A 72,089-nucleotide genomic window follows, 5' to 3' on the forward strand; every position below is an offset into this window, starting at 1 on the left:
AATTCACCGACGTTGCGGTCTACACTGCAGCAGTCGCCATCATCAGGGAGCAGTTACCTACTACTACTAGGTAACTGCTCCCTGATGATGGCGACTGCAATGTCGACCGAAACGTCGGTGAATTATTCGCCAGGGACGCGGCTACAACCCAGAAGACAAGCTACTTCATTATGAAAGTCTAACTGTAGATTTCTACGTTTTATAATGGACCCGCATATCCAGAGATGTATTTGAGTTAGTGAGGCGAGATGATAAGTGCGACGTTCGCTGGTGCTCTTAGAGCGTTATCGCCTTTAAGCTCAAGTCTCCATGCTGGTGCGCAGTCTAAGATGTTTGAGCGGTTAAATAAATATAATCCGAGGTGCAATTTTCTTGAGTGTTTTCAAGAATTTTAAACGGATATTCATGTCCAATAATTATTTTGAAAACACGCGCTTTAGCCATTTTCACTCTTCAATGAATACAGTTCAAAAAAGAAATACGTAAACAGAACTACTCAACTACCCTAAGCGTAGTCTTAAATGATTTTCGTTAATAGGCACTGATCAGACATCTTGAGTAGTTTTAAAAATACCTGGGTATTTCAAAAGATCTGCACACCGTGTGTACGCGCAGGCAGCCGCAGTAAGCTATGGACGCTGCTGCAATCTCTATGAAAATTAGTAGAGACCCGTGAATTTCGCAGATTCAATGACCTCCAGGATGGACTCCAAGATCCTCTACACACTCGGGCAAATGCCAACTATTCATTGGCTGTTGACTTGTGAGTCGTCTCGACTGGGTGGCCTGTGATTGTACACTTATATGAGTGAGGGTCTCTAATTGGCCCTCAGTCCTCCAGATTAACAGAGAACCAATGACAGAAGCAGCACTAAGGTATAATTATTTGAATTTTAGCATAACACGAAATGAAACCGCGAAATTCACGGGTCTCTAGTTTTTATACATAAATATTTGAACGGAGATTATTTCAGCGATATCTATTTTGTTATAACTCTTCATAATATGGCGCTGCAGTGCATAACATTCTAAACCATTCAACCAAACGCCACGGGTAAACAGAAAAAATAGGTCATAGACATAAATAAATATCTACATATATGTGTTATTTCATAGGTCATAGACATACAAACAGCAATTGTGTGTCGTTTCTGTATATCCATAATGCTATCCATTTTTCTTTAACTCACGGACAATATATCACCCTGTGTTCAGCCCGGGCAACGCCAGGTACTGCAGCTAGTGTGTGTGTGTGTGTGTATGTGTGTAGAGAGAGAGAGCCAAGATGGATTGCAGTGTCATCCTTATAATATAGACATCAATATAGATATCAAATATTTTTTCTTTAGACCTTTTGAAGACCTACAACCCTGTAATAAATTCATTATTTGATATATCGCTCACGCATAAGTGAGAGTAAGCTAAGTAAGCACCCTAAAAGCGTCTTTTTACGATTTAGTTAAAAATCAATTGAGATTTATCTACTTCCCTAAAATTTAATATAAAAGAATAAAACTCATAAAGCTTGCAGAATAAATTCTCTAAATGAAGGTGAAAAGCACAACAAAATCCATTGTGTAGTTAAGAAGAAGTAGGCGAACAAACAGACTGCTGTGGATAGCGACTTTTTCCTGTACTATTTAAAGACTAGCTGTGGTACCCTGCTGTACACGAGTAGATAGAGATTTTTAACAGAGCAGGTTTTATTTTAATAATGAAAATAAAGAATTGAAATATAATTTAATTTCTAGTTATAAATTTTTTATTCATATCTACCGCTCAAATTTAAATTTATCTAACCAATACTGTGTCTATATAATGGCAAAGATAACTAAATAAATACTGGATTGAGATCTGAAAACTATTTATCTTTATATATATATATATATATATATATATATATATATATATATATGAAAAGAAAGTTACACGGGTAAACAATGAATGTCGAAATTGATTTACCGCTGCCATCTATTGAAGAATGAGTGATCAAAGTTGATCCTCAGATGGTAAACAGAGTGATATCAGTGATAGTCTGCCCGGTAATGATGTTTTAAATATAATTTAACAAGGAAAAAACAATGTTCGCCATTACGACTCTATGAAATAACAAATAATTTCGATTTGTTCTCTATAATAATATCGCTCTATGCTGTTAAATCGTCTTCGTAAGGTGGTAGTCCTGAGTTGTTCTCTTAATTATTTTATAGATATGACTGACTATCGGTTTTCAATACTACGTAAACGTTTTGACATGAATCAATTAAATTGCTATCCGTGGAACTGAAGTGTGTGATTTAATATTATATTTAGAAAGAATGTTCCAGAAAGTAAAAATCCAAACATGAGTGTTTCGGAAGATAACGGAGAAGTGAGTTTTACATTTTTAAAAAAGAGTGAGCTTGCTATGGCCTGGTTGCTAATGCAAAAAAAATTACGACATCTAAAACATGAGTCTGGAGAAAAATGCAGATGCAAAAACTGAAATGTTTCGAAAATTTGTGTAGAACCGAAAGGAGAAGGATAGTTATATAATTTAATGGTTTACAATCGTATGAAAATAAGATTGGTATTTGGCGTGATTGATTACAATCTATGAAGTAGCTACTCGACGGCACAGAAAAGAAGATGATGAAACCTATTTCTCTCTGCATCATACAATACGTCATTCGAGTGAAGCGAGATGGCACTGCAGTTGATATTCCAATCCGCTACAAAGCAATGCGGGCTTTGCATGGAATTACACCACAGTGAATACAAAAAATACAGAAAAGCGGTCGTGTGTCGACTCAGAAATAGACCACAGATGCTTGGAACTGATACAACAGATATAATTCACAAGCATATAATCTCTTTCCAAGGTAGGCATTCTCATTATAGTTTGAATGATTCAAAAATGGCTATATATTCCTAAAACCTCAAATATAAAGAAAATTCTTCAGTTATACACCGAGAAGAATAAAAAAAATAAAGTTTCGTACGAAACTTACAGGTCTATATCTAAAACTAAACACTATCTCGTTCGGCTATCTAAGGAAAGATACCTGTAGTTCATGTGATTCCTTCAAAGTCAATTAGAGAGATTGGAAGTTCGAATAGCGAAACCAGGGGGTTGAATGACAGTGCATTAGCAGTGAACCTCTTTAGAACACAAATAACGAGAGAATTTAAAGCAACGGAAACACAACATTATTTACTTTTACGTAAACCAAAAGCATTTTATAGTATGAAACGGAAATCTTGACTTGGATCTCGAAAAAAAATGTTCCGAACAGCCATTCTCATGAGATTTCCAGGAGAATCCACAGATACATAAAACTGTTGCAAACAAAGATTATTATCTTTGACAGTTATCTTTTACAATTTTAATATTCAGTCTGTTTGTGCATGAGGACGGGAACAGATCTCGGTTTTTAGGAAGCGAACTGTGTTCGACTATTCTGTCGTCGTTGTGATGTCCAGAATATCTGCTTGGTCACATCGTTGAGTTTCGCCTGTGCGCCTCTGTGTTGTGTGTTGTACACATTATCTGTTTAATATCATCGTTGGATTGATCTGTTTGTCGCTGTGTGGCCCCAGGTCGTTTATTTCTTTATTTTCTGTCCTTATTTCTACTGCATTGTCCTCGTTAGCCCACTGTGTCCGTCATTGCTGTCAACGTTTTTAAATGTTTCACATAGTTTTCTGTATGTTTGCATGTTCATTTTGTTTTATATTCATCTTTTACAAACGAGTGGTTAACCAAACTGTATATCACGTGATATTTTGCTATCAGTACATGTTATAACTGACAAATATCTACTTTCTAGTTAATATTAAAACATTAAATATATACTTGTTTAGACTTAAACTTTTATTAACAATTTAAATCATTAGCAACAACTATAAATTTTGGGAGTAAATTAATTTAGAACACTACTCCAACGCACAGTTCATTTGGAAGCAGCTATGTAATCAGCAATCATATAAAAAAACACTTATCTTTGTCTAAAGCCATTTTTACGAAGCCTTGCGGAATATAGTTTCCCAATTTTATTTTTTTACATAGTAATTTACAAGTATTAATAGTTATGTTTGTACCAATATCCCTAATTAATACATTATTAGTTGGTTCTTCATAATTGTATAATTGCATCCATTTTATCAAACATATTTTAGCTAATAAAATTAACTACGTAATTATTGAAATTAAAAATTAGTTGATATTGGATATAATGTGGCCTGTGAAAATCTGGATTGGGTTAAAATCCATGCTAAAGGTAATTAATTATATGTAGTATGTTGGTACTGTTCGAACACACAAGCAACATTTTTGCTCCCGGAAAGACATATGAGCCTTTTAAATTGCCATATATTACTGTCCACAAATATGGCTGATATTGTTGATATTTTATCCAGCCAGAAATTATTTTCTAGCAAACGCTCAATGAAATAAGTTGTTACTGAGAACAAGACGCTGGGGAAAATGATGCTGTGCTGTTATGCCACCAGTTTCTCTGTCTTTGTCTCCGCGCGACGTTCCAGGGCCGTTCGCACCCCCGCGCGCCAACCTCCTGTCCGCTCCACGCAGGGTTGTTTGCACTTGTGTCGCCCGCAACCACCCCCTTCCCCTCCTTCGTCATCTCGCCAGCCAATCTCCCGGCAGCACGGAGGGGTGGCAGCTGACCTGGCTCAGCCTGGCTGGAGCAACAACCCGCCGAGCTGTCGAGTGCTGCGGGGTAGCAGACCCTCTCGCAGGCGCTTGGTCCTTTGTGGCTGCAGACACGTCTAACCGCCAGTTTCACTCCATCTCGCTTGCAGTCAGGTGAAGTCGTACAAATAAACTTTTATTACATAAATGACACTCTTAAAAACTAAATAAATATATAACTTAATATTTATACATAATATGTTTTAAGAAAGTTAAAATTCAGTATATTTAAAAAAAAATTATTTTTACAAACAAAGTGTCTGTCACCCCCACCTTCACTGCATAAAATGATAAAAAGTACAAGGACAAATGGTCAGTGCGAGCCAAATCCATGAAAAGGGCAATTATTTGTAATAAAACCATATGTTATAAAGACGTTTGCCATCTTTTCCAGTATTCCGTGAGGCATATCCAGGAATCAGTACACTATATTGACAAGTGCCTGTGCTTCTACGTCTATATACACTCACAGATATATATATATATATATATATATATATATATATATAATTCAAACACTAACTGGTTAGTTCGTAACAATGCATCTTTTATAATTATGTATTTGTATTTATTTTAATACTGCAAAGATTTTTCTATATAATATGCCAATAAATCCTGAGTGATCTATGAAGTCACCTCATCTTTCCCTCCTCCAACATTCTAATGACTAATCAAAATTATATTTCACCTGTAAAATTCCTTTACAAATTAAATATTACGATTATGTATTATTTATTACTTTAATCAATAATAAAGGATTTTTTTAAACGGATATAAAACATTTATGGGTAAAAATGGAAGAATAAATAAGAGATTAGTCAAATTGTAAATTATCAAACTCCTTAAGCATTATACGTGATTTTATATAAAAAATTTGTTCTCAAAGAGTCTCTACTCAAGACAAACAATTTTGTAGCAAAAGTGTAACTTTAAATATTTACCCATAAAACAGTTATGTCAAACACTCGCGTTAATTTTGTAATATTTAAATATTTTCTCCACGATAAAGTAGAGACAATAATTATATAATTTCACAATAATGCATCTGTAATACTAAGAAATAGTAAGAAATTCGGAAAAAAGTTAATTTTTTATGCATTATTACAAAATCACACGACGTTTCTCAGGAAATTAAAAACTTTTTGTAAGTGTTGCATGTCTCTTTATACTACGTTTAACATTCTAACTTTACAAACTTTATTACGAATAGAAGATTTTAAAAAAGTACAAAAATTGTCAAAAACAGAAAAACTAACTAATAAACTAAAACAAAAATCCTTAACAGTTTTAAATGCTATGACTTTAGGTTAGTAGCTTTTTTTTTGTAACAAAAGGTTACATTGATTTTACATTACATTAGATTACATTTACAATTGAAATAAAAATACATGTACATAAGCTACAAAGAAAAACCTACTTAAATATAAAAGATATCTCATTATCAATTAAATTACCAGCCAAAATTTATACTTTTTTGTTTGAAGATTACTTTTAATTTTTAATTTTTATTTTACAATATTTGGAAATAAAAATTTTAAAGATTTTTGTGGCATTCTTTTATTAACCAGGTAAATTTATATTCTCATTTTGTCGTGTAAGATGATTATTATGAACTACATAGTTTAACTGATTTTATATTTCTATAAGTACTTGCCATTGCAGCTATAATGTAAACGATTTTATTACTTGGATGATAATCATTTTTGATTGAAACAAAAAACTTAAATCCTGTAATTGTTATAAATGATAGTGCCAGGGTTTAAGTGGAGTCCACAGTCATTTGTGTCTTAAGCAACTTGCGCTTCATCATTGGCTGATTTTAGGGTGAGTCAAGCTGACTGTACATGGCTTGGTCGCTTCACTGCTAACTGCTCATCATTCACTCATGGTCTAAAAAATACACGTAAAATGAAGATTTGGAACTGTCTTCAAGACAACGCAAAAGTATTTTTTTTTAAGTATAGTCCCTCATAAAATGATTACAAGCATCATTACAGACCTAAAAAATTGGTTGTCTTTAAAGTTGGTTTACGGACGATAGTTTAACGTGACAACGTCATAACAAAACATTGATGAAATGATTGCATACTTTTATGAAAAAATTGAATCATTTTTATTGAATTATCACTATTTTGTATGGATACAAAGAAGGAGTGAAATGAAATCTACAATTTAATTGATAAATTTACTTTTATTTGCACTCATTAATTCAAATATGTTTAATACTTTAACGAAGAGATTATTTTAACTATAACTTTTATACATGTTTGCTATTTAACTTCTTCCAATCTGTGTTTTTCTGTTAAGGATAGGATGATGATCGGAAAAGTAGGAAACGAATGGGAGTGTTTCAAGTTTAATGTGCCTCGAAAAAGTCAAATCGATGGTTGTTCCAATCGAGTGGAAGAGAGATAGATGCGGCGCAAGCGTACAATGAGCATAACGGGACACCGCGTAACGGGACAATTTGCGTAACGGGACAATGTGCTTAACGGGACACTTTTTCGTGCGTGCAGCCGTGTTCATCGATTTATTAGACGTTGTCACGTCAAAAATTGATAAGTGTAGTTTTATCATTCATAATATGAGCTCCAGATATCCCGGTGATGGATGATGGTGTTAATTTAAGCTCAAGGCCAGAAATGTTTCAAGTTTATTGATGAGAATCGGGCTGCCATAGGCCCTTCTGTGCACCCGGCGATCGGCGCGTCTGAGGACCTTCTGGGCGTTTCTGCGGGCAGGAGTGAGCCTCTGGGAGGCGCGATAACCTCCGAGAGCTCCCCTCTCCCCGCGCCCGTCTTCCCGGCAAGAAAGTAGTTCTTGTGTCCCACTGAACAAACATTTACGACCGCCGGAGCTGATGATTTATTCGGACCGAGCTCGCAGTTCTGGATTAGCGACGGAGGGAGCTGGGCTCCACCGGAGGGTGAGACGGGGGGGGGGAAGGGAGGACGTATCCCAGCATCCCCGGGTCCACGGTCGCCATGGAAACGGCCGGGGGTCCCCTTCCGAGCCGGCATGACGTCACGCGCGGCGCCCTATTGATTTCTGGGGCGTGTTTGAGAGGAGAGATTTCGGACTAGCTGCCACCCCTCCTGCCCTCATCCTATCCCCCTCCCCACAGCCCCTGTGTCACCCTTTTAAAAAACCCAAGCCCTCTCTCGCTCCACGCGGAGAGGCATGTTCTAGAACACCGCGGTGCTCGTGCGGAGCGCCGGAGAGTTAGCACGGCTGCCTCAATGCGCCCGAAACTACCTGTTCCCTCTACTTGGTGGAAGTGCCGCGGCAGCCCAGTGGCACGCCAGAATGTTCCCCCGCCTGCGTGACTCAACTCCTGCCCCGAGACAGAATCGTTTACCAAACCTCACTAACGTTTTTACGTTATAATCAGGGAATATACACGAAGATTTATTACAAACATATTTTCGTGTTAAGAATCTTTACATAACTCTTAATATTCTATTATCTGTGATATTGTTTTACACATCTCGGCAAATAAAGATGTTTCATCCTTATGATAAACTAGATCCACACATATGCAAGGAAAAATATTGAGTTATAATTTATTATCCAATTCCCCCAAAAAAAGCGAAGTAAAAACACGAGAGGTGTTATATTACGAGATAATGATACAGAAACTAGTTTTTTGATGATTTCATCATTTGATAAATTTATAACAATACATAGTTTGTTCGTTAGTTATTTGCTGCGACTGCTTACAAGCAAATAACAACTTTGACATCATTCTAAAACGTCGTGCTCAGCCAAAAGCAAATGCAAGATAAATTACTTACGTTGTTTACTTAAGAGACATTTATTATTAACAGTTGAGGCCATCGTATGTAGCCTTTGCGTACTATAACAGTAATACTAAATAAAATAGTTTAAATGGCACTCTAAATCTTACATATATTTATTGTATGAGAGCAGATATCACAGATAAAACTAGTTTAATCCTTGATGATACTTAATTGCATTAAAAAAATATTATGATTGAGTTAAAATTAGAAGGAAATGCGAATCAGTTGGATATCCGTGTCATCACTGCGTAAGGTTGAACATGATGCGACAAGAAAATGTAACCTCGTCGACAACACTCACACAGGTGTACCTCCAGTTAGTCAAGACCTCATAATATTAATCTGTGCAATAACAGTGCATTAGTGATAGTTTGGAATAACTCACTAGTAAAGTGCACTAGTAAATTTATTGTAATCATGTGCACTATGTACCAATAACGATGCTTGTAACTGTTCTCCATTTCATTCCTGAAATTAATCTAAGCTATAAATATTTCCCTGTAGTTTTTTTTTAAATTATCAACTTTAATAAATTTACTTTAGCTCTTTGAAACAAAAAAAAACTTGGAAAAATAATCGTTAATGATCTGAGCGAGCGATAACTACGCCTAGTAAAGTTAACATAGGCAAAACACAGTACTCGTCTGTTCCAATTACTGCCAATGCACGCAAGAACACGTCGGGTGACAAGAATGCATTCGCATTTACCTGAACATTTATCGATATGATGAAACTTCGACATTTCCTGGGATACAACCAGATCATTTAGAGTTTATTAAATTTGTGAGTGTAGTTAGTGAAAAAAATGGGCACATTTAAAGTAAAAACTGAAATCTTAGTTCTGATTCAAACAGAAAGGTCGCCATCCATAGTAAATTTTGCTGCACCAATTAAGCAGAACAACTATATTGGCCAAACCAAATCATCGCCAACCACAGGAATCATTTACAGTGTACTATAAACCATAAAAAAACTTTCTTTGTCAAATACCATTTGTTAAACACCATTGAAGATGACTGCAAAAAGGCATGCCGAAACGTTGGACACATCAACATTTTCAAAGAAGTGGTGTAAGAAGCCAATAAGTAGGTATGTATTTTCTATGCCTAAATATCTTCCATTAGTTATGTGTTTTATCCAAGGGGGGTATAAAGCTTGATTATTGAAGAGGGTGGGAAGCCAAGCAGGAGGGGGAAAACGCTTACTGCGCCGTAACAAAAGCACGCATTTTTATACGAAAACATTTAGTATATATTTGACCACCATTTTGTAAAAATTAATGTCCGATCATTTCATAGAAACGGTCATATTATTTTTTTGTTCAATTTCGCTGGCACATACTCCGTCTGGGTTCTTCCAATAAATTTAGTTTAATCATTTGTGTTGTTGTTTTTCCATGCTCAATGAGAGGAGCTCATCTCCCTGAAACGGAACGACATTGTTTCGCCTGCAAATAGCTATGCTAACATGCTGGCCAATCGCACCCGCCAAATGAAGCTCTATTGGTTGAGAAATAATCTTACTAAAGCACCACCCACAAGATGACCGTTTCTCAAATATTTTCGAAACGGTTTGGCCATGTGGTACGATGTGATACGTTGTTAACTTAATGAAGAGAGACAGGTACCGGAAAACGCCAAATTAGTTTCCATTTTTTTTATCCCAAAAATTTATTCAAACTATAACACTGAAACTTGCCTTCGTTAAGGCAGAGATTAAACGTTAAGAGCTTTACAATACCCATAACGTAGTGTATATTGACAGTATTATTATAGTTGTAATTATTTCCAAAATATTAATTAAATAATAAACGCCATTGACTTCTCTGTGAAAACTATTTGTAGTAATCAGTCATTATTAACTACATGCATTTCACTGAATACTACACTGTGCAAAATGTTTACAATCAAAATAAGGAAAATTGTTATGGCCTGAAAACTGTTCAAGCTAAGATGGTTTCTTCCTCTTTCCGTTACTGAAACACCAAAATACGGTTAAGCGTCAATGAATGATTCATTCTGGAAAATAAATCTACGCCCTTTTAAAAATACTTATTCCAAGTAAAATAGTAAGAAAATTAACAATTTGTTTAAACTATCGAGTCCCAAAACATTTTTGCGACGAATATCTATATACTGTCTAAATTCTTAAATGATTCAAATGTGATTCAATTAATTGTTCTCTCGAAGTTGTTTAAGCGTTGTTTTAAACTCGTCCCTTGGAACGCGTCAGAACAACACTGGTCCAATTGAGTAAATTGAAAAGAAAGTAATAAATTTTCTAAGGTTTTAATTGGTCGATCATTGAATTAGAAAAATTCTCGGGTCCATAATCATAACGCAAATATTCCATTGTGTTGGGTTTCGTCACTTCTTTAGTTATTAGCTATTAGTCTTACGTTGATAGCTAAGATAGATAAGCTAATTCACATTGGTAACGTAATTGAAAGACTGAACGGTAGAATCTTAAATTTTATTGGTTATTTAAAATAATAATTGTCAGTTTTTGAAACTTAGTATAAATTATTTTGAAGTAGATCAATTAGTCGAGTGTTTCACCAGAGGTCTTTAGATTTTGGAAGGAATAGTTTTTATTCAATTAAGATACATTATAAGGAGTAAATACCTCTTGCATGATTACGCTAAGAAAGTTTTTAAAGAGCTAATGTTATCCCTGGGAAAGCTTATCGATCCAACATTATATATTTAAGAAATTATTTAATGTAAAGTTTTAATTAATTTTAAACCACCCGCACCACATTTGTTTACGCAAGGCCGTTTACAGGATATTTGGAAGAAATGTCAGGATTTATTTTTTTCTTTTTTGACGTGACAACGTCTAATAAATCGATGAACGCCGGCTGTACGCACGAAAAATTGTCCTGTTATGCACATCCTCCCGTTACGCTGTGTCCCGTTATGCTCATTGTACGCTTGCGCCGCATCTATCTCTCTTCCACTCGATTTGACTTTTTCGAGGCACATTAAACTTGAAACACTCCCATTCGTTTCCTACTTTTCCTATCATTGTCCTATCCTTTACAGAATAACACATATTGGAAGAAGTTAAATAGAAAACATGTATAAAAGTTATAGTGAAAATAATCTGTTCATTAAAGTAATAAACATATTTGAATTAATGAGTGCAAATAAAAGTAAATTTATCAATTAAATTGTAGTTTTCATTTCACTCCTCCTTTGTATCCATACAAAATAGTGATAATTCAATAAAAATGATTCAATTTTATTCATGAAAGTATGCAATCATTTCATCAATGTTTCGTTATGACGTTGTCACGTTAAACTATCGTCCGTAAACGGTTTTTACAGAAAACAAATTTTTTTTTTTACGCGTTCCTCGTGTCGATGCGGACCGTAAAGAACTGCGGCCGTCAGTGTGGCCTCGGTCCAGCGAGCGGCGCCGGGGCTGGTAGCGGGATGCTGCGCGGGATCAATACTCCCTCCCTCTCCGCCGCTCGCCGCAAGGACGAGGCCCCCGGTCCAGCCTGAAGAGACCCCGACACAGGCCCGACCGCGCGCTCCGTCGCCAGCACCAGGCGGGCAGTATCTGCAGGCACCCTGCTGAGAGACACGCATAGCCAGCTCATGGCACATGCCTGCGTCAGGAACTTGCCTGCAGCGACTGTGCCGGGTTCGGAACCCCGAGTCCTCCGGTATGCACGTGCAGTGTGTTACCACTGCAACACCGTAGCTTGGGACGTCCCGGTCGCGAAACGCTCTCAACTCCGTCCGTGGGAAATCAAAACTGCCATAAACGTCAACATTCGTTGGTAATCGCCGTTCGAACGAAATGTAAATGATTTAACGTATATTTACCTGCACCTACTACAGCAGAATACCTCCAGAGTGAATTCACATAGTTTTTAATACAAGTGCATATAGCCACCACTGTAGATTTACTAACGGGCTCTGTGCAGGCCATTGGAGGAGAAACTCTAATTTCCGAGACAAGTATCTTTCATAGCATGCTACTAACACAGCTACATTGATTGTTAGAATTAACGAATAAGCTATTATCAGGCAAACAAACCAGTGAAAATTAATTCGCTTTATTTTCACACTTTCTGATCATTAGGGGCATGCATATTTCGCGAAAAGATTCCGAGACTAGCTGAAAGTTAAGACACTGTTGCACCATCTGTGTTTTGTGATTGGTTGAAATTCTCCCAGGTACATATCGATTGTAACAACGCACCAATCACAGTGATTCACTTGCGGAAGTAAACGCGTCCTGAGCGGCTCGGTAAAAAAAAAAGGCGACGACTTCTCTCGCAGACGGCAGCCAATCACAAGGAAGAAACCGCTGGTGTGGGTATACCTTGTTGCAGTCTAGTAGACGTTCAGGTTTTTTTCGCAAAAAATGTTTGCCCCTACTGATCATTTTTTAAGTTGTACTTCTTCAGGCGCGTTCATGAAAAAGAATTTTAAAGATGCGTGCGCGCCGTGCAACGAAATTTTCACAGGAAGATGGCGGATCCCATAGTCACTTTCATATAATTAAGGGGGCATACATAACATATTGTGGTGCCAAATAAAACTTTACAATAATAGTGCGACTACCCTGGAATGTATTTGGTAAACTAAAATAGTCATAGTAAAAAGTAATTTCAAGTTTTAAAAAACTTAAGGATTCTGGTATTGCAATAATTATAATATATTTTGTCTTCACAATCTTCTGCCAGGTTTTGTAGCTCAGTGCGCTCAAACAGCTGGAGAATCGTGGTTCTAAACTCGGTAGTGGTAAATTTTATTTACACTTTTAAATTAAAGGTTACTGGATTATACCAATTTTGCTTTAAGATGATATATGAATACATTATGTTTTTTTATTTTATTGCTATAATATTATTTGATACACAGTTTACAATATTATTGTATACTGAGCACTTATTTAATTGATTTTTGTTAAAATAAATTTCAAAATAGTTTTGTGTCTTAAATAAAAAAGGTAGTTTAACTTCTAATGCGCAAGTATATCTACACACACCTATTTTTAGATACTTTATTTGAAACAGAACAATCTTTTGATCTATAATATGAATTTTTATAAGCCAAATTGTACTATTCTGCAAGAAAATACATGTCTCTAGAAAATTTAATTTCTTAGTTTGCAAACAAACAAAAAATACGAATGTCAAAATGTGTTTCAGGGGAATGATTAGATACGTTGCAGACATTAGTGACATAACACTCCACTAAACTACACAGAGCAAGTACTGTGAAGAGGGGATCGGTCATTGCCTATTTGAAGACGCCATTCCAGCATTTTTCTGGAGTAATGGCAAGAAAACACTCTATACCTCACCCCATCGGTTTGGACAGATATTAAAGTCAAGCAAATGTTTTATCTTCCTAGGTGCAATCCCGATTAAGGCATATTAGGAGCTATGTAACCATTCATTCGTCCCCTGAAGCCTTCTCATTTCTCATGAGCCATTCTTGTCTTCTAGCTGGGCTTTCTTGGGGGGGACAGGTTTCATGTTGTAATTAATATTTATTGGGGCCTTTCTGGCTTAGCTTGGCCTATCGGACAGATATATCCGTTTATTTGTCGGCATTCTTCGTGTTTCTCCTAGGTATTATCCCTGGTATGGGTATGCTGGGAGTTATTATCTTATTATTATTTTATAGTTTCATGTCCCTTCAATTATCTTAATGTTACGAAATTATTGGGGCTTATGGAACACGAGGTATAGAATTTATATATATCATTGATTTTTATATTATATCTTATACATTGTACATTTATTATTATAATATGTATGTATTATTGAGCTATGAGCTATTAGCACACCAAATGTTTACAAGCGCTCTTATATGCGAAAATTATAAATATATACACATCGAAATTTAAATCGTAGAATATGAGTGGGCTTATCCTAGACGGTTCAGTTACCCCCATTGCGGCAAGAACCGACGAGAAGGTCGCACGGGCAGATTATTCGTGAGATTCGTTACGATCACGTTCAGAGAATGGCGGCGGGGTGCTTCATGGCGAAGTCAGTTAGGACAGACCTGCCACAGCTAGCTGTAGCTGTACGCGCGTGGCGGGTCGCCCGCCAGCCGGCGCAGTTCTCGGAGGGCCTGGGTGCTCGCCCCTACCCGCGGAAGGTAACGGCCAACCACTGCAGAGTCATCTCGCCTGGTCCGCCGCAATCACGTCACGGAAAAAATATTTTCAATAAGTCATTTTTAATTTGTGACACTGCTGCTGGGCGGGCTTGCAGTGGCTCAATCGACGCCTGGCGAGATAGGCTGCCACCAAGCCATCGCGACATGGCTAGCGGTATCGCCAGGGGCAACCAGCAGGTAGGCAGCCCCTGGGCAGTGCTGCTGGGCGGGCTTGCAGTGGCTCAATCGACGCCTGGCAGGATAGGCTGCCACCAAACCGCTGCGACATGGCTAGCGGTATCACCAGGGGCAACCAGCAGGTAGGCAGCCCCTGGGCACTGCTGCTGGGCGGGCTTGCAGTGGCTCAATCGACGCCTGGCAAGGTAGGCCGCCACCAAGCCACCGCGACATGGCTAGCGGTATCACCAGGGGCAACCAGCAGGTAGGCAGCCCCTGGGCAGTGCTGCTGGGCGGGCTTGCAGTGGCTCAATCGACGCCTGGCAGGATAGGCTGCCACCAAACCGCTGCGACATGGCTAGCGGTATCGCCAGGGGCAACCAGCAGGTAGGCAGCCCCTGGGCAGTGCTGCTGGGCGGGCTTGCAGTGGCTCAATCGACGCCTGGCAGGATAGGCTGCCACCAAACCGCTGCGACATGGCTAGCGGTATCACCAGGGGCAACCAGCAGGTAGGCAGCCCCTGGGCACTGCTGCTGGGCGGGCTTGCAGTGGCTCAATCGACGCCTGGCAAGGTAGGCCGCCACCAAGCCACCGCGACATGGCTAGCGGTATCACCAGGGGCAACCAGCAGGTAGGCAGCCCCTGGGCAGTGCTGCTGGGCGGGCTTGCAGTGGCTCAATCGACGCCTGGCAGGATAGGCTGCCACCAAACCGCTGCGACATGGCTAGCGGTATCACCAGGGGCAACCAGCAGGTAGGCAGCCCCTGGGCACTGCTGCTGGGTGGGCTTGCAGTGGCTCAATCGACGCCTGGCAAGGTAGGCCGCCACCAAGCCACCGCGACATGGCTAGCGGTATCACCAGGGGCACCCAGCAGGTAGGCAGCCCCCTGGATACCTCTGCGAGCCGGGTGGCTGCTCCTCCCAGGGTGGGCCACTTGTGCGCGTGCGCGGGCCGTCTGCTCCACCCCTGCAGAGCGGAGCAGGAGGTGCAGCCGGCACCGACCCTGGCATCTCGAGCTGTATTCCACCACTAGGCTAGAGCGCTAGACCAAGCGGTCTTGCTACGGTAATTCGATTCCCGACTGGTTCAAACAAGGATTTTTTGCGTTTAGGAGATGTGGAGGTCGTGACCACTTCCCTGAGGGTTTTCTTGTAATACACATGTTTCCTTCACGAGTAAATTCCATCGCTGCTCCATTCTACCCCCGTCAAATGGCTCCCATGACCTTAGTGTAACTTATACGTTTAACACTAACCTTGAAATATATTAAAAAGGTTTTTCTCAAAACATTTTTGATACAACCAACCATTGCTGCAAATGGGTTGAATAAACAAGGGTTTAAGGACAAAATATTCATAACTCCATTAGTAAGTACACCATCAGATACATTAAAATTGTTTGTAAATATTATATTTTTAAATCCTTCTTTGGGAAAGTTATATTCGGTATTTTGCGCTGCATCTAATGTGTAATACAATTCAAGTTTATCTCGGTTTCCTGAAAATGCAGGCTCACGTTTGAAATGTACACTTGCTCAGTTTCTGCTTTCCATACGCTCTCTACTATTATTCTGCATGGGTAAATTAATATTTTTTAATGGGATAAGATACTTTGATGAGTGATGTCCTGTTTCCTTAAACGTTTATCGTGTTTACGTTGGTCTTTCCTTTGACCTGATTCTGTTAATCACTGATTTAACCATTAATATTAATACTCGCATTGCAAAATAAAAACCATAATAATATAAATCAGGCAATTTTTCATTTGGCTTGCCTTTTATTATTAACGTATCAGTTTATTTTCTGCTACTTCTCATAAATATAAGTTTGCAAATATTTATCTCTGCTTCTAGGGAATTATAATATTGCCTACATTCGAAAGTGCGATAATGTTGTGTACTTTCATATTTGGCCAGAATTCACCGTCAAAGAGTAAACTGAAAATTAACATTAGCTATAACATTACCTCATATTAACTGGTAAAGAAAAAAAAAATGTCATAGGTAATTTAACAGTATCTATACCCGGTTTGTGTAGTTTATTTGTGTTAGAATCTTCACTACGTAGGAGAATTTTTTTTTTCCTTTGTCTCGGGTGTTTCTGTGGTTGCCTCGCTCGCTGTAACAAGAGCACCGCATGTTCCTTGGCTGGGCGAACCAGACCGTGTAAACTACATATTCTCGAGACCGGTTTACATCGACTGCTTAAATTTTTTTTAGCAAAAAAAAACAGAGAATAGATGCCTTCTCGTTTGTGGTTTTTGACCATAAAGTCTCGCCGGTGACAAACCACTACCCCAACCCCTCAGATAAAAAAAAAATAGGGGGTGGATGTAAGGCGGGGAGGGGCTAACCCATCCGCCTCTAAAATCCGCATTACAGCTCTCGCCCGGTGAAGTGGCCGGGGGTTCCAATTTGGTTTTGTAATGTCCGGGGGTTGGGCCCCTAGGGGTGGGGGAGGGAGGGGTAGCTGCCCGGCGCGTGTGAGGGTGGGGAGAGGGGTAGGGATGTAGGGGAGGGGAGAGCTCCTGGCGTCTCCGCCCGGGATGCTGCAGCCGCGCGAATCAATCTGCGCGGGAGCCCCGCTGTCTCCGTCTGCGCACGCGGGCCGCAGGCGTTCTGCGCATGCGCCGAGTGGCTCGGCGCGGCCCGGCGACCCGGGAGCTCCCCTCCGCTGCCCGCCACCCCTCCTAGCGCCGAACATGGACCGGCCCGCGCTCTGCTTCGGGGATGCCGCGAGGGCGACGCGGTCTTTCGGGGCGGAGGGGGGGACGGTTACAAAGCAAAACGCCTTCGCTTATTTTCCTTGTGATCATCCGTGGGCGTGTTGCTGTGCAATTTGTCTTTTTTGAAACATTTAAATTACTCTCGTTGAGATCCCGACTGGGTTGCAAGCAGGCTGCTAACAAGTAGCATTCTAGCGGTTCTGGCTTTTATTTCACTCGACGATAACGCCAAACGTATGTCGTCTCTACAAAAAATATTACCACATTGTTTTCTGAGAAATACCGTTAACACTTTTTACATAGATTATTTTTTTGTCAGTGCAATTCAAAGGCATTGCTTTGTATTAAGGTAAAGTAAGTTAGATGGAAATAATACATTTAAAATAATGAACATTATTACAATCCATTGAAACATAATTTTCATTAAATCAGCGTAATCACTTTGTAAATTTCATTCTCTAAAATTTTAACAGTTATTAATCCAAAATATACATAATCTGGAAGTATCATTTCTTAAGAACATCTGAAAACAAATCATTTTTAAATGTAGCGTTTAGATTATACTATTATTTGCCATTAACTATCATACTTTCATGACAGTCATATTACGTTGTAGATTAAACACTATATCCATATTAAACTGCATTTAAATTGTTATTTTGAACCTTTGGTGTTTTGCCATTAAAATAAAATTCCTTATTTTGCGAATCCAGTGAGCCTATTTAATTTATTTTTACAGTTAGCAGATAACATCCAGAAACATACAATAAATAACCGTTTAAAAATTGTGTACCCGATTAAAGTAATAAAAAATATTGGCAGTCATATCATTTTTATTTGTGGCAGGTCTTTAGTAGAATCAAATATGGTTTTGGATTAGAGGAAATAGCTGTGAATTGTTCATTAAAAATATTTGAGGTGCTTGACAACATGCGAACTGCTTTGTTTCATGTATTTTAGTACTGGAAAAACTGTTAAAATAACTGGAATATGTAATTTATATCGTAGTGGCGTAAAAGGTCACGCTATTTAGCTTGTAATATGATGCAAAATACCGCTATATATCGTCTTTGCAGCAACAACTGCATAACTCCAAAGCTTAACGGGTTGCGTTTGATGGAAATTTAATTCTTCCCTAATATCTTACATCCTATGATTTTTTTAAAACTAAATTGATCCATTTTGAACTACTTTGAGGGTGGGTTTTTATAATTATATGTAGTCAATGTGTTAATCAAGTACATTGGGGTTGTCTTTGTTTCAAATTGTATCAAATTCTATTCAGTATTAAACGGTGTTTATAAAAACAAACATACAAAAATACAAAGTTCACATGTAAACATTTACAAAATAATAAATAGTCGGTTGATTCATGGGATTTTCTGATATATAGTCATACTTACAAAATACTAAGCATTTTAACGTCAAACTGTGTCCCATTTTATTAATCCAAAAGCTTTAAAAGCTTGTTGAAGCAAATAAATTAAATAAAAACACTGTGCAACAAATTTAAAAACAATTATTGTCGTGTAGTACTGAAAATTTGTTATGTTGCCACCACAGTGCGTTTTACAGTGTGAGTTCTCGCAAAATATTTTGTGGCATCTGAACATTTTTTTGGTAGTAAAAAATGTGTTGGCCAAGGTAACGGAACAATAACGTGCCGCACAGTGCGCACGGAGTGGACAGCGGATCCTCCTCAGGCCAAGCTACCCCCTGCTGATGATGCAACCCTCCCTACTTCGTGAAGGTTTGATTAGCCGCTGAAGGGCTGTCCAGGGTTGCGTTGGGGGGGGGGGCCCTTCAGGCTTTCAGCGCCCTCCAGGAGTGTGGCTGCGATAACAGCCCCTTTCCCTCCCTAACCCCCTGCCCATTGCTACAGTTAGCATAACACCCCGCTCGCTCCTTTTACGTAATCGCAGATCCTTCCATTCCGCGGTGCGTTTCGTCACAAGGCTGCGCTTAGAAAGTTTTATTGTTTTTGACGTGAAACTTATTTACAACCGGTAGGGTGGCACGAGATCAGAGCGTAACGAAAAACTAAAAAAATGCAATGCACATGAGTGGGGCGCTCAATTGGCGAGAGCAGAGAAGGAAAATAACGAACAATGTAGAGAGTCAGACAACCGTGTTTCATCACCATGTTTGTTACAATTGCTAACGTGCGCACTTGCGCATTTGCGTACTCACTCGCGCGCATACTTACTGATTCACATACTTGCTACTTCGCATTCTTGCACTTAGATACTTGCACACATCCTTATATACTTGCCTGAACGCTTGTATGCTTGCACATTTGTACACCCGTTTCAAATATTTGTGTACCCTAAATGTGAAGTGTCACTTCTAGCGCGCCCGGCCACGTGACGAGAGACCGTTAGCCTTTCTGTTCGAATGGCGTGTCGACGTCGGAAACCACACTGGACTCCAGTCAAGGCTGCCAACCACAATTCCGCCAACACGGAGCGAGGCAGCGCAGTGGTAACACGCTGGACTCAACTGCGGAGGGCGCTGGTTTGAATCCTGCCCTTGGAATCCTGATGTTCCCCACGTTTGTTTCTCTGAAACCCCGCGGCTGGTCACTTGATGTCAGCCACTGACCTGTGTGGCGTCTGTCCGCCTGTAATCACCGCGCCGCCAACAGCGAGTCAGACCCGGCGGTGTGCAGAGGTGCAGCAGAAACCACGCCGTTTAGAAACTGCCAAATATACCACCATCGTGTCTGCTTACGAAAAGCATTTAAGGGGCCCGCCTCGTCAGGGGTGTGAGGAGGGGTGATAAGCGCGACGCTCGCTGGTGCTTCCAGCGCGGTATAGCCTCTAAACGCAAGGCTGTGAACTGGCGCGCAGTCTTCTCGTCGTCACAGGATAACTGTGAAATGTTACCGGTGACCGTAGCATTATATGGCCGAGAAAATGAAGATAAAGGTGTAATGCAAGTCCCTTATGGGCTTTGAAGAATCTGTACCGGTTGTTTTACGCCTAAAAATTACTCTGAAAACATGCCTATTAGCCATTTTAACTCTTCTAAAAATGCAGTTTCAAAACTTAATCCGGAATCAAAAGTAATTTTCGGCCCTCAGAGAACTCTTAAATGCTTTTTTCGTAAGCAGACCCCACTCGGATATCTTGAGAAGTTTTGATATCGCGTTGTTTTTCCTGAAGCTCTGCGGACCGTGTGTGTTACCGGGTAGACGGGGATCTTAAAAATTCGCTAAGAACGGGCAGGTAGCATTGTTTCCGGATTTCGTTTTTAAACTGGGTATGCACGAGAGTAAACAAGGCTAAAACGCGTGTTCCAGGATAATGTTTAGGCATGAAACATCCTGTGTAGATTCTTGAAAGTACTCGAGGGACTTTAATTACACATTTATCTTCATTTCTCCGCCATATCATGTTACGGTTACCGGTCAGATGTCACAGTTGCCCTGTGCGCCAGTTCTCGGCCTTGCGCTTAGAGGTGATACTGCACTACATAGAAAAGCAAGCGAGCGTCGCTTTTATCATCCCGCCTCACTTTGTTCAGCTCTGACGTGTTTTCATCTCTGATGCTGATCCACAATTAGAAAATTGTTTCATGTAACCTGAACAGTCTAAACAAATGTTAATTTAATTATTCTTGCAGTGGGGAAAAATCATTAAAAACATTTTTTATTGACATACGCCATATTTCATAGTTAAACCTGAAGGAAAAAATTATTAATACACCAACATACAGGAAAAAAAGAGAATAATATGTTATGTTAAATGACAAATGCATAGATAGTACAAAGAATTCCGTGTAAGGAGTCAGACGAACACAATGGGCTGATAACGAAGAAAGAGATGCAAAAATAAAAATAAATACAAACAATATAACACAGCGACAAACAGACGAACACGAACATTTTACTAAACAGCTTGTCTTCAGTTTGTTCAAGTATTAAAATTGTTGTTTGTTACTTGAGGGTTTTCTATGATATACAGTGTAAACCATAGCTATTTCTTGTGTCCACAAGTATCACATCAAACAAATGAGTATTCAATTAATTTTGTTTTTGTTTTTTCTCTAAACTTCGTAGTTCAAGTATAAAAATATACTGAATTCAAGGTAGTTGTAATGTAGAGCATTCTTTCGATTACACAAGAGTAAATTTTGTGCTATCTCCCAATCTACTTCTTAAAGAACTACGTATGTAGCCAGTGGTAGAAAACGCTCTTTCCGCCTCCACACTTATCGGTTTGAGTGTCAATAAATTGTCGTGCCTCAAAGTCAAGTATTTTCCTTTCATTCCATCAGTTCCGTATGTCGCCATTTATTTTAATACTTTTTAACAAACTTGTGCATTTTTTGTTCCTACTTGTTTAGCGTAGTCTTCATTGCCTTTTATCTGCATTTATTTTTATCTGCATTTCTTGTTCGTATTTTAGCGTTAATTATTTTGTATAGAGTTTTAGCTGTCATCTTCAGCGTAATTGACCTATTTCTATGCAATGCTTTGTTTTCAAATGCGTTTTAAAGCCGATAATTTAAATAAATGGAGAAACTTTAGGCATTTTGTTTTCCCGCCGCCTTCAGACTTTTTGAAACAATGCCACAAACTTTTTCGTTATACTCGACAATGTTCTCCTAATGTCGTTTTTAAATAGACATTCTTCAGCTGTACCTACAATTTAAAAAAATGTTCAGGTTTTCTACTCGAATCAATGTAATACGCCTTGCGAGAATAGATAAGAAAATTGTTTTAAAAACGTACCACAGTACAGTGGAAAATGTCTTGAATCAAGGTAAAGGCAGTAATTCAACAAATATATTCGGGAGCCCATTTTGCTGGATTGCAATCCCTACTTGGTACTTGAAGATGGATGCAGGTAGCTAACATTTTTAACTATCACAGAGAGATATTTGTCATATTTGAAATGTTCTTGTCTTCACTAATCTTTGTTTATTCAATAATCATTTTTAGTCTATTTTACCCAACATAATATTGTTTAGTTTATTATAATTTAAAATTCTGCCCCAGAAACTAACCAGTGATTTAGTAAACATGGAGTTCTGAAAGTAAAAACATACCAACTGCAATAACACTATTCTGGATTTGAATTGTAAAATCATTTGACGAAAAATGACTCCCATACGAAGCGGTATACGTTATTTTCCATTGACATTTCCTTGTTTCAGTATTTTTACTAAACGCCTTACAACAGTACAGAATTTCATCAAACTGAAGGAAAATTTGTTAAACTTCTCGAACTCTCTAACGAACCAGTCCAGATAATGGTGTAGATGTGTGAGGCGAAATGATAAGTGCGACTCTCCCGTGTGTGAGAAACGCAGTATAGCCTCTAAGCTCAGGCTTGAGTTTGAATTCAGCTTTTTGCGTCGGGCAGTGAGCGACGTTGGGACCATTTAAGTGGTGACACTGGCATTTTACAAGATTGTATATCTTAATGGTAAGTCAAATACAAGTACTAGTAATTTTTAATCTATCGGGTGACATGTTTCAGATACAGAAGTCTTCAAAATGCTTTATTTTTACCGTGTAAAGGGTTAGTTTTTTGACGTGACAACGTCTAAAATCGATGAACGCCGGCTGAACGCACGAAAAAGTGTCCCGTTACGCACATTGTTCCGTTACGCTTAGTCCCGTTACGCTGCGTCCCGTTACGCTCATTGTACGCTTGCGCCGCATCTATCTCTCTTACACTCGATTGGAACAACCATCGATTTTACTTTTTCGAGGCACATTAAACTTGAAACACTCCCATTAATTTCCTACTTTGCTTATCATCGTCCTATCCTTAACAGAATAACACAGATTGGAAGAAGTTAAATAGCAAACATGTATAAAAGTTATTGTTAAAATAATCTGTTCGTTAAAGTAATAAACATATTTGAATTAATGAGTGCAAATAAAAGTAAATTTATCAATTAAATTGTAGATTTCATTTCACTCCTTCTTTGTATCCATACAAAATAGTGATAATTCAATAAAAATGATTCAATTATATTCATAAAAGTATGCAATCATTTCATCAATGTTTTGTTATGACGTTGTCAAGTTAAACTATCGTCCGTAAACCGACTTTACAGACAACCAATATTTTGTTCAAACACTTATTACTCCGTTGACTGAAGTGTAGGCTATTTTCGAAGATTGCAGTTTGCAAATACGTGTATTACTTAAGAATGAACACCGCGGAGTTGAAGTTCCAGCTCTCGGCAGGTCGCAAAGATAGACGGTTAGCGCAGTGGCCAGTAGAGACGCGTGCAGCATACGCAACTGCACATCTCAGTTGTATAAATAACGCTCTTATTTCCTGCACTAAGCGTGCCCGGTAGGCTGACAAGGGGAGAATTTTTGATGTATGTTTGGCGCAGCGAGTTGTGTTTGTTCTCCTCTCTCCCTTCTGGCGTTCATCTTTTTGCACAGCGGCGTCCCTCGTTGTCTCTTCTTTCCGGGCGCTGCGCCACTGTTCCGCCCCCTCCTTCCCCTCATTCACCAATTTCCCCTCCCCCGGCGGAGCGCGACCAGAGTCCTGACGCAACTCCTCCCCTCCCTCGCCGGGCATCTCCCACCCCCACCCCCACCACTCCTCCCTCCCACGCTCACCCCGCGTGACTAGCGGCGGCCATCTTGTGAACTGCCTCCACCCCTCCTGCCCCGCCGCAGCATCCGGGAGAGCGTCGCGACGCCATGTTGGGGCCAGCCCCTGGAGCCGCGCGTGGACGCCAGACGCCGCGTCTGCAGCATCCCCCCCCCTCCCTTCCTCCCTCCATCCCTCGCTCCACTCGCAGCATCGCCAATCACGTTGGAGTGGCTGATTGGCTGGCAACCCGGCAGCCACCGCGGCGTCAAGCTCTCTAATTAGGCATAGGGACTTGAATATTGCGCGATATTCATCTGTTAAAAAGGTACACTCGTGCTTTCGCTCAGCTTTGATCATAATGCGACAGTCGTTACGTATCGTCTCGCTGCAGTAATGAGCAGCTCAGGGGCCGAGTCGCCTGCAATATAGTCCAGAGAACAGGATATTTCTCACAAAGAACAAGATGTAAACTTTAGGAACCGTCAATCACTAAATATTCTCACGAATTTTTAGAATATGCAAGAAGGTAGTTATTTTGCACTAACAGACTAACATACACTCTGTTCAAGATAATGTGTTTTTTTCCTACAGATTCTTCATCGAACGGTCTGAATTTTAATGCTTAATTATACTACTTAATAAACAAAAAACAATCACAAATCAATGTAGCACCATAATAGATCAGGAACTTACGCACAATTTCATTTCATGAAAAAAAAAAAAAAAAAGGGGGGGGGTAGGATAGAACCTATTCGTTTGCTGTTTGCTTTCAAATTCTCTCCTTTTGTTGGTGTGAATGATAGTTTTATTTCCAGAATTTATTAGGATCTGGGAGTGAGATATATCTTCCCCTCCCCTTTCCACTGCCTTCGCCCTTGGACTAGATAATCTTACATCATGTTCACTTTGTGAGAGTCTGAATGTTGGCTGAAACACCTGTCAAAAAAAATAATACTGAATTTGAACAGTGTGTTTGGAAACCTGTGTTGGAAAACTGCAGGCTTATATTTCAGCCTCAAAACGCTCATATGTTATTGTTATCTTGCTTCCTTGAAGTACCGCCAAATATAAAGAATCATGTAATTTTATGAAGACACACAGATGGCTTTGTGATTCGATGGTTGTATGTGAGTGAGAATGGCGAGAGTCATTAAAGGTTTCCAAGTGTTCTAAAATAATCACATAAAGCATGTTAAGTATCGTCTCTGTATATCGTGTGAATCAGAAATTGGGTTCAACTAGGCATTTAAACGGCTTTGTGGTGTTTTGATGGAAACAGCAGACCATAAACCAATAATATTATAAATTAACAAGCACGAAATGTTTTAAGTTTGATTGAATATCACCACAATTTTTTTTTATGTTTCCCGCAGAAGAGCTAATAATTTTATAGCAACAATAAACTTATTCCCAGCCCTCTTGACTGCTGTCGTATTAGCCTCGCAGCTGTCAGAATTGGGCATACAGTGTCTCTGCTAACACTTGTAATGCGTAATACGTAATACGGCATATGCGCGAATACAAAAAACAACATATGGCAGACTTATCCCCCCTCCTTCCCTAGCACGAGCATGTGGTACACTTCCCCCAACATCCCCCTCAAGAGACGTCACACACCCCTCCCGTACAGCCATTGTTGCGACGGGCGCAGTATGACAGCTGTAATGCAGCATTGCAATCATTGTTGCAACCTCGAGGCGCCGCTGATTCGTCACACTGAAAGAAAACGAGGGGTGGGAGAAAAAAAAATCATTTCCAGAAGTACACTCTGTTTCGCTACTGCCAAATGGGCGCGCTTCGAGGAAGATTTCTAAAGTACAGTTCTTTTCCTTGAAAATTGAACCTCGCGTCGACATTCCATTTGTTTGCCCGGCGACAGGTCATTTTTGAAACCAGTCCGTGAAAATAAGTGTTCCAGCGTGTGAAAGACCGTTAATATTGAATGGCAAACAACGAATTAAGTTGGTATTAATATGCGGAAAGAAGGTACATCTTTTAGAGCCTTGTCGAAAATCTCACTGTTAGAAATCGTCATTCCTAATTTATTTTATCTTTTTTTTTAAATAACGTTTAGAATAATATTTGATTACTTTTTTTTTTGTTTCCAAAAATTTCACATTTTCTCGTGCACACGAGCCACTAAACTCACTTCAATGGAATTACCTACAGTGACATGAAAATAGATCCAAAGCAAGAACTCCAATCATAGACTTAATAAGGGTGTAGGCAGCAATCTCATGCTTCACAGTAAGACATTTTTAAGCCCAAAACTGAATGACATATTAAAAAATATATCTATCACACATTGTGACACTTTAAGGTTATAATACCTCGTATTCCTTTATATGTTCTAGTTTTTTACTTGTCACTTCTAGTGCAACTTATGTTATGCGTCAAATTATTGCTTAAAAATAATAATGCCTGTTTTTCTTAGAGATTCGTTTGTAAACTTGCGAACGTGACTTTATTTACCTCTCTTGGATTTGGAAATTCTGCTGGGAGTAATGGTCTCTTGCGCGGAAGACAAAAATGTCTAAAAACACTCGTATTTTCCCAGCTGACAACTTCCATGTATCCTCGGGTGTCGTCATCACTAAAGCCTAGCGCTAACTTTATAATTTTTTTTAGTTGAACAGAAATATTTATGTACATTTACAGATATTTGTACATTTGTACACTTACATGAACAAATGCATCACTATATAATAGTGTTCGCAGCAATACTTGGATCTGATTCTTACCCGGGCATTTATGCTTTGTGTTGTCCCAGTGCCTACAATAGAAGTTAAAGTTGTCCGTGAACCGTTCCCTGAATAGTTTTCCAGTAATAATTGCGTACATAAAAAGCATGATACAAACAAATAAAGTCAAATTGTAGAATATTGGATTTTTTGCGTGGTTTTAAAAATTATGCTTGAATGAAACATCAAATCAAATATAAAATTATTTGCCAATTTTTAAGAAACACTCACTATTACCTCGAAAAACGTATTTCATGTAGGCCTATGCAAAAATAACCATAGCCATGTGATGTAAACGCCAAAATCTGCTTTCTTATAGTATTGCAAACTATTTCTTGGCAACAGGTTCTCAAAGGAATGGTTTGTGAAAAGTACATAATTTTTTTTTTCGCGTGGCAAGGTCGCGAGTTCGACTGTTTGTGTTCACAGTGCGTTTTCCTTCACTGTGAAGCCCCGTGGCACACTGACGTAATGCCTTCATGAGTCCAGAAGCCGAGGTCTTCAGCTGTTGTGACGACATTGCACACCCATCGCAGGGCTTGACCCAACGAAATAATTTCAGTACTCTGAACTGTTTCATGGCGCGTGTTTCGTGAAGTTTTGTGGTGAATCTAGTCTTACAAAATGTTAATTTAAGTACAGTACGGTTTCTGACAGGAATTAAGATAACTCGTTCAGTGATTCAAGAGCGTGTACTGCTGAAGGCATGCCAACTCGCTGGCGGAAATATGTTAGTAAGTAATAATCAAATTAAGTGGCGGGGTAGTAACCGGAAGACATCTTATTGGATTCAACTGTTCTTATGCTATAAAAATAATTGTATAGTTTTTTATGGAAATTTTGACTTCTTGAAGCCATAGATAACATGTTAAGAGAGTTCCTTAGTTCATAACACAGTGTAAATTTACAATTATAGGTGTTACAATTATAGTTATTCAAAAAAGTTAATTCAGCATTAAGTGTAAATGACGTCACGGGGAGACAATATGTAGCAGCCAGTATATATTTACTTCAGGCATTACTTAAAATTATATAATACTACTAGTTGCAGTACCCGGCGTTGCCCGGGCTGAGCACAGGGTGAAAGGAACTTTTTTTTTTTTCGAAATCAGATGTAGACAGTAATTATCTTCTTAATTTTAACGTCAATCAATCTTCCATGGCGATCGACTGAACGGTATAGAAGTTGTTGCGCAGCAGCGCCGTCTATATGAGAGTTATAGCAAAATGTATATGGCATAAAAACCTTCTCGGTGGAAAAAAAAACACTTCGTTCGATGTGCCAACTTTCATGGTGATCGGCCAAACGATGTCGCCGTTTATCAAAGTCATATATATATAAGTAGGGTGTGTATATGTATATGTATACACACACAAATACATACACACCATACTCCCCCAACCTCCTCCTAAAAATATAAATTTCCCGCCAACAAAAGGATAGAATTTGAAAGCAAACAGCGGGCAAAGTGGTTCTTACCCCCCTCCCTACTCAGCATGTAATCATGCTTACGCTCTTGGTTCAGTAGCTGTCTCGCAGTTAGCCTACCAGCACGATGGAAAAAGTACAGAAGCTAAAAGAAAATGTTTCTGATAGAGTTGTACGCAGGATGATTAAGTGACTTTTGTTACAAACTTTCCGGAATGATAGGGGCAATTATTATGAACAACTTTTGAATGGAGATTCATGTCCGGAACCACTTTGTACGGGAGTCACAGGGGTTGATGAGTATCCTAATCGGTTTAAGTAATTACTACACAATAACAACCAGAAACTTTCTTTATCTCATTATGAAGTTTTAATCGAGCATGTTCACTTCAAGTGAATTACAATTACACATCAAAAACCTGTATCCATTACCTACTAGATTTGTTTAAAAAATGACCTTCATTGGTCACAAGACATGCGTTAATAATGTTGTGTTATCGAATGTTGAAAAACACTGTTGTAACTTTTGCTTATAACGCACGTATTCTAAACTTCTTAAAGCCTAATCACACTCAAATTTTCATCACTGACTATATTTGCTAAAAAAATTTGAGACGTAATACTGACTTCTAATATTCTGTGTGGGATACATTTGGACAGATAGCAAAAAAAAAAAAACTCAATCCTGACACAGTATCAACTTTTATTATTAGACAGATCAAGCTCAAAATTCTAAATTTTAATTTCATTTTAAAAATCAAAATAATGTTTAAAGGGCTTGCTGTGAAGTGTGAAATATGAAATAATGATTTTAGTGTTGTTTTTTTTTAATTTTGTTAATTTAAATGTTATCAATTGTCTGCATTATTAAAAGTAATAAACACATAATATGTTTTTACAGATAAATTACTTTACATACTACATTACTAATAACGTAAATTTACTTTTACAACCTTTTTTAATCACCCATATGTCTTTTGTCATTTTAAAGATTCGTTGGAAGGGAAACTTCCGCCATTTTGTTTTCACTGAGCACGATTCTGATTGGTCCATCAAACATGCAACCTATTTATGAACCCGTCATAAATATAAAATATTTTATGGCAACTCCAGTCATCCAACGTTTCAGGAAAAACATGACTAAGCCAGCGACGTTTTCGATATCGTCCATAAGTGCCCATCATAATTTGAGCAACTGTATTGGGGGAGTTTGACAGTGTGACGGACCTTGTAATAGTAGAAGCGGCAGCGAACGATCACTTCACTGGTCATCGGATATGCAGTAAACGGTCAAATTCAGGCCTGCGGGAGGGACTATACTACAAACGAAGGATGCGGTCGCAAAAAAAAAAAAAAAAGTCATTAAATAAATCAGATTGGCCTTGTAATATTTACTGCATCGTTGTATCAAACTCTGAACATTAATAGTGTTATACAACTGTTGATGGAAAAAAATGTTTGCACATTAATTTAAGATTTAAGTAAACATTAAACATAAAGTAGGGGGGTCGCTCTGAGGTTCAGCGAGCCCTACTGTATCAGACCTTCGTGTAGCCTTAGTTGTTTATTAATAATTTTAAAAAATATTTAATAATATAAATTATAAATTTCCATAGGTTATATCTAATGAGTAAATGTATTTTTAATGTGAAATTTATAGTGAATTCCTTTGTGTTAAGTGATTTTAGTGATAGTAGTTTTATATTTGTTATTTTATTTTTACTGCATTCATGTTTCAATGTGGTGTATATGTTTTCATGGCTATCCAAGACTACACTTCACATTTTATTTTAATTTTTCCTTATTTAATTTCTAAATAATTAAATGTTGTTTGTATTTGTTTTATACGTCTATGGTGCCAGCCTATTTTGGACTATGTCTGTTGGCCGGCTCTTAATAAATGCATAAATAAAACTAATAACTAATATACCCTACAAAATAAAATTTAAAAATTATTTGGGCTCGGAAAGACTTCCCCCTCCCCTTACTGTTCAAGAGCAGCGTTTGCCGCTAAATGGTAGTTTTTATTTCTGCACAAACCAGACAACGCCGTTGTTAAATACGTCGAAAGAATTGCAAACTCTCTCGTGGTGTCTGAAACAAAGGCAGAAGGAGTGGTTTTACACCGCAGTTGGTCGCAGGGTCTGTGTCGACTGCAAGGTCATGGGTTCCGAACCACGTGGATGCCAACTCGGTGCTCCTGAATTCCAGTTGTGCCGGAGATTGGGGTCGAACTCACGACACCAGAGGTCCCGGAAAACTAGTTTTCCATTAATACATTTTTTTAAATATTGTGTTAGCTGTAAGACTATATTTTATAACGTTATTATATTTACTGTTGTTTATTTTTAACAAATATTCCGACTTTGTTTCTGTATGAGGCATGTAGATACAAATAACGTCGTGAAAATTCGCTCGTACAAGTTGAGACCTAACGCGTGTCTCTCGAAGGAGCCCGTGCACGAGTCAAGTGTCGGGTCGGTCGACAACATGGCGGCCGGAAGAGCGCGGGAGGCGCTGTTGTCTCCGCGAGCCGCCGCGATCAGCGCCGAACGGCGGAGGCGGCAAGCGGCCTGCTTTACGACCTAGATGGCAGCACCAGACAGCATTCTCCCCCGCTCCGGAGTTGTAATTGCACAATCGGTCGCCATGGCAACGCCTCCCTCTCCCTCCCCCTCTTCCCGGAAAGCCTCTTTGTGAGCGAGCCTGCACCGGCGCGATAACAATGCATCTGGTGGTTGGCTGATTGTGGCGAATGCCTGCTTCCCCCCCCCCCCCAGCCCCGCCACTTTACACCCCCCTTTGATTCCCGGGGCCCTGAAATCTGCCCTCTCCCTTTTTTTTTATCCCCCCTTTCCGCCACAGAAGGGGTGGCCGTCCAAAGCCGCAGCGCCCCCGCGACACATCTGCCCCTGCCGCTTCATCTCCGGGGCGACCGCGCTGCCACCTAGGCCGGCGCGCGCGGAACTAGGCGAGAAGCGAGCCACGTCCGCCGCGAAGAGGCGAGCGACCATGGGGCGGCGCGCCTGAGCCACGGCGAAGGGCCCGCGACGGTCTCCCCATGGCGGCCGCGTACAGGAGCGCCGTGGCCAGGGCCGGCTCCAAGTGGCTCTGCGACGACGATGACGCCGCCTCGCGGCCGGCGCCCGAACTAGCCGGCTTCTGGGGCTGCGACGCTCACCGCGGCCAGGACTGCAAGCCGTGGAGCTACCCGTCGGCGCACGCGGTGAGTCACCGGCCCCGGGGTGGTGGGGGAGGGAAGGGGGGGGGACGGCCAATCGCTGCGCGGGTTCGCGGTCACGTGACCACGAGGACCCGGGTTCTGATCGCGGCCCGGTCATCCTGGCGTCCGTGGCTGCACCCACGCGGCAAAGACCGCTCTTATTTACTTTTGGAAATCAGTCAACTGTGCGGTATTTAAAAGCGACCTTACAACCTAAAAAGTCGTTAAAATTTTTTAAAGTTAATGTTGGCAACCTCGATTTTGTTTTGTGTCCTTTTCGTTGCCGGGAACTTGCACCATTTGATATGTTTGGGATTATTTGTTTTGCTGTGCGGAACAACCAAAACACCATATTGAAATGCTTTATATTTTGTTTAAAAATTTTAAAAAACAGAATAGCCGCAAAGTATGTTTGTTGGAAAGCATAACCTCAGTTTCAATTGCAAAACATACACACACGTGCACACGCCTGCATATGTACACATGGCAGCCATGATTATTACATTGCTACCAAGATAATTCAACACTAACAAAAATTATTACAGTGTATAATATTTTACAATGATACACAAAACATCACTCCGTTAAAACAACATTCTATAAATTTTGAACTAACAATGTTTGTAAAATTACTTCTTTATTTAAGTTTTTATGTTTAAGGAAATGTTATGTTTTCTTTATATTTAAAACTGAATTTATGATGTTAGCATTTCACCTTCAACTCCCCCTTAACACTAAGGTCTTAAGTTATCAAAATATTGTATTGTCAGAGGTTCTTTATAAGTATGCATATTTTCGACAAATACCGGATTTCGAAAAGTGGAAAAATCTTATAACATAGTCCATTTATTCATACATACAGGCCAAGCTAATAAAAGCGTGGTAAATGGTAGACTGCTTTGAAAATTCGGGTCTGTCAAATAACAAGATATGTCAAGTTTTAACTTTTACCCTTTTTTCCGTATACAGATTGAAAAGTTGTGAATTATTTGTAAAAAAACTTCTTTGTTATGTCGTAAAATACTGTTTACCTTTGACTTTTACTAATGATACCTCAGGAGCAGGCTCTTCATTTTAGCAGACTGTTGCCTTCATGTTAGCATACTGTTGCATTCATTCAATTTTTACCATTTTGTGACAAACTATTTTCCCTAGCATACTAGAAATATACTGCTCACACCTTTTCATTATTACTAAAAAAATTATTTTTATTTACATCAAAAACATACAGAAACATATTGTTACGAATTAAATATTTTATCAGAGTATACATATTTATAAAAAAACAATTATAACATCGCTCCTGAATTTATTTATTTTTCAAGTGGTTTGTTTTGAACAGTTTTTCACAAACCTGTGTCAAATATAACGTATTAAAACGTAAAATTTTGATCATCTTTGCTTAAAATGTTATATAATTTGGCAGAGGATCTCCATCGATGTATGTTTTGTCATATTACATAAAGTATTTATTGTTTTAAATATATTTGCAATTAAAAATGATATTAAGTATTAAACCTACTAACATATTGCGAAAATATACTTATGAGCACGCACTAGACATAAATATTTACTTCAAAATATGTTAGTCAAACACTGATGTGTATTAATGGAAGATAAAAACAATATGTCGGCAATTGGGGAGGTTTGAATCGTTAAATTATTTCTGTTATTTCTTAATTGGATAAAATAATTCAAATCATTTCACCAATTTTTTAAATGCAAAATGGTTAAAACAGAGTGTCACTATGAACCAGACCACCAACTCGTGGACAAACATGTGGTTTCCTCCCAGATTGCTGATAGCCCCCTTTCCCTTGCTGCCATCGAGCATCCCACTCCTGAGCCCCCTCTCCCTCAATGCCATCGAGCATCCTACTCTTGTGCCCCTCTCCCCCACATCCATCGAGCATCCCACTCCAAAGCCCCCTCTCCCTCGCTGCCATCGAGTATCCCATTCCTGAGCCCCCTCTCCCTCACTGTCATCGAGCACCCCACTTCTAAGCCCCCTCTCCCTCACTGCCATCGAGCACCCCACTCTTGTGCCCCCACTCCCTCACTGCCATCGAGCACCCCACTCCTGACCCCCTCTCCCTCACTGCCATCGATCATCCCACTCCTAAGCCCCCTCTCCCTCAATGTCATCGAGCATCCTACTCCTGACCCCTCTCCCTCACTGCCATCGAGCACCCCACTCCTGAACCCCTCTCCCTCACTACCATCGAGCATCCCATTCCTGAGCCCCCTCTCCCTCACTGCCATCGAGCATCCCACTCCTGAACCCTCTCTCCCTCACTGCCATCAAGCATCCTACTCTTGTGCCCCCTCTCCCCCACTGCCATCGAGCATCCCACTCCTGAGCCCCTTCTCCCTCATGCCATCGAGCATCCCACTCCTGAACCCTCTCTCCCTCACTGCCATCAAGCATCCTACTCCTGACCCCTCTCTCTCACTGCCATCACGCATCCCACTCCTGACCCCCTCTCCCTCACTGCCATCGAGCATCCCACTCTTGAGCCCCCTCTCCCTCACTGCCATCGAGCATCCCACTCCTGAACCCTCTCTCCCTCACTGCCATCAAGCATCCTACTCTTGTGCCCCCTCTCCCCCACTGCCATCGAGCATCCCACTCTTGTGCCCCCTCTCCCTCACTGCCATCGAGCATCCCACTCCTGACCCCCTCTCCCCCACTGCCATCAAGCATCCTACTCCTGACCCCTCTCTCTCACTGCCATCACGCATCCCACTCCTGACCCCCTCTCCCTCATGCCATCGAGCATCCCACTCCTGAACCCTCTCTCCCTCACTGCCATCAAGCATCCTACTCTTGTGCCCCCTCTCCCCCACTGCCATCGAGCATCCCACTCCTGACCCCCTCTCCCCCACTGCCATCGAGCATCCCACTCCTGAGCCCCTTCTCCCTCATGCCATCGAGCATCCCACTCCTGAACCCTCTCTCCCTCACTGCCATCAAGCATCCTACTCCTGACCCCTCTCTCTCACTGCCATCACGCATCCCACTCCTGACCCCCTCTCCCTCACTGCCATCGAGCATCCCACTCCTTACCCCCTCTCCCTCACTGCCATCAAGCATCCTACTCTTGTGCCCCCTCTCCCCCACTGCCATCGAGCATCCCACTCTTGTGCCCCCTCTCCCTCACTGCCATCGAGCATCCCACTCCTGACCCCCTCTCCCTCACTGCCATAGAGCATCCCACTCTTGAGCCCCCTCTCCCTCACTGCCATCGAGCATCCCACTCCTGAACCCTCTCTCCCTCACTGCCATCAAGCATCCTACTCTTGTGCCCCCTCTCCCCCACTGCCATCGAGCATCCCACTCCTGAGCCCCTTCTCCCTCACTGCCATCGAGCATCCCACTGTTGTGCCCCCTCTCCCTCACTGCCATCGAGCATCCCACTCCAAAGCACCCTCTCCCTCACTGCCATCGAGCACCCCACTCATGTGCCCCTTCTCCCTCACAGCCATCGAGCACCCCACTCCTGAACCCTCTCTCCCTCACTGCCATCGAGCAACCCACTCTTGTGCCCCCTCTCCCTCACTGCCATCGAGCATCCCACTCCTGAACCCTCTCTCCCTCGCTGTAATCGAGTATCCCATTCCTGAGCCCCCTCTCCCCCACTGCCATCAAGCACCCCACTCCTGAGCCCCCTCTCCCCCACTGCCATCGAGCATCCTACTCCTGAGCCCCCTATCCCTCACTGCCATCGAGCACCCCACTCCTGACCCCCTCTCCCTCACTGCCATCGAGCATCCCACTCCTAAGCCCCCTCTCCCTCAATGTCATCGAGCATCCTACTCCTGACCCCTCTCCCTCACTGCCATCGAGCACCCCACTCCTGAACCCCTCTCCCTCACTACCATCGAGCATCCCATTCCTGAGCCCCCTCTCCCTCACTGCCATCGAGCATCCCACTCCTGAACCCTCTCTCCCTCACTGCCATCAAGCATCCTACTCTTGTGCCCCCTCTCCCCCACTGCCATCGAGCATCCCACTCCTGAGCCCCTTCTCCCTCATGCCATCGAGCATCCCACTCCTGAACCCTCTCTCCCTCACTGCCATCAAGCATCCTACTCCTGACCCCTCTCTCTCACTGCCATCACGCATCCCACTCCTGACCCCCTCTCCCTCACTGCCATCGAGCATCCCACTCTTGAGCCCCCTCTCCCTCACTGCCATCGAGCATCCCACTCCTGAACCCTCTCTCCCTCACTGCCATCAAGCATCCTACTCTTGTGCCCCCTCTCCCCCACTGCCATCGAGCATCCCACTCTTGTGCCCCCTCTCCCTCACTGCCATCGAGCATCCCACTCCTGACCCCCTCTCCCCCACTGCCATCAAGCATCCTACTCCTGACCCCTCTCTCTCACTGCCATCACGCATCCCACTCCTGACCCCCTCTCCCTCATGCCATCGAGCATCCCACTCCTGAACCCTCTCTCCCTCACTGCCATCAAGCATCCTACTCTTGTGCCCCCTCTCCCCCACTGCCATCGATCATCCCACTCCTGACCCCCTCTCCCCCACTGCCATCGAGCATCCCACTCCTGAGCCCCTTCTCCCTCATGCCATCGAGCATCCCACTCCTGAACCCTCTCTCCCTCACTGCCATCAAGCATCCTACTCCTGACCCCTCTCTCTCACTGCCATCACGCATCCCACTCCTGACCCCCTCTCCCTCACTGCCATCGAGCATCCCACTCCTGACCCCCTCTCCCTCACTGCCATCAAGCATCCTACTCTTGTGCCCCCTCTCCCCCACTGCCATCGAGCATCCCACTCTTGTGCCCCCTCTCCCTCACTGCCATCGAGCATCCCACTCCTGACCCCCTCTCCCTCACTGCCATAGAGCATCCCACTCTTGAGCCCCCTCTCCCTCACTGCCATCGAGCATCCCACTCCTGAACCCTCTCTCCCTCACTGCCATCAAGCATCCTACTCTTGTGCCCCCTCTCCCCCACTGCCATCGAGCATCCCACTCCTGAGCCCCTTCTCCCTCACTGCCATCGAGCATCCCACTCTTGTGCCCCCTCTCCCTCACTGCCATCGAGCATCCCACTCCATAGCACCCTCTCCCTCACTGCCATCGAGCACCCCACTCATGTGCCCCTTCTCCCTCACAGCCATCGAGCACCCCACTTCTGAACCCTCTCTCCCTCACTGCCATAGAGCACCCCACTCTTGTGCCCCCTCTCCCTCACTGCCATCGAGCACCCCACTCATGTGCCCCCTCTCCCTCACTGCCATCGAGCATCCCACTCCTGAACCCTCTCTCCCTCGCTGTAATCGAGTATCCCATTCCTGAGCCCCCTCTCCCCCACTGCCATCAAGCACCCCACTCCTGAGCCCCCTCTCCCCCACTGCCATCGAGCATCCTACTCCTGAGCCCCCTATCCCTCACTGCCATCGAGCATCCCAATCTTGTGCCCCCTCTCCCGCACTGCCATCAAGCATCCCACTCCTAAGCCCCCTCGCCCTCACTGCCATCGAGCACCCCACTCTTGTGCCCCCTCTCCCTCACTGCCATCGAGCACCCCACTCCTGAACTCCTCTCCCTCACTGCCATCAAACATCCCACTCCTAAGCCCCCTCTCCCTCACTGCCATCGAGCATCCCACTTCTGAACCCTCTCTCCCTCACTGCCATCGAGCACCCCACTCCTGACCCCTCTCCCTCACTGCCATCGAGCACCCCACTCCTGACCCCCTCTCCCTCACTGCCTCCGAGCATCCCACTCCTAAGCCCCCTCTCCCTCACTGCCATCGAGCATCCTACTCTTGTGCCCCCTCTCCCTCACTGTCATCGAGCATCCCACTCCTGACCCCCTCTCCCTCACTGCCATCGAGCATCCCATTCCTGAGCCCCCTCTCTCTCACTGCCATCGAGCATCCCACTCCTGAACCCTCTCTTCCTCACTGCCATTGAGCATCCTAATCTTGTGCCCCCTCTCCCCCACTGCCATCGAGCATCCCACTCCTGAGCCCTCTCTCCCTCACTGCCATCGAGCATCCCACTCCTAAGCCCCCTCTCCCTCACTGCCATCGAGCACCCCACTCTTGTGCCCCCTCTCCCTCACTGCCATCGATCACCCCATTCCTGACCCCCTCTCCCTCACTGCAATCGAGCATCCCACTCCTAAGCCCCCTCTCCCTCGCTGCCATTGAGCATCCCACTCCTGAACCCTCTCTCCCTCACTGCCATCGAGCACCCTACTCCTGACCCCTCTCCTTCACTGCCATCGAGCATCCCTATCCTGACCCCATTTCCATCACTGCCATCGAGCATCCCACTCTTGATTGTTGCACTTTCTGTTGCAGTCTCAGCACTACTCTCTAATGACGCCATTTTCTTAAATTACCATATGGTATTAAGAAAAATCTACTTAAAAAAATCATTTAAATGAATACCCAGGAAAGTTTTAAAAGAAAATGAAGTTTTGTCTTAAAACCATTCAAGGTCAGCAATTGTTTGCTACAAGATTTATTTCATTGACAATAATTTCGGCGCCTGCTGAACAGTCTACTGTCTCAGCTTTGTTACCTTTGTCAAGAAACAAGCAGTGCTGGTTGCGTCACACAAGGAGATAAAAGAGGGAGGGGTGGAGGTTAGAGAGTGACGTCGTGTTCGCTTATGCTTCTCGTCCCTAGATTTTACGGCCCCTTTTCGATGTGATACCGCACAATAGTTTATTTTCAATGTTTTTTTTTAAATCTATTATAACTACTTTTAAATACATGTCAGAAGATATTTATTTTTAATTTAGTTTCAAAATATTTAAAGACTGGTTTTTGAGCAAACAAGAATATTTCTAGAAATCGTACTACGAGATCTGTTTTTTTTTTCTTTACCACCGATGTGCTATTAAAAAAAACAAATTTAAATATTTACATAACATAATAATTTTATCACCAAAAGTTCAGGAAGGTCTTACTTATTTTTTCTACGTAATCACGAAAACGATCGCGGCATTTGTCATATCGTAACACAAGCTTCTCGGTGCCTTCTTCGGAGCATTTACCCTGCCAGTGAGGAGAGATACAGGGTCAGCGCCTGGATTCTCCTCCCTCACGACGCGACGCCGCTATGAGGCGGGTGGACTAATCGCGAGGCGATTTGTGCCGTACTGTTTGTATCTGTGGCCAGTAACCAGTTACCTGCCGGCGCGAGCCTGGTCTCGGTAACCTCCGAGATTCTTCCTTGCATACCGGCACGCCCAAACTGTTACATATGTCCACCATGGTCTGCCGAACTCCTCGGCGACCACCCACCAGTATCTCAACCGCTGTATACACAGTGACCGTCCAAGACATCCCACGACTCCCTAGGTATGCCGTGTCCGTCGGCGAAGACCCAGCAACTGTCAGTCCCGCACACTCCCACAGCACGCGCATAAGCCACGGCACCGCGCCGCGTCTGACGTCACTCATCAGGCGCCACTTTCGAACGAAGGACTCCGTTTCAAATGACTCATAAATAGAGCCACGGAATTTTCGCGCAATCATTTAGTCGCAAGCTAGAATGCAAACCTCCACACTCTCGCACTGTGTTCATGATTGGACCGCAGTTATCTGGACACGCCCTTCTAAGACCGTGAGCCAACGATGTCCAGCTAGGAGAGAAGTAAGCGAATCAGGTAGTGCCAAATAACAAGGATAAAAATGTTCTCGCTAAGAAATTAACCAATGGGAAAGTAAACATGGGTCGAGCACACCTATAACTTTGAATTCTATCCTGAGGCCAGAGGAATCCGCGAAATTTCCGGGACTCTACTCATAAATACTATGATTGGTTTCCAGATGTGTGTGTTCCTAGTCGCGGTTGCCGGTGCGAGGAGCTTGCGGCGTGTGTTGCGCGGGGGATGAAGGGGTCGCGTGCCCGCAGGACTCCGGGCGGCGAGCCGGCCCGGAGGCGGCGGCCTGTCCGGGCTTCCCGGCGCCGCCGCCGGCCGCCCCCAGCCCCGAGGGCGGCGGCGTGCCCCAGCTGCAGGTGCCCGGCCGCCGCACTCCGCTGTCCGCCATGGGGCTGGGCGGCTTCTACCTGCCGCTGCGCGCCGCCTCGCCCGCCGCCGGCCCCTCCAGCGACGAGAACCGACCCGACTCCCGCGGCGCGGCGCTGCAGGGCTCCGCGCAGCAGCTCGCCAGGTGCGTGTCCTTCCGCTCTTCCTGTCTCCCGCTCCTTCCTGTCTCCTGCTCCTTCCGCTACTTCAGCTACTTCCACTTTTCCTGTCTCCCGCTCCTTCCACTACTTCCTGTCTCCCGCTACTTCCTGTCTCCCGCTACTTCCGCTACTTCCGCCCTTCCTGTCTCCCGCTCCTTCCGTCCTTCCTGTCTCCCTCTCCTTCCGCTTCTTTTGCCTCTTCCGCTACTTCCGCTACTTCCTCTTCCTCCGCGTCTTCCGCTACTTCCGCTCCTTCCGCTCCTTCCGCTCCTTCCGCTACTTCATCTCTTACAGCTCCTTCCTGTCTCCCGCTGCTTCCGCTTCTTTTGCCTCTTCCGCTACTTCCGCATCTTCCTGTCTCCCGCTACTTCCGTTTCTTCCCGTCTCCCGCTACTTCCGCTTCTTCCTGTCTCCCGCTACTTCCTGTCTCCCGCTACTTCCTGTCTCCCGCTACTTCCGCTACTTCCACCCTTCCTGTCTCCCGCTCCTTCCGTCCTTCCTGTCTCCCTCTCCTTCCGCTTCTTTTGCCTCTTCCGCTACTTCCGCTACTTCCTCCTCCGCGTCTTCCGCGTCTTCCACTTCTTTCACTTCTTTCGCTTCTTCCGCTCTTCTGCTCTTCCGCTCTTCCGCTCTTTCGTTCTTCCGCGTCTTCCGCTTCTTCCGTTTATTTACTTGCTAAGGGTTAGTTACAAATTTTCTCTAGGTGGAAATAAAATTTCTGTACGTTTACAAAATATTCCTTTGAAAAACAGAAACACGTGGCTACTTTTTTTTGGTACCATTATGAAATATGTTTTTAGAGATAATACTGGATATTTCTTACTAAAATTAGCTAATAATTTTGTACTGTAATCGATGTTACATTTAAATATAATTTTTGTTTAAACATGGAAAAGATAAACCAATATTTAATAAGTGGGCTTTATTTTGATTTTTATGTTTATTAATGCGCGCAGTTATTACTATAAATGTATTCAGGGAACGATTGGAGGTAGTGGGACAGCACAAAGCATAAATTTCCTGGTAAAAATCCGGACCCAGTATTAATGCGAACACTATTTAGTTATGATACAGATGTTTTCATGTAATTGTACAGATTTACAAAAATCTGTAATTTAAATGAATGTTTATGCTCCATTAACAAAAACTAATGCAGTGCACGGTGTTTTCTGTTATCTAGCGAGTTTGAATACACATTTCACGGTTACAATTCTATAGAGCAACGTATGATCTTAACCTACCGTATCCTATGATTGTACCCTACCGATCGTATCCTTCAGATCGCATCATTCCGTATCCAATCATATACCACCGTATCCTGTGACCGTATATAACCGATCTTAATCTACTGATCGTATCGGACTACCCGTATCCTACCGTTCGTAACCTAACGTATCCTATCATATAGCCTACTGTGATCGTATCCTACCGATCGTATCCTGTGTATCGTGTCCTCCTGTAATATGTGAATGTATACTACTGTATCTTGTGATAGTATCCTACCGATCGTATCCTACTGATCGTATTTAACCGAATGTATCCTACCGACCGTATCCTGCCTATCGAATCCTGTTAATTGTATCCTCCTGTAACCTGTGAATGTATCCTACCGTATCTTGCGATAGTATCCTACCGATCGTATCCTACTGATCGTATCAAACCGATCGTATACTACCGACCGTATCCTGCCTATCGTATCCTGTTGATTGTATCCTCCTGTAAACCTGTGAATGTATCCTACTGTATCTTGTGATAGTATCCTACCGATCGTATCAAACTGATCGTATCCCACGGATCGTATTTAAACCGATCGTATCCTACCGACCGTATCCTGCCGATCGTATCCTGTTGATTGTATCCTCCTGTAAACCTGTGAATGTATCCTACTGTATCTTGTGATCGTATCCTACCGATCGTTTCCTAATGATCGTATCAAACCGATCGTATCCTACCGACCGTATCCTGTCGATCGTATCCTGTTGATTGTATCCTCCTGTAAACCTGTGAATGTATCCCACTGTATCTTGTGACAGTATCCTACCGATCGTATCCTACTGATCATATCAAACCGATCGTATCCCACTGATCGTATCAAACCGATCGTATCCTACCGACCGTATCCTGCCGATCGTATCCTGTTGATTGTATCCTCCTGTAAACCTGTGAATGTATCCTACTGTATCTTGTGATAGTATCTTACCGACCGTATCCTACTGACCGTATCCTACCGACCGTATCCTACCGATCGTATCCTGTGTATCGTGTCCTCCTGTAATATGTGAATGTATACCACTGTATCTTGTGATAGTATACTACCGATCGTATCCTACTGAAAGTATCAAACCGATCGTATCCTACCAACCGTATCCTGCCGATCGTATCCTGTTGATTGTATCCTCCTGTAAACCTGTGAATGTATCCTACCGTATCTTTCGATAGTATCCTACCGATCGTATCCTACTGATCGTATCAAACCGATCGTATCATACCGACCGTATCCTGCCGATCGTATCCTGTTGATTGTATCCTCCTGTAAACCTGTGAATGTATCCTACTGTATCTTGTGACAGTATCCTACCGATCGTATCCTACTGATCATATAAAACCGATCGTATCCCACTGATCGTATCAAACCGATCGTATCCTACCGACCGTATCCTGCCGATCGTATCCTGTTGATTGTATCCTCCTGTAAACCTGTGAATGTATCCTACTGTATCTTGTGATAGTATCCTACCGACCGTATCCTACTGACCGTATCCTACCGAACGTATCCTACCGATCGTATCCTGTGTATCGTGTCCTCCTGTAATATGTGAATGTATACCACTGTATCTTGTGATAGTATCCTACCAATCGTATCCTACTGATCGTATCAAACCGATCGTATCCTACTGACCGTATCCTGCCGATCGTATCCTGTTGATTGTATCCTCCTGTAAACCTGTGAATGTATCCTACCGTATCTTGCGATAGTATCCTACCGATCGTATCCTACTGATCGTATCAAACCGATCGTATCCTACCGACCGTATCCTGCCGATCGTATCCTGTTGATTGTATCCTCCTGTAAACCTGTGAATGTATCCTACCGTATCTTGCGATAGTATCCTACCGATCGTATCCTACTGATCGTATCAAACCGATCGTATCCTACCGACCGTATCCTGCCGATCGTATCCTGTTGATTGTATCCTCCTGTAAACATGTGAATGTATCCTACCGTATCTTGCGATAGTATCCTACCGATCGTATCCTACTGATCGTATCAAACCGATCGTATCCTACTGACCGTATCCTGCCGATCGTATCCTGTTGATTGTATCCTCCTGTAAACCTGTGAATGTATCCTACTGTATCTTGTGATAGTATCCTACCGATTGTATCAAACCGATCGTATCCCACTGATCGTATCAAACCTATCGTATCCTACCGACCGTATCCTGCCGATCGTATCCTGTTGATTGTATCCTCCTGTAAACCTGTGAATGTATCCTACTGTATCTTGTGATAGTATCCTACCGATCATATCCTACTGATCGTATCAAACCGATCGTATCCTACTGACCGTATCCTGCCGATCGTATACTGTTGATTGTATCCTCCTGTAGCCTGTGAATGTATCCTACTGTATCTTGTGATAGTATCCTACCGATCGTATCCTACTGATCGCAGTGGCGTAGCCAGGATTTGTGTCTTGGGGGGGGGGGGTTGTTAAGAAGCATGCCCCCCCCCCACCCCCGTATTAAAGTCCGGGGGTCCTCCTCCAGGAAAATTTGGATTTTAAGGTGTAAAATAGTGCTATTTTAGCAATTTTCGTTACTTAAATTTAAATATTGTAATGGTAAAAATTTTATTAATTTTTAATATGAAATTTGTTTGAGTGTTGAATAAGAAATTTAATTAAAGATTTGGTGATAAAAGGGGGGGGGGTTGAACCCCTAAACCCTTCCCCCCCCCCTGGCTTCGCCCCTGACTGATCGTATCAAACCGATCGTATCCTGCCGATCGTATCCTGCCGACCGTATATTGTGGATGGTGTGCTCCTGTACCGCAGGGGGCAGGCGGCGGCGCGCGGGCCCGGCGGCGGCAAGGCCAAGGCGCGCCAGGGCAAGACGGTGCGCCTCAACATCAACGCGCGGGAGCGACGCCGCATGCACGACCTCAACGACGCGCTGGACGAGCTGCGCAGCGTCATCCCGTACGCGCACTCGCCGTCCGTGCGCAAGCTGTCCAAGATAGCCACCTTGCTGCTCGCCAAGAACTACATCATGATGCAGGCCAACGCGCTGGAGGAGCTGCGCCGGTCCGTGCCTCTCTCCCTCTCTCGCTCTCTGCGCATGCGCGGGAAGCTCGTGGGTTCCTCTGGTCGCGCGCGCACGAGTACACGTCGTTTTGCCTAAAGTCACTTTAGCCTAAAATGTTCTTTAGGCAAAATGACTTTAGGCAAAACGTCTTTAGGCGAAATGACTTTATGCAAAATGACTTTTAGGCAAAACTACTTTAGGCAAAACGACTGCTCGGCAAGTTAACTGTCCGTTAAAGAAAGCGAAGAGCTGAAACTTTAGGCAAAACAACTTTAGGCGAAATGACATTAGGCAAAACGACTTTCGGCAAAACGAATTTTAGGCAGTACGATTTTAGGCAAAACGACTTTAGGGGAACTTAAGCATGCTATTATAATTTTAGGCTAAACGACTTTAGGCACAACGATTTTAGGCAAAAATAATTTAGGCAAAATGATTTTAGGCAAAATGGTTTTAGGCAATACGACTTTAGGCAAACTAACTTTAGGCAAAACGACTTTAGGCAAAACGACTTTAGGCAAAACGACTTTAGGCAAAATGACTTTAGGCAAAATAACTTTAGGCAAAACGAATTTTAGGCAAAACTAAGGTGGGTAAACACGATTAGGCAAAACGATTTTAGGCAAAACGACGCGCCCCCGCGCACACTTATACACACTCCCCGCTGCGACTGTGAGCCGGTTGACCCACGGCCACGCTTCGCTGTGATGCCTCAGCCAGTAGCAAGTTAATGTGGGTAGAGAACACACATGACTGTGAATTTGAAACTGACACCAAATGAACCCACGAAATTACCGGGTTTCTTAACTATAGTTAGAGACCTGTAAAATTAGCGGATTCATTTCGCGATAGGATAGAGTCCAAATACTTTCGACATTATTTTGCTTCAGTGATTGGGCCACAGTTTATCTGAAGGACTCTGGGCCAATGGAAAATCTTTAACAGAAGAATTAGCGAATCACGATCATTCCAGTCAACAAGTGTTACGAGTCGGAAACCAATCAGCAGATGTAATTTGCACGAGTGCGTAGAGGATCATGGAGCCTATCCTTTAGGGATTTGAAATCGCGAATTTTACATGTCTGTAACTATAGCATGTCTTATCCTTAGTCTGCATATCGACGGGCTTTTATTTCCTCTCTCTTACCGTATGCACGATTTCTGCCGTTAGCTCTATCCTTGTCTCGGTGTGCACTGTTGCCAGATATAAGCCATAGAGCTCGAAACCTTTGGGCACAATTTTGTAATGTAATGAAAAAAAAAAATTTCAATGTTTATCTTAAATGTATTTTACAAAGGAAAAAAATTTGTAATTAGAACTTTGGAAGTAAATTTTATTGTATTTCGTCAAGAATGTAGTCTGACGATAGTCAGTTTTTACTTTTAAGGAGAAATAACTTATACACGTCATGTTTGTTTCAACAATTTTTTATTTTATTTAATTTTGACTTTGTTTGAGTTCAGCACATATCGTAATGGAGTGCGTTATTATTAATGGTGACATACTGCAACAAAATGTGTCTCGATTGTAATAAAAATTAGTGTTTAGCATTTTTTTTTCAGAATGATAACAACTGTAATATTACTACCAACAGACAGTATCGTTATGGTCTTTGAAAATCCAGAAATATTAAAGTTTAAAATATGCATTAAGACTTATTATGATTAACGATGGTATACTAAATAACATTTTAATGGTAACTAGTAGCAACAGTGCCCGCCATGTACTCTGTACTGATAATGGAGCCCAAGCTGTGCAGTAGGTGCAACATGTAATGCATTAAGAGTAGAGGTGAAGATCTATCGCGGGGAAATGTGTCTGGTAGGTTTTAGAACACTTCCTAGTTCATGGCTTCTGAGATAAGACCACGTGGAAATGATGGTGCGCCTAACGTTTCGACACGCCTTGTTGCTGTCATCTTCAAGGGAGATTAACAAGGCACGGGTTGATTCAACTTGTATAGTGTGAAACTCGTGGGTTTTCCATTTATGTGTGAGTACTGCCAGAAGCGGGAAATACAGCGTCGCCCATCTAGAGCATCGACGCATTGTTCCGGATCGTTACCACAACGCCGAAATACCACAACACCGAACGTACAATAACGCCGAATACCATAACGCCGAATGTCAAAGTGACCGCAACGCCGATAGCTAGAAAACTGCTGTGTACCACAACGCCGAAATACAGTAACGCCGAAAAATGTTGCTGCGGAGGGGGGGGGGGGGGCCACAGGAGCAAAATGAAAAACAACTGAATGAATTTGTGTGTGTTTCTTAAATGTATCTTAACGCCGAAATTCCACAACCTAACCTAACCTAGGCTAGCATAACCTAGCCTAACCTTACCTAACCTTACCTAACCTAACCTTTGTGGCAGTCCTGCAGTGACATTTTTCGGCGTTAATGTATTTCGGCGTTGTGGTAATTCGGCGCTGTGGTACACAGCAGTTTTCTAGCTGTCGGCTTTGTAGTCAATTTGGCATTCGGCGTTGTGGTTTTCGGCGTTATTGTACGTTCGGCGTTGTGGTATTTCGGCGTTGTGGTGCGTCCCCCATTGTTCCTCTCTCGCGCGCGCTCGTAAGCCCATATTCGACGTGTGTTTACTCGCCAAACCCAAACATCGGCACCTCCCCGCCGACAGCCCGCGCTACCATGACTTCAGCCACATGCTCCAGGCGACGCTCATTGGCCGGCAGCGCTCTGGTCCCCCTGCGGGGGATCGCGGAACTACGGCCGCGCTCCGTTCCCTGCACGAGCCCGCGGTGATCATTCCGTTACTCCGTGCGTTTGTTTTCTAAATAGTGACTCAATGCCTTTCGGACATCCTTCCGAGCGTTGGGTTATCAAAATGGAGGACACATACTCCAAAATACTTTACCGAATCATTCGATGATGTTCTTCCATTAGTCAAGAGTAACTTAATAGTGTGCTTTAGTTTCTCATCAACTAACCACTTACTTGCACTGATGTGTAATATCCTTAGCTCTCGGTACACGGAATTTGGTGGGAGAAATTTCTTGAATGAAACGGAAGTCAAGAAACGGAAATGTGTAACAACCACGGCGTGAACCAAGGTTCGCAAGGACAAAGGGAATTTTTTTTTTAGTTTTACCTGTTTAATTTCTACAAGATGGGCAGTAATTTACCAATATTCCTTGTCATAATTCAGGTCCAAAGCCGGGTTTTAGGGCGGTGTTACAAGACGTCGGGGTAAGGTATCGAATAAGCACTGCCTTGTTTGGATACAACCGTAGCCTAACTCGCAGGTCATATCCCAGAATGTGTCCAAACCGAATCCCAGTAAGGGAACAGGAAAGCAACTGTTTTAATAAACAGTGGCCTGCGCGAGGCTAGAAACTGATTTCAATGCATTCTAACGGACGTTTGGAAACCGTTGATACATTGCTACACCAAATCTGACAGATAACAGCACTATCGTGCGAATTAAATTGTTTTAATTTTAATTTTCTCAAGTGCTCCTTTGCACCGAGTGCCTTGTTCGCGCGCGGTGCACTCGGATGAAGAAACGGAACTCTCGCTCCTTTGCACCGAGTGGCTTGTCGGCGGGCGGTGCACTCGGATGAAGAAACGGAACTAACTCCTGCTCCTTTGCACAAAGTGCCTGTTCGGCGCATGGGGTGCTCGGATGCAGTAACGGAACTCTCGCTCCTTTGCACCGAGTGCCTTGTCGGCGCACTGTGCGCACGGATGAAGTAACGGAACCGAGCCAAGGCCTGCGTGACCCCTCTCCGCCGCCGCGGGCCGCCCCGGGCCAAGGTCAAGCGCTATCGTGACGTCACGTGACACACATACGGGACGCCTGCGAGGGAGTCGCGGCTCGCAGACGGGAGTCTGTGCGCGTCATTTGCCGCGGCAGCTTTCGTGGGTTGTCCCCAGGTCATTAATCGGAATCAGGGTAACTATAATGGCTGACAATATTATGCTAATTACATTGAAAGGTATTTAATCCGACGAGTCGCGTTTAAGGTCATGTTGTATTGGAAGAAAACCTGAAAATGCCGCGTTTTCAATTACCTCTACGATTGACCCCCACAGTCCTCTGTGTACCCGGGCTAATGCCATCTGTTCATTTTTGGTTACCGACTGATCAGACATCTCCACATGGTAGCCTGTGATTCCAAAGTTCTTTAGTTGAGGGTTTCTCACTGGCCAAGAGAATTCCCTGTAAGCTATGTGCCAATTGCGAAAGCAGCTTAGAGGTTTGCATATTGGGATTTTATCCTATTGCGAAATGAATCTGCGAATTTTTTTCCTGTCTCTACGGGTTGGTGATTTTGCCGGATCACCGACCTTCAGTATAGTTTTAACGGTAATGCTAAAGAAAAATATTTTTAAAAAATAGTGCAAGTTGTAAAAAACTACTTTACAGAAAGAAAAAAAAATATTGAGCTTTGATCTTCTTCAAAAAATCGTTACGGATATTTACCCGTGAAATGTGAAGTGTGTAGTGTAACCCACTATAAACTAGGAAATGCAGTAGTGAAATGTAAATCGACACAGTTTCATGCTGCTTGATTTCATCATGGTAAAGACATATAGTTAAAATAATGATAAATATGATTGTAATGATAGACTCTGAGGTAACTATAAAAGCCGGCCACACAGTGGTGTGATATGGCGAACAAGGTCAAGGTCAAGGTCAACAACCGAGAACGCTAGTGGCTTATTCGTGCCGGATTAAAGAATTTGCGTATCCATACAATGCCGAATTAAAGACATTTCACTGTAGTTGCTACTGACTTTTAATTTAGTGATATTCGCTATAGATAGAAACCGGAAAAATTCGCGAATTCATTTCGTGATAGGCTAAAATACAAATAGTTATACCTCAGTTCTGCCTCTGCTATTGGCTCACAACTCACCTGGATGACTCTGGGCCAATGAGAAACGCCCGACCAAAGCTTTATAAGAATCACAGGCTGCTACGCTGGAACGTCTCACAAGACAGCAGCCAATGAGTGAGTGACATTTGACCGAGTGTACGTAGAACTATGGAGTTCATCCTACAGGCCATTGTACCCGCGAATTTTTCCTGTCCCTAGCTATAGATCTTGACCTAACGAATTTAAACGACTTCACTGAAAAATAAGTAAAAAATAATTTTTTTTTAGAGAGAGATATAGTTACGTAGCACAGATAATTTAGTTTAGGAAGTCATGTATGATATCGTTTACTAGACTGAGGAGAAATTGCTTGCCATTTTGAACAGGAATCGATTGATTACAGCGAGAATCGATCTATTTTTCGGTGTTTATCGTCTTTGATTGCATGCTTGGAGCTATCATACCTTACAATTATTCTGTTTTGTCATTTACTTTCACAAAACAAATCAGTTCATACATTTTATTTACCTTTTGACTGATGCTGCACGACTCGCATCGGCCATCTTGTTAGCTATGGTTTGTTGACAAGCAAGCACAGCATAGGTATTAGTCATTCTAAAGTGCTCGCAAATCCTTGTTTAATACCCAGCATTCAGTATTGATATAAATACATGTACTAATAAATTAATTATTTATTTTAGTAAAATAATCGAGACATTTTTTATTTAATGATAAAAATCAATACATATGCTCAATGTTTTTTTTCTAATTTATTATAATTTAATTATTTATGATTAATAATAATAGTAAATTATACCTACGGGAACATAACCCCACTTATATAACCAAACTTGAAAAAGTTTATAAACACTATTTCTATCACTAATATTCACATTTACTTTTAAATTATATGGACCGGTATTCAATATATACCGCTAAAGTATAAGATTTAAGAACACATACATAACATTTTTTTGTATGTGGCCTTATTTTTTTTTCCTGTGAAAATTTAGTTTAATGGCGTGCGTGCATCGCGAAATTTCACTCTCGTCTTTTTTCTTTTTTTTTTTTCATAACGCGCCTAAAGGAGTATAATTTAAAAGAAACATAATGCAGGGTTTTTCAGTGTGCTCTTCGCCACTAGCCATGGGCGTCGCAACCGGGGGGACGGGGGGAACACGTCCCCCCCAATGATAAAAGTCTTCAATTTCGTCCCCTCCAATAATATATTTAGTTTCGTAGTTATATTAAAAATATGATTTCTGTGATATAACCCATATGTTTCGCATGGTGCATTTAGTCCAATCGTGGTAATGTGAGCACTTTTTTTTATTCGATCTTCGTGTAAAATCAAAATCAGGTCCGATACCGAATACAGATATGTTAACTGTGTTTTTTACAAATTTGTTCTCTGAAAATATTTTTTTTAGAAAAAAATAAATTATATATTGCAACCAACTATAATTAGAATATTTAGGAAAGAAAAATGCCTAAAAACCACCTTTCTGCACCTTCAAACCCCAAATTTTCCCGGGGGAGGACCCAAGGACCCAGTGGCGTAGCCAGGATTTGTGTATGGGGGGGGGGGGTGTTAAGAAGCATGCCCCCCCCCCCTTATTAAAGCGGGGGAGGGGGGGTCCGGGGGTCCTCCCCCGGGAAAATTTGGATTTTAAGGTGTAAAATAGTGCTATTTTAGATAGTTTTCGGTACTTAAATTTAAATATTGTAATTGTAAAATTTTTATTAATTTTAATATGAAATTTGTTTGAGTGATGAATAAGAAATTAATTAAATATTTGGTGCTAAGGGGGGGGGGAGGTTTGAACCCCTAACCCCCCCCCCCCTGGCTACGCCACTGCAAGGACCCCCCGCTTTTTTTTTCTTCTAGGGGATGGATATTCCTCAAAAATCTAAATCAATTGAAGTCGTCCCCCCAAAAAAAAAATATATATATATATATCCGTGCGACGCCCATGCCACTAGCCAACGCGCGTGTGTGACTGGTGCGCGCGTGTGTCTGCAGGCTCATCACCTACCTGCAGGCGCAGATCGCCGCCGGCATAGCGCCCACGCCCTACGACCTGCAGGCCTTCCCCGCCACGCCCACCGCCACCAAGCTGCAGCAGCAGATGGACGCCTCGGGCGGCGGCGCCCCAACCGTCTCCTCGTGAGGCGTCCGCCCCGCGCCGCGCCTCCAGGCAGCCCCCGGTGACGCCCTGGAGGCGGCGAGCTCACCGGCCGCCGCCCGCCACAGTCTGTCTGCTGACTCACCCGCCCACCGATGCCCGCCACAGTTCACGGACTGGCGTCCACCGTTGTCTGTTGCCTGATGTACACCATGGCTCATGAACTGGTGACTACCACGTCTCATTAACCAGCACTCACCTTAGAGTAGGTAGTAGTGACTAACGTCCACCACAGTTCACGGACTGGCCCCCACCATAGTTCATAAACTGGCTTCCCCCCCCCCCTCACAGTTCACGGACTGAAACCCACCATGGTATATTGACTGATGTACATCATGGCTTATGAACTTGTGACTACCGTAACTCGCTGATTGATGTCCACCTTGGAGTAGTGACTAACGTCCACCACAGTCGACGGACGGATGTCCACCATAGTCTATTGACTGATATATACACAATGGTTAATGAACTGGTGACCACAGGAACTCGCTGACTGGTGTCCACCTCAGAGTAGTGACTAACGTCCACCACAGTTCACGGACTGGCGCCCACCATGGTTCATAAACTGGCTCCCATCACAGTTCACGGACTGGCGCCCAACGTCGCCACCACGTCGGGAAGAGTCAAGGATGTTCGTCTGGCCACGGACTTCGTGCTACTCCTGGAAGTGGACTGCAAGAGTGTGCAAGTGCCGCGATGGACTTCCTGGCCGGTGAAGAGCACCACGTGGCCAGACAGAGGTCCCGAAACTTGTCCACGAGTTAATGCCACTAAGTCCGCAACATTAACCAGAGAATGCACTCCGATACAGTGGGAAAATTCGACTTTTTTGTTTCACCCGTGAACATTATTTTCTGGCTTACAGTGGGTTGTCCCGTGTTATCTTTGATCGGCGAGAGCAGCTAATTCTTCACTTTACTGGGCCAATGAGAGTGCAGATGCTGAGTGCTGCTGGTCATCTGTAAATAACTACTTATTAAGGGGATGCAGTCCGTATCAGGTCATAATTACACTATTCACTAATCTGTTAAGTGGATTATCTTTCACAAAATAAAAAATGTATTAATTGCATTCTTTTCGCTCAATTATCTGTCAAAGTTACAGTTATGACATTTTTAGGGCGCTACAAATAAGGAGCGTAAAACAGATAAGAAAACAGATTTTTTTTTTTTTTAATTTTAAAGGCACGGTTACTGAATACTTTAATATATCGTTTCATTTCTTTCTTTAAAAGGTATTTATTTTACTTTTTCTATCAGTAAACCTCACAAATTTGAGAATTGTTAAAGTATGGGTAAAATTAAATATTTTTTGTGGAAGAAATTCAAACCTTATCACGAAGTAGACACTAACATTGCGTTTAAACCTAAAGAGTTACAGTTTTGTAATCCGTTTGATTCTCTTTATTTGTACGCACCCAAATTTTTAAAAATATAACCTTGGCAGCTAAACATGCAAAAATGTATGTCATAATACCTATATATATATATATTTCATTTTATGAAATTAATCCACTGAAACATTCCACAAGATAACCCGTGTTTAACGTAAATATAAAATAATGACATAACGTGGTTCACACATCCTGAATCATAATTTTTTTCAACTATACAAAAAAAAAGCTTTTGTATTTTCAAAAAATGTCTTGGCTGGGAGTGTTCTCTAAACACAACTGTATTTATCCAGCTCATATTTACAAAGCTTTCGGGTTGTATTATAAGACTATCTGAGTAATTTTATATATGTACTATAACGAAGGAATATACAGTGGGCACTGGCACTCTTTGTTGTAAACGAACTCACTTGTAAGCGTTTGCTTTCGCTATCTGAACTAGGCATCAGTTCTCCCTGAGCCAAGGCATCAGTCCTCAGTGGAAGGATGAAAGCTTCGGAGTCCGTGTGGAAGTATGTGTACTCGTATGTCCCGTTACAGGTCAATATTTTGTATTTACCTTCCACGCGGTTAAACTTGTCGACTTTTTGATGGCTCAATTTTCACAAATTTAAAATATATATGTCGCGTACTTTTTTACATAATTAGCTGGCAAAGTGTCATTTTCAACGTTTTTGTGCAATATGAATAAGGAGAATGAAATAGAATGTAAAACTGGTACTTTTAATGTTCAAAGTTAATTTTATGAGCTGCTGCGTGATATGGTTTAATTTCTTTCAGCAAAAAAAATAATTAATTTTATGTTTCATTTTAAAATCATCAGAATTATTGTGATTTTAAAAGGCTATATGAAATTAAATATTTTTTTCTGAAAGAATTTTTAGACACCAGCGTTGCCTTTAAACTCAAAAACTTTTATTTATTTATTCATTTTGTTTCATATCCATACAAAGAAAAATGAAAAAAAATTAAACTTTGCTAGCTAATTATGAGAAAATGTATATTGTTAATTTTGTTGAAGTTCGGTAACTCAAAAAGTCTACAAGTTTTAATCAAAATAAACATAAAAAATAAAATAATGACCTGGAACGGGTCATACGCCCTTAGGTCTCCCTAAGGGACTGGAAAATGCTGCGAATTTAAATTACCTGAAAGCTCCGACCGTGCTCCGAATGACTTTTTTAAATACAAAATGTTCATGTGACCCGGTTTTGTCGTGAAGAAAATCTTTTGCTTATTTTTAAATTTTGCGTTTAGCGTTTTTCTAGCTGCAATTTTTTTAAATAACAAATACAAAATATAAAATCGCAACTAATGTTAGTTGAGTCAATTATCAATATGATAAATTTGTGTTATTGTCAAAAACAATATAGGGTAGAGCAGGGCTTAAAGTGCCGATTTTTTAATATGCTCAAATTTATATATGTAGAACATATGTTACTAACATAATGAATGCATGTAGTACTTAAAAGATATATATAATATTTTATTATACTGAAACTAGTTGGAGCATCTCTTTGATAGTTTTCGCTATGAAAATTATTATTGGTAGATAATTATTGGAAAAACAAACATAGGAAGTTTTTTGCCAGTTCACGATAACTTTCTTGCCTTGTTCTGCAGAAACTATAGTTACAATCTGCTTGGCTCTTTTTGTTTTTTGCGACAGTTTTTCTAGGTTTCAGTACTGTTCTGATAGCCTCGTCTAAATTATAGATTCTTGAAGGTTGAATTTTCCATGTGCCCAACACCATGCTCAGTTTCTTGAAGAAGTTGCTCACGTCATGTTTATTAAAAGATGTAGCTCTGCTCACACTCATCGATTCCAGGTCTATGACAGAAAGCTCAGGATTTATATTCAAGAAACCAGTCAACCACTCTGGGTCAGCTATTTTGTTCTTATGCCAAGCCGGTGGAGTATTAGGCACTTTGAATCTCACTGCACATTCATATTCTAATCTTTTGACTTCGTCTGGTAACAAGCCAAATAAAGTTAAAGCACATGTCACATATTTTAGTAAATACTCTACAATATGTCGTTCCTGTAGGCCTACTTAATTGAAAACCATTATCCTTTTTTTTTGGTAGCCAACTTTATAATTTTCTCCTGGTTTAACTCCTTTAAAAATTTGGTTGTATATTGTGAAATGAAAAATATTAAGCTCTTTGGCAAACAGTTTTTACTTTTCTACTGCATCAACAGCTCTTTGCATCAGCTCTTGAGAAATAGTATCTACCCCGGGATTGATATACTTTTATAAGTCGACATAACATTAATTAGCACATTGTTTCGAAGTCACAACATGCCGAAAAAAAAAATTATCATCTAGTCCCAAATGACATGTTCCCCCATAAAAGTAAGTTTGTAAAATTAACTTCATTTTCAAGTTAAAATATGAATACTTAATAAATATTTTTTACACAAACCTAGAATAAACGTAAAACTTAACTATAAAATAAGTGAAATAAACAAAAAATAACAAATACGAAAATTTCACTCACATGGATCAGACGCCACAGGACGCCATAGGCCTTACCAAGATGGCGACCGTCGGTGCGCTGTTTATTACCATTTCACGACTACCTTCGGAGCTGTTACCATGAGAACAACTTATTCCGGCAACTTTAAGCCCTACTCTCACCAACATGAGATAGTGAGTAGTGTGGTCAAATGCATAAAATGTTTCATTGCATTAATTTTCAACGTGTCGATATTATCATTCTGAAACGTCAAACGTATGTTAAAATAATGAGACAGCACCTTTAAAAAAATTTCGAGAGATTTGAAAGTTTAAAGGGTTTTATTCTGTAGATATTATGTCGCGATTTTATTTAACTCGGTCCGTACCTGCTGGGCAGCAATGCAAGACACGAACAAGTGACGATCAAAGCTGTCTAGTTAGCAGCTTGCAAAACACCAAACGCAAAATGCAAACTATCGGCTGCCAAGCAAGTTGGAACACGTCAGCGAGATGACAACTGCTAGTGTAGCACGGGCGCGCAGACAATTGACGCCAGCAAACAAATTCGGGGATACCTCGATAACTGTTAGTTCATAGCAATATCTCAGTACAGTAGCGAACTCTGAAGGGAACCACCGAATTCCATTCAACATTACAGTGGAGTGGTTTTTTTTTTATCATGTGTGAATTACTAACTTAAAACGAGACCACCAAGAGTAAATGGGTCACCCAGCTCTGGACACGAGTATACATAGTGAACTTACCTCCATTCTCTCGAAAGGAACGTATTTCGGACATCGGTGTTAACTAGTATTTGTTGGTTTGAGCAATAAATTTCTCATTAGTGTTACAAGATTTTGCGAACCTTATTCTATCCACTATGTCTTTTAACTATTTACTCGATTTTTTATTATTAAATATAATTATTTGACCATCACCTTACTACAGAACAAGTACTAAAGTAAGCATATATTTATTAAAATAGAACAGCTTAGTCAGTAAGTGCAATAAACCCACCGTGAGTTTTCAAATGGTCTCCGGCTCTTTTCTTCAGGCTATCGTGTGACAGGGTCTGGTTCAACACGTAGCATTCATTGCACGGTGAAACTGACCATGTAACATGGATTTGCGCACACCTCTGCCCTTCTCGTACAAGCAATAAAAGAACTGCGTCGTCACGAACAACATGAGAGACGGGTATCTGTGTTCGTGACGGCAGTTCTCTGAGATACAGACTGTCAATTGATAAAAAAAAAAGTACTGAGTGATTATCTACTGTAATAGCAAAACTGGAGAGGATTTTGCGTGGCACAGCGCTACCTAAGAGTTGCTTTTTCATTTCTATGATGTGTAGCAATGGATCGGAAATACAGTGAACTTAGACCTTCGTAAACAAGTCAGGTAGCAAAATGTTTGGAAATTTTATATTTTGTTTTTCGATAGTCGTGTTTAAGAAATGAATAATTTTTCATTGTGTCTCTCAAGCGGCAAGAATGCAGTGCAAGCCAAAGTGTCCTTTTTCTCTTTCTCTCCTCTCCTCCTCTCCTCTTCTCCTCTTCTCCTTCTCTCCTCTTCTCCTCCTCTCCTCTTCTCCTCTTCTCCTCTCCTCCTCTCTTCCTCCTGGTCACACACCCCCTACAAGGCGACCTGGGTTCGACTCTTGGAGGAGCCAAGCCCGAGAACAACTTAGTCGCCGGTGTTGCCACTTCATTCGCTAATCCTTTCCGTCAATGCTCTGGTCTCGTCTCATCGCGCAACACCGCGCGTCATGACTCCGATGTCGACAAGACGACAAACCCTAACCCATTCATTCTTTCAGTCAATCAATCAATCCTTCGCAGTGGTTTAGGATGGTCGGGGAAAATCTACTTGATAAAACTCTATCTCTGACATACAACGCACAGCTTTAAACCGTGTGTCTACAAGCATGAAATTGTGCATATGAGTTCCTTATAAAACGTAGGCGAGCACTAAGAAAGTATTTTTTAAATGTATCCCCTAAGGGGGTTGGAATGGGGGATGAAAGTTTGTATGGAAGATTGTAATTTGTGTAGTCAGAAATATGGGAATTTGTGTTTAGGTCTTTGTTTATAAATAAAAGTCAATTGTTTCAGGTTTTTTTTTTTTTTTTTTTGTAATTCATCAAAAATGAGGATCAAATACTTTCCCATCGGGCACACAGCTAGTCAAAAAATAATGTCTCACTTTGCATTTTTACCTCAGGCTTTCTGCGCACTGAGGACCGTCCCTTTCATGGAGGTATTACTCCATGGAGTGGGTATCAGTTCTAAAGATGAAGCCACTAAGGTTCTAATTTGGCATCTCTTCTGTACCGTCTTCATAAATGAAACCAGCGTGAATTGCAAATATGCATGTATTTCCACTGTATTTCCGATTACTTACTGACGGTAATGTCAATACCGTTTAAAAGAGAGATTTTCGTATATAGCACAGAAATATATATTGAAAAAAATGTTATTAGCAAATGATGATTAGAGAAAATAATGCATTAGTTTTGTTAGCCGAATTTTACTGTAGTTTGTAGTAAGTAGCCAATAGATTATTTTTTGTTTAACATCCTCATTGAACAGAGGTGTTGTTTATGAATAATCTGTGATCGTGTTTGATTTTAGTTGTCAAGTGTTCTAATATTTATAAATAAGCTGCAATTCAACTATCGGGTAAAATTAAGATCAGATTTTAGTTTTACAAGTTTAAGAAAAATTGTATTAAATAGTGAAATAAGTTCTAAACATCATGATGCATTGTTTAACGACCCATGCTTTAAAATAAATTGAGTGCAGCTTTGAGTGGACTACCAACATTTTTGTGCAATAGATGTGTGTTTTCTTAATTAATACCCCTAAATTCGTACGTATGATCTCAGTTTTACATTATTTGTGCTATTCACGAATTAGTCCGATTTAGCGTTCGTGCACCACTGAACTGAGAATTTTGATAGTGTTTGATTAAGCTTATTGGTACTCGTTATTTTGTGATAAGATAAGTAGGTATGTGTTTTCCTTTTTTTCTGTGTACTTTAATGAAGAAACTAGAGGCTTGCTTTGTACAGTTCAGTAAATAAATAAATATACTTTAAACTAAAAGAGTGCATGTGTTTTTAACTGTCTTAATTTTTTTAAGAACCTATACAAAACGTTTGCTGTCGTAGTAAATATTATTAATGTATTGGTAATTAAAAAAAATATATTTTGCTTCTGAAAACCATATAGCCTCCTACTAATTGTAAATAATATTTATTTGATAAATTTAGTAGTTTTGGAACTAACTGTATGTTAAATTGACCAAATATCTCAATTCTCTGCAACAAATCTTTTATTCAAAACATTTAAAAGTACAATGTTAGTAAGTTGTTACCTAAAGATTAATGACTTTTAATAAACTTTGTGTTTCATTTAATTATGCAACACCACGTAGAAAACTTATCCATTGAAATGTATTAACGTTTATATTATGTTATAAAAATTATCAGTGAATAAATTGATTCCACAGAACACAGAGGATAATAAAAATAATATTTAAAACACATTTGGCAATCCCTGAGAAAGCCTTAAATGTAATGACAACTACATTAATTAAGTCCTCAACATAAACTACCCACCTTGAAGGACTCGCTACCTTCAATAAAACATATAAAAAAAGAGTAATTATGTAATAAGTTAACCTAAACATACAACTTAAACTGAAGCACAAATAAAATAGAGAAGAGTCAGTCGATGAGGAAATCACTTAAATACATTATATTTAGCAATGTCTTCGCTGAGCAGAAGGAACATCTTTATAATTGCCCTCTTTGTTGTTTCTGTTGATGTGCAAATAGTTGCCGCTCACTATATAAAAAAAAAAAACTCCTCTTGAGATCTTGTCATCTTCCACCAACACCAATTCACCTGACTGAAGGATGGTAACTAGATTATTCCGTTTTACTACTATTGCAAACTGAACAGATAGGTACTCTCTAGACCACCTAGCCAATAAATTCTGCGTTAGCTGTTCTACAATTTTCTTTTTCATCTAGAAATTATATTCGTTGGAAGAGTTAAGTTTGCTGCTGATGATTAAATAGCCACTGGTCATTTGAATTTGAAGACAAAGAAAGAAGTCAGGAATTCGTGTATTCTTCTTTTTGTGTAAGTTTCTTCAAAGCTAAGGCAAGTGTTATCCCATTATACAAGTTTCAAGTGGTGTTTCATTGACTAGACTGCTGCCTCCCACAGTCCACCAGAGAGCGATGGTCGGGGAGGAGTGAAGCACCATTCAGTAATCTCTTACAGTAGGAATCATTCTTCAGCTCGCGTCTTGCGTCCTTTGAAGCTGGTAGCATTGTCTGGCTGCACGCCTGGCTGTCAATCGCTTCAAAGCTCCCAGATTTGCTTCAGTAGTAACTTTGAATATATATACTCAAAGGTAGTAAGCTCGACGTGGACAGCCTTTGTGACGTAACACACAATTGCAACATATGCCTTTACCCGTGTGTTGCCACTATGGGCGTTTATCTCATGTTGGGGGGGGGGGGGGGGAAAGTTTTCGAAGCACAAATTAAATGTGTCGGTACATTTGCTAAGGGTTATTTCCACCCTGTTTACATACTAATGAGACTATGACATTCACGTTGGTGGCAAGCCACAATACAAACGTTGCACATTTGAATAACACTTGTCATTAAATAATCTTGAAATAATGGTAACCCTAACGATAAACTGGACTCACAATGGTCCGTCACGTCAACCCGTCAGCCATCATTCATCCGTCAACAAGCCAAGCGATTCACAATCATCCGCACGTTCATCAAATACTTTTTAAGTTTTATTTAATAATTTACTGTCGATCATGAAAGTTAAGAACTTAATAAATCATTCACTTCTATTTGTTTCGCTCTGATATTTATTTAAAAAAATTATGTTGTTAAAAATATGTTCATACGTTTGTTAATAACATTTAGTGGCAGCAGATAAACAAATAAATATACTTAAAAACCTTATAAGACAGTAAAGGTCGCCGGCAATAAGTATCTTGCTAACATTTTGGAGGTAAATTCAACCATTCGTTCGTCGAAAGTTAAAGTTTGGTAAGGATGGAATTTTCCGGGACATATGATTGGCTGCAGGTTAAGTGATTGACGGACGCTTGGCAGAAGTATGAGACAGGTGATTGTAAGCCTAGCTTTAGGCTACCAACATTCTATGTTTGGACTGCTTGGTTGCCATGTTTAACTATTGCAGGCGTGAGTCTTGCTTTAACTTAAAAAAATCACCGTGAGAGTGCAGCACAAGTAAGAACACTAGCGCTAAGCGACGGCAAAATGAACTACTTCCAGCTCTGGGCGAGCCCAACTTCATGAGCAGACAGGTGACGTCTGGCTTGTACTGCGTTCAGCATTCAATATAGCTTCGCACAAAGCAAGGGGTGACCGTCTGTATCGCCAGGTATGTGCTAAAATAAATTATTGTTTTAAAATATATTACCTGATAAAGGCAATAAAATATCCCCTAAAGTTATTTAGGAGATAAACATGTGTAAACTGCTTATAGATTTTCATTTGAAATATCATAACAAGAAAATAATACACTAAAGTAGAGCAGACAGATTAAGTTTATTCAGTGTTGAAGTCACACTAGATACGGAATGTAAGTGTAATTGCTATTTGCTACGATAAAAATTTGTTGCGATGTCTACGTATAACATCAGTATGATGTAGATGCATAGTAGAATTAACTTTCTGTGCGTGTGTACTACCTAACACAGCTTACTAAATAATTTAATATGTACATGTTTTTTTTATTATTAAGATGTAATTTGTTAATTTTCCCCCAAAATAAATGTATTAATTACATAAAGTTTTTTAATAAATTATGTTTTTTTTTATTGCAGTAGTCGTATTTGCACACGTGGTAGTATTGTGATATTTAAATTTACGTCATAATGTAATTATATGCAGACAAGGTTTTTAACTACGCACTACGCCTCTAGTTTGTAAATACAGAGTGCGGTGCATTGGTAAATAAAAAAAATAATTAAGGCAGCTTTTTTATCATGTTCCCGCGTCATTGTGTAAATGATAAACATGATGATATGTACATAAGTGGTCATGTGACAGTTGAGCTCCCACGCATGCTCGCCAAGTGGGAATACTTATTTAAAAAATTATTGGATCTAAATTTTACAACTTAAGATTTTAATGGTATCCACAAAAGTCTATCTATCGGGTCTGGCAGGTTTATATGTTCTGTATACATTCTATGTTAGCCAGTTTTAAGACAACCATAAATAATATTATTGGTTTGATTACGGCGTAAATTTCGCAAAAGCTTTATTTTAGGTCTACGTATATTTAGCATTCATAAATTTCAACGATTATGTAGGTACGTTTTATTTTTCAGGTTTCAAGGGGAAAATAATGTTATTTATTTTAATGCGTAATATTGTGAAAAGTTGGAATATTTTCAGTGCGGTTTCAGTCTCTGTATTGTTCAGTGTTCAAATTACAGTTCATATACAGCTTCATCTATTTGCTAAATCAATGCGCAGTTGCTATGGGAACAGTTTCCCTAGTAACAAACAAGGTTTCTTGCTCTCTCCTTCTCTGCCGTTAATTTTCTGTCTTCCTTTCTCTTTTTCCGCCCCCCCCCCCCCCTCTTCATTTTACTCTGTCCCGTTTATCGACAATACAACAAATCTCAATTTTTAAAAAAGTTTTTGGTATAGTTTGGGACGATCAATATTCCAAGCCGAACCAAGTCGATTGTATCCGAATATGCACGAAACAAAATATCAATAGATTACGTTCAACATATAAAAAGCAAACAGCTAGGAAATATCTTTACAGCAAGCCGAACTGTATTTAAATGTTATCATTAAAATATAAATACATTCTGATTTATGAGTATTAATCAACTTTTAATAACATAATCGTTTGCTACAAAAGTTTGAAAAAACAAAACTTTTTATATCAAACTCACGATATTTAATTGCCATTATGCATTTTTTTTATTGTTTTTACAGTAGGTCTGTTTGCTGGAGGTTCTAATAATTTTATTTTAATTTTTTTTTATGTAATGTTGTTCTAGTAGATGCATACATATAACTTATCTTCCAACCGAAAAAGGATGGATTATTTTGCGACAAACGCCAATGATCTAAGAATAGAAATTGTCGTGACGTCATAAGCGCGACCGTATATCGACAGTTCTCCTTTTGCTTTTCGTGTGTGGGAGTCGGAGTGTCCATGGACACACGAAACAAGCACTGGCTGTCGCGTCCACGTCTCGCGTTTGTTTGTATTCTCAATATCGTCGCATTATTATTGTAAAGCAGGTTTTAAAGAATTTCATGGGAGTAACTGATTAACAATTAATTCGTGATTGTTAATTAATTTATCTTCGATGATCTCACATACTTGAGCGACGTATAAGTTTTGTACAGTAACGGTATATGGCATGTTTTAAACAATGGTATGGATATGTAGAAGCGAGAGTTCATTGTTCTGCGACGAGGCTTTCTCGTGAACACTGCATGTTTTCTCATGCGTTAAGTGTTTTAAGTTTAAATGTTTCTTGACAAGAGCCAAGGAATAAATATGTTATTTTCAATACACATCATCTATAGAATTTTGAGAATACAACTAGGTAGAGATTATTTTCATTGTTTTTTATGATAGTATCTAGTCTATGATTGTAATTAGTCGCCAGTGAAACAAGTACATACCTAGTATGTTAAGCACGGTGCAGAATATTTTGTGGGTACACTAAAATGTGAATAGTTATAGGGATGTGTGTTTTCACTTTTTTATTTTAGTGTGTATTATTTTTCTTCGTGTTTAGGCACGGAAACCTTTCGTAATGCCTGGGTTGTGCGTCACAGGCTGCGCGATGTGCGCATGCGCGATTCCCTGGGTAGAGGCTAGCAGCCCGACACTGCACAGTGCTGCTGCGGCCGAATAGTGCAGGTGTGTGGAACTACGCTTGTCTACACTGAAGTGACGTCTTGGTGGACTGATTAATGTGTATATTTATGATTTACGTGTGTGAACTGGGAATATTTTATTGAAATAATGTTGATTCGGCGTTTCAATTGCATTATTTTGATTGTTTGATACTAACTTGTGAGACGTGCTTGTAAGGGAAAGTTTCAAATGTGTAACGTTTATGCTAAACAGGAGTGGAGGGGATAGGAAAAGACGTGTTCATTTTTTATTTAAATTCTAACTTATTGATTTTATCATATTTTTAAAGAAAAAACCAATTTAGTTATAAAAACATATTTTTTCGTTTAACAATGTTATTAATGACGTATTCATAGTTACAGTTATATATATAATTTAAAGATTTTTATTCAAATTGTGTAAATTTTGAATCCAATAATTTGATTTACTTGGCCCTGTACTGAACAGATAAAATTTCCTCGAAAGCTCTATTTAGTGGGACCAATCAGGTAAGTAACTATTTTGTTGGTTATAGTTGAGTATAATTATAATTTGATTTGAAAATGTATCAAAATTATAGCACTTAATAGTAGGTAATTGAGTTAAATATCTAACTATAAAACATAATTTGTGAAAGTGAGTATAGAATTTTGGGTTACATATATGTGTAATGAAGGTTGGTTTTACATTATTTTATCACTTTAAAAAAAAAATGTTATTTACCTAAGTTAGGTATAGACACACTGAAGAAACTTGTTTAAATGAGTTCATAGGTTAACAGTCATGCACTGCTAAAATGGAATGGCCCTTGGCTGTGCTGTTACGCGTTGCTCTCGGTTCTGAAATTTGATGGTTCTATGTTACATGTAATGTCACTTCGGCATGATGTGCCACAATGTGCTGTGACACTGAATTTGAGGTTGCCAACGTTCATCTTGAGGCTGACAGATGGTTAGCAATTTAGTGATTCGTCATATTTATGGCTTGTGCCTATCAGATTCATTCTTGTTATAGGTAGGCACAAAGAAAGATTTATTTCACAGTAATTTAAGTTCTGCACATTAATACATAAGGTCTGAATAAAATTACATAATATTTGTGACAATAATATGAATCTGTTTATAAAATGGAAACATGTTTAGTTTCTTTTCTCTGTAAAACTGGAAAATAATTAGGTTAAACATGTTACAAGTGTTAATTACAAATTTTTTAAATAATTATTATTACCAATTTAAAGTCCTAGAGCATAAACAATGCCCAGATAATATAAAATGGTGTTTGTCTTGTTTAGCCTACTTTAATTTATTACACACATTCTGTGTGTGTGTGTGTGTGTGTGTTTTTTTTTTTTTTTTTTTAATTAAAATCAGGTAATCGTCTAGTATAGGGGACCACACTATAAAAAATCCTGAAATGGAATCATTCTGTTCTTTTTTTATATACCTATATATGGTTCTGTTGAGGAACATTCAGATATTTTCAAAAACTTAACATGTAAAAATCAACAATTTAAGGTTCACCTGTGCTGTAACTCTGCTGTTGCCATGCTTAAGTTCAGGTAAATGTTAATGGTGTTTTAAGGTTAAGGTATCGTGTAAAGTTATTGTATTTTCTGTAATGTAAACATAGTGACGTAAATATTGTTAAATATTTACTTGAAATTGAAAACAGATTAGGGTTTAATGTCATTGATAGCGACAAGATTATATGGTGGTTTGTGATAAAACAGAAATAACACTGAAAAGCATGTCAGAGCACCACATACCTAATACCGAAATGCAAGAAGAAATTGTATCATGAAATTAAGTAGTATTTTACCAAACCTTCATTCAAATCATAAAAAAATGAATCTTTTAATGTTTATAATTCAAGTGAATTTTTTTTGAGGGCAAAAAAATTGTACCAATTTGCATGGCTCAGATAAAATTAATTTGTTTTAATTTTAGAATGAATTTTAAACCGTAAATGCTTGCTAATTTATTTTTATTGTTTGAATGTATCTGTTTTAGAACAATTTTATTAAAAACTAGCGGCCCGTCCCGGCTTCGTACGGGTGGACATGATTTTTTTTTATATTTTTACCTTCTTTTTTTTGTTTCATTTCTATATTTTTTTAAAACATAGTATCACATTATCTATGTATACTTACAGTCCAAATTTGTTCATCGTTTTTTTTATAAAGTAACTTATTTAATCTTAAGGGAGACATATTACTTAGTATTTTTTTTATTTACATTTTTTCAACATTTTACATAGCCCCCAAGTCTAGTCTAGTCAAGTCTAGTCACAGTCTAGTCACAGTCTAGTAGAAATTCTGATAGACACAATCTATCCCGACATCGAAAATCTCGCAGAAAGAAATTTCAATTGGCTCTGTTCGAGGGCAATAGTGTCATCGAGAAACGACTCAGTAAATGAGATGGAGAGAATGATTATGGAAAAAGTACCGGGTGATTTTAAATGTTACAAATCTATTGACACTGTGTCCAACATCGAAGTTACAGTGCACTACCCACAAGAATTTTTAAATTCCCTTAATCTTGCCGGCTTGCCACCCCACGAACTAAAATTAAAAGGATGTACTCCCATTATGCTATTGAGAAATTTAAGCCCTGTAATGGCGCAAGACTTTTGATAAAGGAATTACGAGACAATGTGATTGTAGCAACAATCATCACTGGGCCCGCGGCCGGACAGCTCGCTCACATTCCGCGAATCTCGATGATTCCGATAGATTTGCCTATATCCTTTAAAAGGTTACACAGTTTCCTGTGAAGATATTGTTTGCCCTTACAATAAATAAATCACAGGGACAAATTTTTTTGATTGTTGGCATCAACCTAAGAAAAGAGTGCTTCTCTCATGGGCAATTATATGTTGTCCTTTCTCGAGTAGGATCTCCAGAAAATCTATATGTTTTGTTATCACCTACAAATACCACTGCCAACATAGTGTACAGTGAAGCTTTAAGGTAAAAGTTTTGTAAAATAAAAGTAAGAACCAATAGAATTTAATAAAGCTTTAAAATAAAAATGTAAATACAGAAATGAAAAATTACAATGACTTAGAAAAACTCTTTAAAATAAATACACACACCTAAAACAACAAAAAAAAATTAAAAAAACAAAAAAAATATTAATAAAAACCTTAGGAAATTTAATTAGGTAGGATCAGATAAAAATGTAAATAAAAAGTACTAATTAATGTGTCTCCCTAAGATTAAATAAGTTACTTTAATAAAAAAAACTATGAACAAATTCGGATTGTAAGTACATATACATAGATAATGTGATACTGTGTTTAAAAAAATATAGAAATGAAACAACAACAAAAAAAATATAAAAAAATCAAGTCCACCCGTGCGAAGCCGGGACGGGCCGCTAGTAGTGTAGATTATAGACGAAAGAGCCTCGTGTTACGTCAAACGTAAACAAACCTATAATACATAGATAACCATAGCGTGCGTCGCGAGCATGGCTGTGCCAGGCGACATTCCGACCTCCATGGCAAAACAATTAAAGCGTTTTAAACAGAAGTATGAATAACATGGTCTATCAACTTTTAAAATTTAAAAAGAGGTTATTGTGACATAACGATAATAGTTGGACATATAGTATTGCAAAGTTTTTTGTAGTTATTGATATGTTCTTTAATATTGTAGGACATAATTTTGTTCTATCATAAATAGTTTCCACAACGCATGCGATGTAAGATGTTTTATGGCATTATTTTTACACCTTGGGTCACGTTACTAAAATTTTAGTAAGGATTCCTTATCTTTTCTAGCAATAAATATAGCCTATGTTACTCAGGGTGAATGTAATAGTAATAGCAAGAAAATGAAATAAAAAAACATGTGAGACCAGAACCTTTGTAGTAGATATATACTTATATGAATTGTTGAATACATATTAAAACCTCATTTGGGCTTGATGGGTATGTCCCCAACTTTTACCGCCATAGTCTTTACAAGGAAATTTTAAGTGGGTAATGTAGTGTGATTCTCTCAAGGTGCCTCAGTCTCCATGTTTATTGCTCTCACTAATCTCACCTCGTTCATTCTAGTGTTCATTTCTCATCTCTTCAGGAACACTACTATTTTCTTTGTATCGTTATTGATCATCAAAGTATGTGTTATATTTTGTGTGTTGTTAACCTGTTTAGAAATTTTTTTAACTGCAAATAAATTTTAGAAAATATAAAATGATGAAGTAATATGAACATGGCTAGCAATTAAAGTTTTATAGTCTACCATAGAGTTAGGGTCAACCTGCCAACTGGGAATAATGTAATTTTGAGTCCAAGTTGAGTATGGTTTTTTGGCTAGCAATCTTTGTTGAGAAGGCAAATAAGCAAGCAACCTGCAATGTATAGTTTTGGCACAAAGAAATTTGGTTAGTTATATAAACTAATTATTAAACACTTTGGGTAACAGCCGGGGTGTATCCAGAAGAGGGCCCCAATGTTGACCTCTTCAAACATTAAAAATGCTTCAAAATTTTCTGAATCACTATTAGAAGTTCTTTGGCGTTAAGGTGCTAACAAGACCTTGCCAAGTACTGAGAGTGCAACACTTGGCTTCTGGACAATTTGACAATCACATTGGTGAAAAATTGCATATACTTAGACATTAGACATGAACTACCAGTTCAGCTACACAATTTACTGTAGTTTTTTTTATACGAACAGTGTGTTTACTAGATAATCAGTGACTTAAAGGACACAAAAGGATCAAAAGTGTTTTTTTTTTTTTTTTTGAGTTATGTACTAAATTGATTTCCATATGATCAGTAACACTTAAGTTTTTAGATGTGGTCTGGTTTAACCCGTCATTGGTCGCATTGTAAAATGTTACACCAGTGGTCGCGCATGAGCATTTTGCTCACAGACTTAATTTTACGATTAGAGTCGTGCTTAACCACTTTTTAAAGGCCAAATATTTTTACATATTGCAAATGAAACAACTCTGCTTGTTTAAATAATATTTTATATTATTATCACATAATTTTTAAATTTTTTTTTTACATAATCATCACAATAAACTATTTGGCTGTACACTGAGTTTCCTTCGTCCGGCCTATGAATACATCAACAATAAATGCAGTAGTGTTGGAAGCAACAGAAAATCACACATTATTCACAACTTCATCGTTTTCTAGCACAAAAATTATTAAATCTACTGAGTCTTTTGAGGGCACATTAATTTATGTTATACATTTGAGACTATGACTAATAGAACACACATTATGCAATAGAGAATTTCTACATCGAAATTAACTGCTTTCATGGAAAGTTACATTTTATAACACCTAACTTTATTAGGATTTTTAAACATTATCTTGGTCAAAATTTTGATCATTGGCGGCTGCTTGGTTTTCAGGTGGTAACCTATCCGGCAGCCATGGTGGAACTTCTGTAAATACAAAGCACAGAATATATATCTCATTACTGAAAAATCTAGTCAAAAATAAAATAGAAACATAAAACTATGGAAAGACTACAATTACATATCTTCCTCTGGAATTCCTAAGTGCTTTTCCAAAATTATAAAATCTTGTCTCACTTCTATCCAAATTCAGCTTTTCAGCTTCCGTATTCAATAATAAATTATTATTTTATACGAAAATCAACAATTTTGTGACAAAATGTTAATGTTTACTATTATTGATGTTAATTAATGTTTTATGTAATATATGTTTATATATATTTTTTTGTATTTTCAAACAAATTAGTGATAATTATAACACAACTTACCTGTTCTGGAACATTCTGCAATTTGTTGAAGAGCCAAAGCCACAATTTTCTTCCCCCGATTCATTTCAATAAGTAATACCACGAATCATTAGATTTAGTCTCACAAGAATATATTCCACGACTAAACACAGCACGTTGCAAACCGAACAGTCGTCACAAGTGTAGCAACGCGACTGGTCGCACTGTGAGCGAACTGCTCATGCGGTGTGCATGCCTGTAAGCGAATACTTATATCAAGGCCAAGTATCAGTTACATCCTGTCAGCCACCTAGTGACTTGATAAGGAAGGTTCAAAACTCAGCTAGAAAAAAAGAAACCTCCAAGCAGCAATAAAAACAATAACAGTAAAACAATATTTCTTAGGGTGAGCAAAATGCTCATAGTGCGACCAATGACGAGTTAAAATTTGATGTGATTTTTAATGAAAAACGCAGTTGAAACAACACACTATGCTTAGAAATAAGTTTGGTGTTAGTTTTACGGCAGTGTTCAATTTACAAAAATACAGTAACGGTTGCTAATTTTTATTTCTACATCACTAAGTTACAGATTCACTTTGTTTTTGGGGAAATGTGTGTGTGCGCAAGTATTCTTTATTTAATCAACCTTTCTCTGAGTTTCGTGTTATATCCTTCACACATCCTACTGTTCCAAGGAGAATAATATACATTATAGTAATAATTATAGCAATATTTTAATTTTTATTTCTAGTTAAATAAGCCTATAAATAAATAAAATACAAAAATGATGTAATTTTTGTTATAATAATTCATATGCACAAAATCATGGTTCAGAAATTTTCATTTAAAATAATTTCATGGACATGACACTATTGCTGGTTCACTCTAGAAATCTTATGAATGTAAACCAGTGTGAACTAGCAGTGATATGTGTCCATAAATTTATTTTGAAATTGATCTTCTCCATTGCAGGAATTTTTTAAAGTTCAATATTTTCATTCTACTTTTTTTGCTTCATATTGCTGTGCAGAACGATTATGAAAATTACTGTGTTCATTATTTTTATTGATCCTATGTTTAGCTACATTTCCAAAACAGAAAGTTACATCATGCTTACAGTATAAATAATGTGATACTACAGATTATTTGCAGGATAAGTAGTTATAATTAAAATACTTGTTTGTGACTAAGATGGGTTAGAATGCTGATCATTATTTTTATTCATTTGTGCAGGTTTTGTAAATGATATGCAGAGAATGAATGGAATGGAAATACTTAAAACACCTGCATGTCATTTACCTCATCCTGCAACAGCTGCTTCGATAGATGGTGATGCAACTGGCGAGGAAACCATTTCTAAGAGCGCGGAAACTGGACTTTCTCTTGGCGGGGTTGTGAACCATGCACGTTGCAAAGAACTTGTGTATGAGCCACGTTCTGTGATGACTGGTGTATTTTCTAAAGACATAGTAACAAATAGTGATGCCACTGGTGGTGCTGATGCGGTGCAACTGAATCCACAGCCTGGTGCATTCTGCATTTTGCCGTCTGAGCAGGAAGGCTCTCAGCCTGTGACCTTGGGGCACGTCGTGGAGGTGCGAAGTTGCTGCGCGGACGAGACAGAGGAAGAGGAGGATTCTGCAGTCGAGAGTTTATCATGTGAAGTGACTGGGATCACCGAGATATTATCTGAAGCAAACGATCGTTCTGATGGCAGTGATTCTGGGCTCGGCTCTGACCTTACGGATGATAGGATCGTCATCTCCACTGCAGATTCTTTTTCGTCTTCTAGTTCTGCCGATGAGTCGAGCGGTGTAGCATCGGGGCCCGCCGAGAACGAAGACAGTATCGTAAGTGATAACGAAGCAGTATTCTTGGATTGTATTTCTGCAGATCTCGAGATAAAACATCAAGACAGCACGTTCATCACTGGCAGTTCGCTATGTTCCTACGGCACAAAATCGGAGGCAAAAAGTGGAGCCAAACTGCCTAATGCAGATGCGCCAGTGACGTCATCCCCATTGCTGCATCTCAATTCTCCATTCAATGACTTTTCGAACGCAACTCAATGTCTGAAGTTGCACATCAGCAATTTTGAAGAAAGACCCAAAATTTTAGCGAAAGAGTCCTTGTGCTTCTTCGAGATCCCAAACATCAGTAACACGCAGCGTATCGAGATGGGCTCTGCATTTTCTCTGGATAGTAAATCCATTGAGGTGGCCACGGTTGGGGCGAATGTAGCTGTCCAAGAGGTGCCCAAAGGCAGCTTGAAAAGACGGCACAGTGCAGAGGTCATGGAAGAACCAAAGCCAAAGAAAAAGAAATCAATCCGCTTTGATAATGTGACTGTCTACTACTTTCCCAGGGCACAAGGATTCACATGTGTTCCTTCGCAGGTGAGTGTATGCTGTAAAATGGCCTTAGTATGGTATGTATAGAATTGGGTTAAAATTTACCTCAATTTCAGAAGTAGCACAAACATATAGTTAATGAAAAAACTTAAAAATAATCTTTTATATTTAATCATGGTTGCTATAGGACTAGAAAACTGGGAAGTGTCAGGGAATTTCAAACGGTCAGGGATTTCCAGGAAATTATTGGGAAATCTCAACATGTTTCTAGAATTTTATATTATGCTAACAAAAGTTAAACGGAAAGTACCACTTACATTGATGTTTAGGCAGCTAAAATAATTCAGAAACGTATAATATCATGAATTTTGGTCATGTTCGTTCTCATGAATTTTCAGGCTTTTTATTGTAACACGTAGCACGATAATTTTACTTCGCTATCTTTTATTTTGATGAGCGTGTATCGTCAATAAATAATCAAACGTTGAATTTCATTCCAATAATTCTGGTGATTACCGGCTTCTGCAGATTAATACAGATAAAGTTACGAAGAGTTATTCCAAAATAGCAGAACAATGTTATCACTTGCGGTAAAATATAAATTATTAATTTTTGTGGTAATGAGATCAATACCTAAGTGTTTTCAAGGGGAATATATTTGTGATTTTTGCAATGATCGTATGGACAGGATGCATAGGTAAGGCTTATGTGTTAATATTTAACAAATTAAATTAAAAACCAGACCTACATGTTTTGATGCCGGTGGGAAGGGAAAAAATGGCATCGGGAATCATTTAGAAATTTAATCCCAAAATCAGGTAACCTTAACTTGTGAAACTTGTGGCAGCCTGAGGTAAATGCTAGATTTATAGTTATAGTTTATATTATTTGTAATCTAAATTACAAATTTAGTTCTACTCAGTCTATTAACTGAGTTCTACTCAGTAGACATCAAATTTTAGGTTATGTTAGCTTTACTAGGTAATTCATAACCAATTGTTCATATGCATTCAAATTATTTTCAATGTAGTAAACCTAGCCCAGGGGTCAGCAGACCACAACTCATTTCATAGGATTTTACAAAAAAAAAAAAAATTATAATTGTTTGTATCACGTATCCAATTTTATCCCTTGATCCTGATGGCAGGATTTGGATTTCATATTTTTGAAATTGAAAAGTAAAAAAAAAAAAAAAGATCGGTACAGGAATAAAGATTAAAAATTGACTT

The 72,089-nt window shown here is 40.2% G+C and overlaps 2 protein-coding genes across 6 annotated transcripts in view; both read left to right on the plus strand.

Moving 5' to 3' along the window:
- The first annotated feature begins 31,323 nt into the window (after window positions 1-31,323).
- On the plus strand, window positions 31,324-50,983 carry LOC134541824 (class E basic helix-loop-helix protein 23-like). Its single transcript, XM_063385519.1, has 4 exons — window positions 31,324-31,488; window positions 39,386-39,645; window positions 43,719-43,967; window positions 50,836-50,983. Exons 1-4 carry the CDS (start codon window positions 31,324-31,326, stop codon window positions 50,981-50,983), a joined length of 822 nt encoding a protein of 273 aa, XP_063241589.1.
- Window positions 50,984-60,202: 9,219 nt separating this feature from the next.
- Window positions 60,203-72,089, plus strand: part of LOC134542517 (uncharacterized) — an 18,013-nt gene continuing 6,126 nt past the window's right edge. Inside the window, exons 1-3 of one of the 5 annotated variants that reach the window (XM_063386885.1) lie at window positions 60,209-60,300; window positions 62,695-63,304; window positions 69,743-70,905. In XM_063386885.1, the coding sequence (XP_063242955.1) occupies window positions 69,757-70,905 (1,149 nt within the window). In that variant the 5' untranslated portion in view covers window positions 60,209-60,300; window positions 62,695-63,304; window positions 69,743-69,756. Of the gene's footprint in view, window positions 60,301-61,799; window positions 62,500-62,694; window positions 63,305-63,341; window positions 63,810-69,742; window positions 70,906-72,089 lie in introns of those variants that run through there. The other 4 variants (XM_063386883.1, XM_063386886.1, XM_063386888.1 and 1 more) reach the window with 4 other exon arrangements.

The sequence above is a fragment of the Bacillus rossius genome (genome assembly GCF_032445375.1).
Source record: "Bacillus rossius redtenbacheri isolate Brsri chromosome 4 unlocalized genomic scaffold, Brsri_v3 Brsri_v3_scf4_2, whole genome shotgun sequence".
Lineage (NCBI taxonomy): Eukaryota > Metazoa > Arthropoda > Insecta > Phasmatodea > Bacillidae > Bacillus > Bacillus rossius.

Excerpts from the sequence above, each read along its gene's own strand:
- LOC134541824 (XM_063385519.1), top strand. The coding sequence starts at position 31,324 with ATGGCGGCCGCGTACAGGAGCGCCGTGGCCAGGGCCGGCTCCAAGTGG. Across the intron at positions 31,489-39,385 it reads GCTACCCGTCGGCGCACGCG|GACTCCGGGCGGCGAGCCGG; the intron begins GTGAGTCACCGG and ends GCGTGCCCGCAG. Across the intron at positions 43,968-50,835 it reads GCGCTGGAGGAGCTGCGCCG|GCTCATCACCTACCTGCAGG; the intron begins GTCCGTGCCTCT and ends GTGTGTCTGCAG.